The sequence below is a fragment of the Amphiura filiformis genome, chromosome 4 (assembly GCF_039555335.1).
Source record: "Amphiura filiformis chromosome 4, Afil_fr2py, whole genome shotgun sequence".
NCBI classification, from domain to species: domain Eukaryota; kingdom Metazoa; phylum Echinodermata; class Ophiuroidea; order Amphilepidida; family Amphiuridae; genus Amphiura; species Amphiura filiformis.
In genome coordinates, this window is record NC_092631.1 from 22,957,141 (window position 1) to 23,019,040 (window position 61,900).

Consider the following 61,900-nt stretch of genomic DNA (forward strand, 5'->3'; position numbering starts at 1 on the left):
TTAAAAGGTCCTGATTTTTAATAAGGACAAATACACAGGGTCCACTTTTCTGAGTGAAAATGTTCTAAACATACCCAAAGACCCCACTTCAAATTGACCGGTATTAAAGAGTCCACATATAATCAACAGAAAATATCCAAAAGGTATTCTCACCTTTTCAAAAAGAACAGCAAAAAGAACACAATAAACATGATAAAGTGTAGCCCTATCGGAAAGAAAAAAGCAAGGTACACCAACTTGATGTGGGGAAACAAGTAAAATGCAGACTAGACAGTATTGACCAGTTCCAAGGCCCACAGAACTTATTTTGCTCTGAGTTTGCTGTCTTTTTTGCTACTTATTTCAATTTGAACTTGCCATTTTTGACTTGAATTTGTTTTTAAACTACAGCATGTAGTTTTTGTTGTTTGCTTTATATTTTGTTGTCTGTCCCTGAAGAAGAGCAGTTTATCTGCTCGAAACGTCGGTTGTTTTTTGTCTGTTTAATGTTTGACTGCTATGTACACAGTGATTTTCATCACTTCCAGTGTACTGTATTTTCCTGACACTTTTGTGGGCTCTGGAATTGGCAATTTTTGGCCATCGAACTTTGCCTGTTTTGTGCCTACTCTGGATGTTTGGTTAAGTTTGTCTGTTTATATGCACAGTGATTTTCATCACTTGTTCTAGTGCAGTTTTGTATTACCATTGATCCTTGTTGTTTTTGCAGGTTCAGCACTTACTTCTGTGGGCCTTGGAACTGGTCAATTTTGGCTATCGAACTTTGCCTACATTTGCTGTTTGTGTCCCCCTGCATACTGTCTAGTCTGCATTTTACTTGTTTCCCCACATCAAGTTGGTGTACCTTGCTTTTTTTTCTTTCCTGTTGTTCTTATTCAAGGTATCCTCTTGTATCATTTTTTGATCCTTGATGTGTTTTGTGTCCTCGTCCGTTGGATTCACCATTACCTACCTTTTTTGTAGCCCTATCGTGTATCATTAATTCTAACACTTTTCCACTTGTTTTTATATTTTTGTTGACGTGCGTGTAGCTAGCGTACGGTGGTACAGAGGGTTTTTTAGCGATGCAATCGTACGAAGATCATAACTCTGGATACGTTCCTGAGCCTGGTTCGGAGGTAAACAATTAAAGACATCCACGTTATTTGTTCTTCCGTTCGTTTGTTTGTTTGTTTGTCGGAGGACTTGTATGTTTGTTTATTGTTTTCACAATCATTTATTGGATGAAATAAAAACTCAACCGGCGGTTGGCTGCCGGTTCCGTCCGGTTCCATCCGGTTCCAAATTTTAGAACAAAAGCAACCGGACGGAACCGGCGGTCAACCTCCGGTCGAGTTTTGATTCAATCCCTAAGGCCTCGGTCACACACCTTTGCACAGTATTGTTTGTGGGACCTGAGAGATATTTTCTTTTTCGCGATAAAATACAAACTTAGGCCCTAATACTTGCAAACTGTTGAATGTCAAAAGTTTGTATTATATCGCGAATTTCAAAAAATCGTAAATTATTTGATATCAAAAGGACATTATTCGTATTCATAATGCAATTTGGTTTGTCTGATGTGCTCCCATGTCCCATAAAATACTGTGCAGGTGGGCCACTGTATCACTCAAGTCCGTTGATTTAAATCTCGTTCCTTTCAGCCCATCTCTGGATGGTCTAAAGTTGTATTGAAACTCGTTTTATAATAGGTTTGACTCTTCATGTTCTTAGTCTCGACCTATATATGTTCTATTTTGTTTTTAATTATATAGGCAAAAGTTTGACACCCCGTCAGTCCGAAACCCAGTCAGTCCAAACCACCGTTAGTCCGCTTACCTAACCCTAACCCTAACCCCTAACCCCTAACCCCTAACCCCTACAACCATAAACAAATTCCCTAACCCTAAAATTCGGTTCGGACTGACGGGGAGAACCCGAAAGTTTAATTTCGAATATAGGTTTTGCTGGTGTTAATTTTGTCGATCACCTCAGTTACTATAGTATCACCCGATATGGTATACGTACAGAGATCATATGAACATAATATAGTTCATTATAAAGTAGAAATTAAAAGTTTCTCGGTAAAAAATAAATATTAAAAACATTAAAAATAGGCCTAAATAATCATAACCATACCATAAACAGGTGAAGATTATTGGTGATGACGGCCAGATCCTACCAATCAATGAGATTGGAGAAATCTGCTTTAGAGTTCGGTCTTTATTTCTATATTACTGGGGAGAAGAAGAGAAGACAAAAGCAGCCAAGAAACCGAATGGATGGTACCACACAGGGTAAGAATAAGATGAATAGCATACGATATAATATTAACGTCCGTTTTTGAGCTCTTACACTCTTAAAACCATATTATAATATTTTCATACAAAATAGATTAGTATTTCTTTGCCATAAAATGTTGGCTTTTACTGTCAGATACATCCCCTAATTTTGAGCCGAACAACTATAAGGCAAAGCAAAGAACATTGGAATTTACTACCAGCGCCGATTTTGCCAATACGTATCACTCCTTCGGACGTGTTACGGTACGATCCTTTGTTGTGTAGATCACCGTCCCGCACGCGTAATTTCTTTCTGCAACCATAATGGGCCGCAATATATCACTAACCGCATAGTCCGAGGCAAGGTTCATTATTGTCAGGGTTAGGGTCTTAGGGTTAGGGTCTTATGGTTAGGGTTAGGGGTTAGGGGTTGGGGTTAGGGGTTAGGGTTAGGGTTAGGGTTAGGATTATATTCGTATTTATTATACTAGTAATAGTATGTTGTGTGTATGCAGTTTATTCCGTAATCAATAAGTATCATAAACAAACACCTTTCTGGCACAACGAATCATAGCACAGTCGTGTAGGCATTAGACTATGGATACAAAGGTTGTGGGTTCGAACCCCAGGTAAACCGTTATAGAATTTTAATTATATCGATTTCTTTTTATTTTATTAAGTAAGAGGAAATAATAATGGTAATAAACTCGTGTTATATCTAGCCTCATAGGCCTATTAATTACATGTATGTACTATGTGTTATCGCATTGCGGCCCATTATGGTTGCAGAAAGAAATAACGCGTCCCGCACGCCATGTACGAACTGTGTTATGAACATCGCGTATGCGTTCGACTAATATTTCCATCGTAATAATAAAACGACGGTTCCAGCGGTTTATTCAAAATCTCAGATTTTGACAAAACAACACTTTACCTTGGGTCTTGATTTTTGCAGGGTATGTTGGTGTATAATATAGTACAATATTATCGTGTAAAAAACAAAAATATTGAGGGCGTCCTCCTCAGCAAATGATAGAGCCTAATATGGCTTTAAAACAATTTGATTAAGGGCTGGGGTATGAACGTTTGGACAGTATTTATTGTGGGACATTAGAGCACATCAGACATATCGAATTGCATTCTGAATACGAAGAATGTCATTCTGATGTCAAATAATTTTGATTTTTTGAAATTCGCAATTTAATACACATTTTATGGCAAATCATTAAAATTGATATTTTTGATATATAACAGTACTTGAAGTAAACTTTATAAATCTGATGATTTATACTTAAAGTGTATGTAGGTGGGATGAAAAGCCGACGATCAATTGAAAATGTTGACCTTTCGTATTGGAAGATATGGATTTTTTTCCCAAAACACCAAAAAAATTAGGTCTTTTTGGGAAAAAAATCCATATCTTCAATATGAAAGGTCAAAATTTTCAATTGACCGTCGGCTTTTCTTCCTGCTACATACACTTTAAGAATATGTCATTAGATTTATATAATTTACTTCGAGGACTGTTATATATCAAAAATTTGAAAAATATCAAATTTTTATAATTTGTCATAAAATTTGTATTAAATTGTGATTTTCAAAAAATGAAAATTATTTGATATCAGAAAGACATGCTTCGTATTCAGAATGCAATTCGATAGGTCTAAGGTGCTCCCATGTCCCACAAAAAATACTGTCGAAACGCAATAAACGCTCATTTTAGATCCCTTAAAATGTCAACGCTTTTATGCTGGTTTCATACTACCCTGCCGCTTGCCGCTGAGCGGCGTGGCGCACGCGCATAGCAGACAAACGGACACAATAAAGGCTTGTCATTGGTTGAAACGCCTTGCCGCTTGACCCAGCGGCAAGCGGCAGGAAAGTATGCTGGAGGCTTTACGGGGTCACATTTATTTGACGCTATTCGTGGTTGAAATCAATTACCACGTTGAGGGTTATTTCTTGTTTGTATGTATCATATTAAAATGACCCCCTAAAATTGTCACTTTTAAAATGACCCAAAGTGTAGTCATGTTTGACTCCCAAAAGGGGTCATTTTCTAGCTTTATCGTCCCCATTTTAGCATCCACATTAATCGGATGACTCTTAAACATAGTCATTTTTGACCACAAAATGGTTATTTAAAAAAAATAGATTTGATATAGGCCTAATATAGTCAATTTCACCCCGATGGGGTTAATTGTAGCCACAGTTTGGGGACAAATATTGTTGACCATGTTGTGGGGTTCAATTCGACCTTTTTGTTTTGTCGATGCATGCAGTGTTGACAACTTGACATAGGTAAGGGGTCATTTTACCCCCTTCGGAGCCTGTATTAATAATCATTCTTCATTCTTAAGGTGGTCATCTACCATCTTCCCCAAGATCATACGAAGTTTTGTTTTCTTTCGAGCTTTTAATAATATCTGATGTATCCTATAATGTTAAGTCGGGTTCTTTTAATTTTTGTTCATTTAATTTTCAGGGATATGGGATCGTTAGATGAAAATGGATACCTGCGGGTAGTCGGAAGAAAAGCGGTAATGAATATCATTCTGTTATCAGGGTATTACGGCCCTGATTTGGTAAAACGATCTAACTTGAAATTTTGACATTTTGAGATAAATCCATATCATGGGTAATGTGAGGGCGCTCCTTCCATTGGTGACATCCTAAAATCATGCCACCAAATAATGAGATTTTTATATTTTCTAAGACATTAGATCTGTTTAATTATTTATTTTATTCAAAAAGAAAAACGCCAAGTGTTCAAACTTTAAAGCTCTTTTTCTCAAAAGAGCGATTTTAATTTCAAGTCAGATCATTTTACCAAATCAGGGCCGATTACCAGGGGCGGATCCAGAGGGTTCCAAAAAAACACAAAATTCAGGCAATTCTATTTACATGTAGTCCTCGGTATAATTGACCATCTCTGATCCGCCTCTTGACACTACAAACTGACAAAAACAATAATTCCTCATTCACTGCTCATTGTCGGCCTACATGGATATTTGATACGGTCCCCAGGGCGGAGACATTCTTGTGTCCTGATGGAGCCAGGCTCAAACAAAATGCTTAGGGACCGTTCATAAATACTTTGGTGGGGGGCTGGGCACTTGGACATTTTTGGATTCAAACTTTTTTGACCCCCCTCCAGAGAACCTAAAACTTTTTTGACCCCCCTCTTTAGACATACAACACTTTTTTGGCCCCCCCCCCTTTACAAGAGGTTAAAAAACAGTCTGGGTAGGGGGCTACTCCATTTGTGCAAATTATAGGCCTACATGTTTGTTCATACATTTATTTATAATAGCCTGTTTCCTAAAAACATGAAAATTGAAGGTGTTTTTCACATGCTGTGACTTGTATGAAGTTTAATTTCAATTTATGCATTCTAATTTTTATAACCAATAATTCTTATAACCAATAATTAAATAAATAAAAGTTACACAATAAAGGGAAATTGACAGTGGCGTAGCTAGGGCTTGTGGCGCACAGGGCTAAGGATATGTGTTGATCCCGATTTATTGCGCGCGGAGCATATGATTTGGTTATAATAAAGTTGAATATCGGTCTTAAAGTGATCTTTCAAATGACTTTGTCCTGAAATGCGCGCGAAGCACGCGAAAATTTTGACTTTCATCGCTTAGAGGGGCGCAGAATCGATGCTAATTTGGCCAATTCAGCGCCCCCTAAGAGTGGCGCCCAGGGTACTACATGCCCCCACCTGCCCCCGTCTTTATGCCACTGAAAATTGAGAGCAACATGCGGGCACATACTCAAGATTTTTAATACTTAAGACTTGTTGGGGCGTAGCCAGCTTTCTTGGTCAGGGGGGGCAAAATATAAATTTCGTGGCAAAGACAAAAAAATGGTTGCATCATTTTGACCCGTTATTATCAGTGGGATACATATACCCTTTTTTTGTAGCGACTGTAGAATACATGTAAAGTCTTTGATATTCCAAAAAGGCTTTTATGGGATATCCGTTATGAGCAAAAAATGTATTTTAGACTATTTTTGGCCATAATCGGGGTAAAAAGGGGCTTTATTGGTACATATGCGAGCGTAGCGCGCAAAAATTTTGTATGCTCTTGTTCTTTTGGTATTTTCTTGTTTAAAACTTTTTTGACCCCCCTCCTTTAGTAACCAAAACTTTTTGGTCCCCCCCTTTGTGCAACTCAAAACTTTTTGTGTCCCCCCACACTTTGCCCAGTCCCCCCACCAAAGTATTTATGAACGGTCCCTTAGGGTATCAAAAAAGTGTATCGCACAAATGTTACTCGAAAAGGGTAGCTAAAGGTAAAATTCTGGGTGACATTGTACTCAAAAGGTCTCCTCAAAACGACGTGTTTTTCGTTGGTTTGTTGGATGTGTTCATCACGACTCGCAACACTATGAAATTATTGTTTGAATAATTGCTTAGGGTAGGAAAACAACCGCATAGCAATCATGGTGTCAATGTTCTTTCCAGCCACTTTTTAACCATTTTGGCCGGGTGTACCCCACATTTCAAGCCGGATTGACGGGCCGGATTGACGCTAATGGTATTATATACATGCTTTGTGTCTATACTTTTAGTATTTTGTGAAAGTCCTTGCACACGGATGATATATATATATATAACTTGAAATACAAGTGGCTCCCGGGCTTATACTCACTGCGCAATCGCTCGTGTCTTGTGTAAGAGATTGATGTTTACTTTGTCATTTTGTCAAAAGTTGTGTTTCGATATATGACGAATATTTTTGCGTTCCTTTCCAATTACTATCATATTGTGAAATACCAAATAGCGAAGGTGTGGTTCAGTAGGCCTATGTTAGGAAGATATTTCTAAATAAGCTATCTTTTTGGCTATAAGGATTCAAGTTAGTGACATTTATCGGCCATTTTTGTACCGGCGGCCAGCCACAGCTGGCCGGTACTTATTAATTGGCTCAAGTTTGTTGTTGTTTCTAACTTTCTATTAGATAGTGTATGAACAAAACAGAAAATATTGTCAAAAAATGATCAAGTTGTCAAGGCAAATAGAAATACCCAAATTGGTGTGTGAAGACAACAGAAGTTTTGTGTTGATTTGCATTACTAAGGTAAAATCAGTATATATTTTAGGAACTTTCTTCCAAAATTGAAAATTTGGCAAATTCGCTGGTCCTCTTACCATGCACGTTGACCTTATTAGAGTATAAAGCACAGGGGACAATATAAATACTCAGTACAAGTTCCAATATCTGTGTGTCAGTCTGTGGTCATAGTGCTTTTCAAGCAGGGTCAAGGTTATCTAGCAGCGATCTTGCTATAAGTAATAGTTGATGAAACTGTTTTGATGTCATTACACATCTATTCCAGAAAACTTACACATGAAAATTAATTGATAATTGATGGGAGAGAATAATTGGCAGGACAATTGGTTCTACATTTTAATAGGAGTTTCACAGGAAAATAATTAGATGTTATGATTGAAGAGGGTGTAATGTTTAATATGCCCTTAATCATAAGTCTGCTATCAAAACCTATTTGCACACATGATAAACAATTACCTTCTTTTGGATAAGTTGATTAACTTCATATATTTTGGTCTATAATAATGATGATATAAATCAGAAAAATGGAGCTTTAAGGGTAGACGAGGCATTGTTGGTCGAAAAGCAACCTAAAATCGATTTTCATTATCTAGATCAATATATTATTGAAATTTAACACATTGATGTTTTGCAAAAGTTAGTTCTACAAATCGTATACTTTGCAAACTTGCTTAATTTATTGTTGTTAATGAGTTATGTACGTTTTAAAAAGTGTTGTTGTTTCAGCCCTCTTTACAACGTAACTCAAGAACCGCAGCACCTATAAAAGTATATCTGTGATATTTTAATTCTTCTACACGCTCGCTATGAATTAAGCAATGCAGTTTTTGCCAAAGCTCACTACCATTCGTAAGATGCTGTGAACTACCAAATCACAACAGTTTCAAATAATTAATAACCTTAATGCAAATGTAACGAATTATGTTCATATACGTATACCGTAAACGTTCGCCTAATGGCGCTTTTGGATTCTTAGAAATGTGAGAGCGCCATCCTTGTAAAATCTCAACAGCATTAAGGATACGTGTATGTTGAATTGAGCAACCTGGACATAATGCCTCAGAAAAAAATATCGTGACATGACCCAATACTTTAGGTCACTAGGTTAGTTGCTAGAGCAGCAAATGTTTTGGGGTTTCTTCAGGTATTCTTTCTCAAAGTGCTATTGGACTTAATTTGTAAATCGATTCATACGTTATACTCATATTGGTAAATCTTTTTATAACATTGTAATTTCTTCATATTTTTTTAATATTCTTCAGTTCAAAATTACACCCTTCTATTGTCTGACCCGTTAGCTCAGTCGATAGAGGGTGCGCCTTGAATGGTGAATGGTACTGGTTCGAATCTTGATTTCTGCCCCCACTTTTATGTGAAGAAGGGTCAAGAAATGTTTTTGGATTTTGTCCCCATTTTACGAACGAATATTGTGAATTTTTTAAAAATTTGATTTTAATTTTCTTATTTTTTAAAGATAAATAGGCACTGCGAACAAACGGCAACAAAAACCGCTGACAAAATTTGCTCCACCTGCTACCTATCAATGCGTGATATATTCCACTACATTTAACAGTTAAATGATATTTGAAAAATAGAACGGTCTCAATGCTTTAAATTGTGTAACTACATTACTTTATTCATTTATGCATTATAAATGATCAGCTATTTTTCTCTTTTCTTAAAAGGAACCCAAGTAGATCAGACCATTGATCATATAACTAGGGATAACCATCAAAATTTCATGTTGCCCCTATTGCTACAAAAGATTGTTTTCTGGATAGAACTTATCAACAGAAGTATTTTGGTGGTTAAATGGTCAAAATCGGTCAAAAACTTTTCGAATTATGAATTTTCAAAGTTTCCCGTTCTGACCGGTCATTGGAACAAAATAAAATGACAAGGTCCAAAAATAGCAATTGGGAGCAAAATTGGCATAAGTATATATTTACCTTTATATATTTCTTTATTTTAACATATATGCAAACATGAAACAAGCATATTGTGAAAGTATCAAAGGGTTTCTTATGAAATGGCACTTTACTAGTCAATGGCATAAATTATTTTTTCAAACCGAGGCATTGAAATCATGCATTTAGAGAACATTTGCCAAAAATCATCCAAGATGGCCGATATGGCACAAAATCAAAATTGCACTAAGTCCAGGTGAACTTTTTTTTTCACAACCAAAAATGTCAATGTTATTGGGTTTAATATGACCAATTAGTAGGTGTATGCAAACAAAATCTTAAGTGTCATTGAAGGTCATTGACTCATTCACAACAATAGAGGTTATCCACTTCACTCGTCATGCTCATGTGTGACTTCTAACAAAAGGTGCTGGTTCCCGTAGTATTCTTCATTCAAACCACTTCAATGCATGACCTCGGAGTCACCTGCATGACTTTCGCGGGCTATTTTGAAACAGTTATGGTTGCACATTCAGGTACTTCTTTTGAAAGTTCTAAACAAGGTATAGCCAGCAGCAAGTTGTAGATGGTATAGGCCTAAATATAAGAAAACGTTTAGGGTTGAAATCAGGTGAAAAATACATCAAATGAGCACGAAACTTCACATTTATGTTCAGAAAGGTGTCTTCTTAGCATGATTCGAAAGGAGTATGGAAATTCCAAAGGGAAGCTGGTGATTTAATTTGTAACTCGAGATCTACTTGTTCATTTTTTTTCCTTTTACAGAGGGTATGATAGAGGTATTACTGGCAACTCTGCCAAATTACAGCTCAGTAGGCCACGTTTTCACCTGAAATTATTGACATGAATATTTTGTGCCATTCTTGAGCAGTGCTGAACTTAGCCACTGGCAATTAAACGCACTGTGGCGATGGAACAATTTTGACTCGCACTTACAGGAAAATGAAATAAGTTGTGTTGCTGTAATTTGCAAGATAGTTACAAAATATAATTGGTATTCACTTCCCCAATTTGTACAGAAAAATATTGAAAAATAAAAGAATGAGATCAATTTAGAAATGTCTGTGCAAGCAGTGCACAGTTGAGCTCCCTGCATGTCTATGGGAGCGTTCTAATCATGTTGATGGTTCATTGGTCATCCCTAATATAACTGTCAGACCACGAAGTAGTTACGTGACTCCGTGATGGTATCGGAACCAAGCACTGTTTGTATGGCGATCATTACGATCACGCTATTTTGGTATGCCTTTTTTGTGTACTGATTGTTTCGATTGAGGTTCATTACTTAAGCGCGTGATCCCGTTGACATAGTAACATTACGTAACTTCGATACCGGGCTTCGATACTGAATAGTAGTTGAGTGCACATAATATGGAAAGCCATTGGGGTATTGTGTGCCTTCCAGAGCGCCTTATAACATGTTCTCATTGTGTTGTGGAATCCTAGCCAGTATTTAATGATAGCTATAGAGGCCTTGCGTTTATCGATTGGCTCCAAACAAAGGATTTGAACCGGTTTATTCTCCGCAATCATGGCGCAGTGCAGTCCATTCAATCAAATGTTGTCATCAACCTATTTGATCGTAGTGCATTTTGTTATGTGTGTGAGACGAACTGTCGCGGTAGATGCAATCATGCTTTTGTTGAATGCATTTGAGTAGCCCGCCATATTTACGGGATGATACGTCATATGCACAGCCTCTATTCAGTTGGTCGTTGTATGATTTTGTTCGTTCACTCATTCAAATTTTATTTATATCATTTGAAGACTGAGCCTATTATGATACATCCTCCGTGGAACAGTTTCAAACAAATATAGCTAGGGATTATTGGGGCAGAGGTTATCTTTTGAATCCTCTTAGAGGGCTATCATTTTTTTTTTTTTTTTTTTCCCAAATTTACAAAAAGTTTGCGTCAATAAAATTGCGCACCCCCTATTTCGGCAACAAAAATTTTATGATCCCAAACCCCAAAATTGTATTGAAATCAGTCTTTTTGAATAAAATAACACACTTTCTGTGGTCATCGTGTAACTCCCTACATTTTGGTCATAAAACATTTTATGACCCCCTCCTATTATTCTTTCCAAGACTTTATGACCCCCGTATATTTGGGCCCCCCCCCCCTTTTCGAATAAAATGATATACCTCTTATGACCACTGATGCATAGGCAAGGACACTTGCGCGAATTGAAAGACTTGTCGCACGCGACAGTTCGTCTCACACACATAACAAATGCCTATACAATCAAATAGGTTCATTACAACATTTGATTGAATGGATTGAGTGACTCTAAAATGAAACGATAAAAACAAAGAATCATGAAAAAGACAGATACAAGATAAAATAATAAAATTATATAAACAATGTTAAAGATAAAATCGAGAAAATAGAGAATAAAATTTCCTCAAATCAGAAAAAAAACATTGACAGACATCATAATCTGTCAGAAATTACTGCATGAGATTTGAACCATCAATCTTCTCCACACGTTCTCTTTATCCTCGCACTATAGTCTAATGCTCTGCTCACTGGGCCACAACGTATCAGGTGAATGATTACCGCATTATCATGAACAAGTTTGTTCGATCTTGTTCATAATTGTATGTGTCGATAGGTTTCACCCTTTAACTACACGTACCCTTAATGATCAGTGATAATAATCGGCTTTTACAGGGATGGCGCTCTCTCATTTCCATGAACTCTATAGCGCCATTAGGCGAACGTTTACGGTATCACTAGTCTTTAACCATGCTAACAAAATTAATACAATAGCTTTGGGTTTCAGTATGTGTAGGCCTATAATATATTTGTTGTTTATATATATATTCCAAAAATAATTATTCTTGATATAGTGTTTAATATTCTGTGTGTTTAAATTTTCAAAACTAGATTGTTATGAATTAATCTATACTAAAAGATGCGAATATTGTTTGCTTTGACAAGTTTCATTTGTGCAATCACAATTATACTATATAGACAGTTTTGACGTAAGTGAGAGAAGAATACATAAACTATTGGGGAAAATCGCTAATGAATTAGCTTCCGAAAGTCTTAAGGATGTAGAAGGGATCACATCAAATGATCACATTTGGTACCAAATGATCACAGTTGGTGCTAAATGTTATTAAATGTTTGGAATTTATTTCATCTTATTTCAAATTTATGTAACAACATAAAGACTGATTTTGAGAGAATAGCAACAAATGGAATTTGGCTCAAAATACAACCATAATCTTTACACTTAAAAGTTTATTTTTACTGAATATTTATATTTTAAAAACGAAATCTAATGTTACTCATTGTAATTCATCCTTTTGCCGGTACATCCCTTTTTAAAGGGATTTTTATTATATGTGTTCAGAGGTTAAGATCAAGACGCGGTGTGTTATGAGCAAATGGAGATTAAGAATTCGATATCATTGAGTCTTTTTTTTATGCAGGAACGCATCATCAAAGAAGGGATCAACATAGCGCCTGGTAACTTGGAGAAAGTCTTAGACGAACATCCCGCAGTCAATAATGTCATGGTAAGAACCGGGGGGCACTCGAATATGAAAGTGACGTACCTGCGTACGAAACTAGGGGTTTATCAGTGTAGACATTTTCAGAAAAAAGGGGTCATTCGGTGTTGGCAATATCAAAAATGGGCTGATTTTGTATGGGAGCGCTCAAAATTTCATATCATTGACAATCACAAATAGCTTTTTACCCAATTTGACCGTACAAAATAGACAAAACTCATTTATTTTATTTTCAAAATGCGCGCAAAGCGCACCGAAATTTCATTTTTGAGGCGGACTAATTGTTCAAAAAAAGGGCCATTCAGTGTAGGTTACTGAAAAAAATGAGGTCATTGGGTGTAGGATTTGCCAAAAATAACGGGATCTTTTCATGGGCACATAACGTATGTTAATATATGGGAATGCCCCCCCGGGTAAGAAGTTGTATACTGATGAACTGCGCTTTGTATATTGTATGTACCGACGGTAGAGTGCGACGTTATTCAGTATCGAAGTTACGTAATGTTACTATGTCAACGAGATCACGCACTTGAGTAGTGAACCACGATCGAAACAATCACCACGCAAAGTATATGGCACTCGAAGGCATACCAAAATAGCGTGATCCGGTAACCAAGGGAATTACGTAACCACTTCGATGGTGAATTGCTTTATATCTGTGCAATGCTTAATCATGGAAGTTCTTGTCTCTAGTACTTCAATGCAACAATTAGTACTGCATCGATAATTCGTAAACCCTGTCATCGCAGCATTTACGAACTCGTTGTACCATTTGGTTTTACAAAGCTCTGGTGGTTTTACGATGTTTTAAACATTCCCGCTGTTTCGATCATGTGTTCTGCACTCGACCACGCTTGCAGACGACTGACCGAGTAGCGGTTGTGCAGCGACAAACTTGAAGGTGAAAAACTATGCTAACAGGTAATATTTCAAGGTATTTCTTTCAAAATGAGCACTAGATATTGTATTGATGGTGTAAGCTTCTTTTCTGTATGATCAGAAATGCTGTGCCACATGTACATTGTGGTCGTAAAGACTAAAAGTCACGATGCTGTGTCACATCGCATGTAAGCTTAAAGCTACATGTATAAGCTTACATGTGATGTGACGCAGTTATGACTTTTAGTCTCTACGACCACAATGTACATGTGCACAGCATTTCTGATCATACAGAAAAGAAGCTTACACCATCAATACAATATCTAGTGCTCATTTTGAGAGAAATAACTTGAAATATTACCTGTATGCATACTTTTCCACCTTCACAACCATCGTACATCACATTTGTACAACTGATTCGTTCCGCCAGTCAAACGAGTTCTAATCTTTGTTGAGCCTGTCCAACTAACCAATATTAGTTAGTTGAGCCTGTCCAACTAACCAATATTAGTAGGATGAGACATCGTTTTACGATCCTATAGGTTAGTACGGCAGGTTTGAAATTCGTAAAACCCATGCCGTACTAATCATTTCGTTGGTAAGGCACGTTAGTTAAGCATGCCTAACCAATATATAGCATCGCTTGTCATGCCGTACAAATCATTGATTAGTAGAACGAGACATCGTTTTTACTAACTTTTACTTAGTAGAACTTACGACATTATGTTTTCAGTGTACCGCCCCAAAAGCAACACATTTTGATGTATAGTACACGTTTTTCACATTTTCCGCCCTTTTTTCTTCACTAATTCTTTTTGCCGCCCCTTCTTCTTCCGCCGCCCCTCATTTTGCCGCCCCTTCTTCTTCCCGCTGTCCCTTCGATTTTGCCGCCCCTGCTTTGACCCCGGGGGGCGGGCGCCCCCAAGCCCCCCCCCCCCCCAAAATACGCGCATGCTCTCCCCTCCCCCCTTACTCTCCTCTCCCCTTTTCTTTTCTTCTCTCTCCCTCCTTTTCCTCATTTTCTTCTTTCTTCCCATGGCATTATTTCCTCAATTTTGACTCTCATTTCCTAGGAGCGTTGCTCCCCGCTCCCACACAATTTGCATCCCTGCGCAGTATATAGCGTAAGCAGCCGGGGGAGCAGAGTACTCCATGACAAAAAATGAAAGAGAAAATTGCCCTTCTGACAAAATGGACCAGAAAAGTGTAAAATACAACATTTTTGCGCGCTAGCCGCGAGCACATTTGATACTAATAACGCCCTTTTTGGATTTCAAAAACTACATGTAGGCCTAGAGATTGTCTTTAAAATGGTATAGGCCTATGTATAAACCCCACCAATAATACCGGATCAAAATAATTCAAAATTGCACATGTGTTGTTGACTATGAACTCAGCCCCCCCCCCCATTTCCTCCAACATGCATGATGTTTTGCCCAAAATTTTACCTACTCAGTTTGAACTATTTTTGTCGAATTTTGTTTAATTAGGTTGTAGGAGTTCCAGATGAACGGACTTCTGAGGAAGTGTGTGCCTGTATCAGGTAAAAAAGATGTTAATAAAAATCCCTTTAAAAAGTGATGTGCTGGTACAAGTTGCTCACAATATGGCTTCATCATATTTAGTATACATCATACAATTTTTCCTTGCCGTTCATGTAGGATTCTATTTTTCCAGCAGCTTATACCCAAGCCTTTATCATCTTTAAAATAAATGTTCATGAAATAGGCCTACTTGTTATTTTTGTTTGTTTTTATTTTTGTTTGTTTTTAATTTGTTTCTTCTTTGTATTTTTTTGTCTTTTTCAAAGACTTCAGCTTTCTGCCAAAGTTACCTCAGATGAGTTGAAGGAATTTTGCAGAGGAAAGGTGAGTCAGAGTTAGGAAAAAAGATAGACTAATAAAAATTCCCTTTAAAAGGGAAAGCCTGGCTCGATTATGAAATAGCCCGTTGAAAATATTGTGACAGAGCGAAGGGCTGGGGTCGCAGAAAGATACAAAACGACACAGAAAGATACAAAACGACAACGAGTGAGCCAGAATGCGTCCAGTTTAGGACCATTTGCATAAAGCCCTGATTGGTCAGAAGTTACATGTGACCTTGACCGTGACCAATCGGGGTCAATGATATAATACTGAAACCACGCCTCCCGACCTGAATAAAAAAATAATATTATCCCGTTTTGCCACATGAAACATAGCTAAATCCTAATCCTTTAGTTAGTCCTAACCAGCGATAAAAGTCAAATTTTAATATTTAGCCAATTTTTGGAAATGAAGGCCAAAAACATGCGTTTTAAGGGTGTTTTACTATTATGCTGTGACAATCAAGCCCAAAGATTTGTACTATTTTCAGTTTATGCATTCTAACTTTTAGAAAAGACATGTTTCATTCTTATAACCAGCCATTTATTAAAGTAACACACAAATAAAGTGAAAATTAGAGCAAACTTTTGGCATACTTAAGATTTTGAATGCTTAGATGTTATTTTTGTTACTCGATTTTCAGAAAACATGCCGAAAATGCATGTTTTTGGCTCTTTTTTCAAGAAATTAGTAAAATAATGAACTTTTACTTTTATTTCCAGGACTCAATAAATGATTTCATTTGGCAGAACTTGATAATAATGTTTTAATAACTGGACCATATGAAAGAACAGGGGAATACTTAAATTTTCCCTTGAATATGGACCCAGTATAAAGAAGAAATAAACAAAACAAACAAACAAACAAACAAAAATTAGTGTTATATTTTTCTGATATGGGGAGTAAAAACTGGGAAATGTGCGCATTCTTTGAGTCTCTTGATTTATTAGTTATAAATGTATGAACAATGATGTTATGATAATTAATATTTTTTAATATACGCCTAATCATCTTCTTGTTTTTAGGTATCCGATTTTCTTGTTCCAAAATACATACTCTTCGTGGAGGATGCCTTTCCAACAACGGAAACGGGCAAAGTAAGTACTCAAAATACGTGCCCTCTACGGAGGGTGCACAATATAGGCATGACTTTGTGAAAAGCTTCTAATTTCACTCTTGCTAGATTTACTCCGCAATTGTTTTGCTAAAATTATGCCCTTGCTCAGAAATAAAACCACAATATGCTTGGATTTTATTTACCTAGCTGGGGGGGGTTCCAACCCCCGAGCTAGGTACTGTTTTTCTATCCGATTCTTCTTTCTTTCTTTCTTCTTCTGGCAACAAAATTTAAAATGCTCCTCCTCCTACACGTTACACCCTACAATTACGTAACTTGCACATATGCATTGGCTATATCCAGTGCATGCCGATAGGGTCTAAACAGAATTGGGGCCAAAGGTCATTAAGGGGGAATTTCCGGTATTTATCCAAATACCTTCAAAATACATAGTACACTTATATCATTTGCATATATGCATCGGCTATACCATGCGCCTATAACTTGTATACAGAATTGGGGTCAAAGGTCATTAAGTGGGTAAATCTTACAATTGCATGATCTGGACATCTGTTAGGGGTATGGGGCTCAAACTCGGTGACAACAAATCTCATGACGGCACATTTTGCAAGGGTCAGGTCAAAGGTCATGCAGATGTCAAATTTTAGAAATGCATTTCCTGGACACCTGTAAGGGGTACATGGCTCAAACTTGCTGATAACAAAATTAATGACCAGTGGAACATTTTGGAACATTTTGCAGGGGTCAAGTCAAAGGTTATCTTGGGTCAAATCTTATGATTTTTCTTGGAATTGTTTGATATGAAAGGAGGGTACAGCCTTTCTTAGCCACAGGGTTGGTGGGCTACAGAAGACACAGATTACACCTCGGAATAAACTGGCATGAATGCGCCGACCCCAAATTTTCTGAAAAACTAAATTACGTTTAGGCCTACATGACTTTAATTTTTTTGTCGAAATGCGTCGTGTGACAAGAATGAGTGTATATATGACTAGAGGGGAGCTTACTTTCTTGTGTCTTCTATACTATCCATCATATTCCCTAGGCCATGCATAACGAAATTCAACAATATCCAAAGCAATATCCTCACTACAATCATGACAATAGGCCCCAAAACAGACCTCCCATCCCACATAATCGCAAATTGACACGAAAGCTTCATTCCATGAAGTATTTCTCTTGCATTTGATCATCTTCTACTCGTCCCTAGAAAAAATCATAATACCAAATCTAAACACCATGACGGGAATTCCCCATATCACGTCCAGCTCACATTGGGCGCCCATTCCTTTTTTAAAGGAATTTTTATGTTGTCATTGTTGTTGTTGTTTAAAAGGTCGCTCCATGCGGAAAATCCTCCGGGGATTTTAACACGTTTAATTGATTCAAGTTCTGATATTTTGGTTGGAGCAAAGAAACTGAACCTGGTTGCATTTATATGATCGCATCCGACAAACATTATAATATATAAAGACCTTCGACCCTCAACTGGAGCACATTAATTTGACCAAAAATTATAATGATCTATAATTTGTACATTTCTTTCAGTTTGCCAGAATGAAGATTGCTGAACAGGCTAAAACAATACTTGGATTATAGGATTATTATGTAAAACAAGAAGGAACATTAATATACATGCATTAGGGACCGCTCATTATTAATGCGGGAGAGGGGGCGGGAAAATGTTGAGATTTATGGGTGAAAAATACCTAACCCCCCTATTGCGATGAATCAATTTCACGTAACCCCCCCTATTGAATCAAACAAAATCACATACCCCCCTTTCAAGCAAACTTAAATATTAATTAATTCAGTCACAGATATTGGGATTTTGACATTGGGGGTGATGGGATGGGAAACAATTTCTTGAAGTCATAGGGAATCCAGCTCTTTTTGGCGACAAAATAAGTGTACTGTACAAATGCGCGCGAAGCGCGAGGAAATTTTTGCCATTTTGAAGCTGAATTGATGAAATATGATGCAAAAGTGGAATAAATTTTGGTTAATTTGGTCAGAAACCCATATAGGCTTACATGTGATTGCATGGACCATCCCCCTGGCCAAATAGGAGGGAATTTCCCCCCCCCCCACCCATCCCCAGGGATCTACCCCTATGCCAATAGATCTACTTTTGATGAGAAAAATTTGTGTGCTTGGAGGTGAGGAGTGAGAGGTGTATGTAGCATGTGGCATAGATTTCTTTTTTGACATTGGGGGGATGCGGTAGGAAAAAGAAAATATTTCTTGAACTTGGTATAGTGAATCCAGCACATTTTGGCTGTTGACTATGTTTATAACTACAAATGCTCGCGAAGCGCGCACTTTTTCGGCCCAAGGATTCTTCCAGGATTCTTGGTATTAATAAAATAGTGAATAACTATTAAATTTCACATGACCCCCCTATCAGGAAAAATAAAATCACATAACCCCCCCTGTTTGTCAAAGTGAAAATCACATAACCCCCCTACATTTTTCCCGGCCCCTCCCACATTAATAATGAGCGGTCCCTTAGTTTGGCTAATCCTGTAAGCTCCTGTAGCTCCCACTCGGACAAAGAATTGACTGTTCAGGAAAAACTGTAGCCTATTTATTTATCCAACTAACCCATGATGGCCCAAATATATAAAGAAATTAAGAAAGACAATTTTAAGAAATTAAGAAAGTTTTCATGTTAAACCGTTAAACTGCACATACCGAGAATTATCCTACGTTGGGAACACTTTTGATCTCAGAGCCGGGTTCTGCCGAATTTGAACGCTTGCCGATTTTTGCGTGGATACAAAATTGAAAATTCGGATTTAAGATCAGCAGAACATCCCCAGGATTGTTGAGATAAACTGTTAACTTTTTGTTAGCTAAATCCATTAAATAATTACTTACGAATCCGAGTTTTCACCATTTTGGCTGATGGCTTGATCACAGATGATCTGGTCCAGGTCCACTGCTTTTCCCGCGAAATTTTACTGCCAATGACACATTCTCGTTAACTGGAAAGGACAGCTCAGATTTGTGAGTAAATATTTAATGGATTTGGTCAATTTCCAATCATTGATTTCCTCGTCAAATATCTTTATGGACCATCTAAAATGAAATTTGGCAACGTAGACGCCGTGGAGTAACGCGTCGCGTTTGAAGCCTAATAAATCGATGCATTTAAGGGACACTTCCCCATAGTATATTGGTAATCAATTCCCCAATCTATCATAAGAAAAGCTTGACAACGTAGGTAGATCAGACGCAAACATAAAAGTTCAAACCTTGAGAATTTAACAGTGTCTCACTGCTATATAAAGTTACGAATGATAAATCAAAGTTAAGATAAGTCGTTTTCAGTGGCGAAATCAGAAAGCACAGGAACCGAGCCCGGAACCGAGTTCCCATATTGAGCCATAGCCATCGTCTTGAGTCCTCCATATATTAAAGCTGGCAGTTTATACGTGTGTTTATATGAATATAGACCCATGTGTAGGGATTTCTTTTAAAATATAGACCATTCTCCCTGAAAAGATCGAGGGCAATCGTCATGCTCGTGGAAAAGGGGTTTATGTCAAACACGGACTTTCCAGCAAAAAATAGGGACCCACGTCTAAGGAGTGGCACATCCCTGTATGCATTTTGTAAAGGAGTCCGAAACGGCCCCCATTCCTGTTCTATTCAGGCTTTCTAAATACATATCTCAAGAACCACCGCATCTTTTTAACTGAAGTAATATTATTTGACACAATCTGATCCGCTGAGACTAAAGTCAAAGCTTTTCAGAGTTTTCTTGAAAGATTGATATAAAGAATCTTGAAAATATGAAGATTTGTCGATTTACATGTTTTTTTCTCACTTTAATAAAGTTGACATTCTGTGACATTTTGTGACATGAAATCAGTTTCAAAATTAATAAAACGGTATTTATTTTTTGCAGTTTGTAAAATTTGTACATATATTCTATTGACAGTGAATGCAACGAAATTACTTGTTAGCAAATTTGTATTTCCATGATAAAAAAACTCCTTTTCAGTTTTGTACAATGTAAACGTCGTTTGCTATAATATTACGCTGTTCTATATTCAATTAAAATAGTTATATAACTTATTATCCTGCAAAAAGTAAAACAATGCAAAACGCGCTCATGTGTATACATCGTGTATTGAACGGCCTGCGACTGACGACGCTATAAGAAATGTGCGAAATTCTGGTTATAAGCGTTTTTGTAGTGACCTTTTTAAACCGTCACAACTCAATACAGAAAAACAACATCGTTATAATTTTACAAAGATATACTGGCTATATGTTGCTTTCGAATATACATTGGCATAATATTGAAAAAAATAATATTCTGTCCGTAAAATTGGGAAAAATTTGGGGAGAAAACCTGCCATTTTTACAAACTTCTGATAAAATTTGCTTAAATTTCCTGCAATCATACTCAAAGTCATAAAATCTATTACTGTTGGAAAGCTTTTGATGTCAGCAAGCTAGTAGCATCAAGATAATTTTATTTTATGCATGCCAAGAAGTCATAAAATCCATTCTAAACAGAGGCACTAGCACAATTTCTTCGGGTTTTTGATAAAAACATCGATGTATAAAGAACGCGGGCTGTTGTGATCGATAAAAGCAGGTGATTACAAGCACGTCCGCAATACGTCAATAAGTATGCTCACTACTCGAAGCTGAAATCATTTACAGATTATCTGTATCCCTATTTACACGCACGTTTCTCATTTTGAGTAGCAAGCCACGTACAACTTCATCATGGTTCAACAAAAGAAGGCAGCTGCCAAGAAGCCAGCAGCTCACCCAACATACCTTGTCATGGTACAAGCAGCCATTGTAGCTCTCAAAGAGAGAGGTGGTTCATCAGCTCAGAAGATCAAGAGCTACATTGCCGCCAACTACAAGGTCGACCCAGCTAAGATGAAGGCTCCTCTCAGGGCCGCCCTTAAGAAAGGAGTTGCTAGCGGCGCCCTCGTGCAGGCCTCTGGCAAGGGAGCAAGCGGTAAATTCAAGCTTGGCAAGACGACCGACTCTGCAAAGAAAGCTAAGGCCGCAGAACGCCGCAAGGCTGCCAAGGCAAAGGCTGCAGCAAAGAGAAAGGCAAAGCGTGAGGCTAAGAAGCAGAAGGCCGCTGCAAAGAAGGCTGCTGCCAAGGCCAAGAAGGCAGCAAAGAAGTCCGCAAAGAAGGCAAAGAAGCCCAAGAAGGCAGCAAAGAAGGCAAAGAAGCCAGCCAAGAAGGCAGCAAAGAAACCAGCAAAGAAAGCAGCAAAGAAGCCAGCAAAGAAGGCAGCAAAGAAGGCAAAGAAGCCAGCAAAGAAGGCAGCAAAGAAGGCGGCACCCAAGAAGAAGTAAACAGCCATCCGTCAAACCCAAAGGCTCTTTTAAGGGCCACCCAATTTTTCCAAAAAGAGATAATGAGTTTTGTGTCAAACATTGTATTGCTTTTTTGTGCTTTGCCTACATAATAGATAATGTTAATATGGCTATGTAAGAAAGTGTAAGTTTTTATTTATTTATTTATTTATTTATTTATTTATTTATTTATTTATTTATTTATTTATTTATTTATTTATTTATTTATTTATTTATTTATTTATTTATTCTTATTGTTTACAATGTATCTACGTTATAAGCACTGATCTCACATTCGTCCCATACTTGTTTATGTTAATTTTCCATTAACGATGGTCAAATGTGCAAACTTAATGCCACGCTCCAACGGTAAATAATAAAATGGCGCTAATTCTTAACCAATAGCGCGAAATGTTCTATTTATGTAAACCAATCTATTATTACTCCATTTACCGATATGTTAAATTGATCACAATTTAGGCAATATTGATCCCGGCCCTAGATCTCAATAGTATAGTGGGTAACCAAAATCGATCTAATATAGCGGGAAAGGGGAGGGTGGAGCGGTATTCTCGACCGGTTGAAATCGTCATTTATTCACTGCTTAAGGTGGTACTACACCCCTTGATAAATTTGTGACTATTTTTTCATTTTTCTCAAAAAATAATAACACACTGGTTACAAAGGTTATGTATATTATAGGGGCAAGGAATCCAGTTATTCAAACTGGAAGTTCCGTGACTCAAGAAAAGCGGTATGTTATGTGTGATAAGAAAAGAGGTACCGCTAGAAGTGTTCCTCATTTCTTAACATATGAACCACTTGTCTTGAATCACTGAAATTTCAGCGAAGTAATTGGATTCGTTGCCCCTATAATATATATATAACTTTTGTTACCAGTGTGTAGTTATTTTTTGAGAAAAATGCGCAATTAGTCACAAAATGTATCAGGGGGTGTAGTACCACCTTAGAAAAATAAGGTAAAATTTTCGGTAAGATGCACAAGGTCAATGAATAAAAAAAGACAATCTTTATATTAATGGTCCTAGTTCATTTTAAGAATATGATCAAACCTATCAAGAAAGTTTTGCTTATGGTATTTTCTTAAATTTTGCCAGATCAATTGTTAATTATGCGTTAGTACTTTTCCCCATTCGATTCCATGTTGCCATCTTTATACCAATATCATTATTGATTCAAGAACATGAATTGATTACGGATAGCAAATTATGGCAATAAAACAAAAATTGTTTTGGCGGGATCTTTTCATTTGCAATATGTTTATATATAGTTATCATGGTTATCATGTGCGGATAATAATGAACTCTAAATGTCTCGATAGTTCTTTCAGACCATTTAGGATTACAGAAATACGACTGACTTCATGAACTTACATCTACTATTTCAAAGGTTTATTCCCCACGCATTTACCATGTTTATGAAAATCAAAATTATAATTACCGGTATGCAAAGTGAAATTTTTACGGAAACATGTCAATATCTCTTTTTGAAGATATGGTGGCTCTTAAAAGAGCCTTCGGGTTTTATAGTGGGCACACTTTTTACTTGGAAGTAGTGTACTTGGTGACAGCCTTGGTACCTTCGCTCACGGCGTGCTTGGCCAGCTCACCAGGCAAGAGAAGACGGACAGCAGTCTGGATCTCGCGGCTGCTGATGGTTGCCTTCTTGTTGTAGTTAGCCAAACGGGAAGACTCGCCAGCGATGCGCTCGAAGATATCGTTAACAAAGCTGTTCATGATGCTCATGGCCTTGCTGGAGATACCCGTGTCTGGGTGCACCTGTTTGAGCACCTTGTAGATGTAGATGCCGTAGCTTTCCTTGCGGCGTCTACGCCTGGTGCCGGTTGCTGGACGGCCCTTGGCCTTACCGGCCTTCTTTGCTCCCTTTCCGCTAGTCTTGGCAGGCATGTTGTCGATTAAGTTTCTTCAACACAGAATGACCCGTCCTAAAATAAGCACTGTATTTATATTATTTCGTATGCAAATTAGGGATCCTACACTGAGTTCAATATAGTTATACTATTGATTCCAGAAATAATCAAATTGATTTGTGTATGGCCTATAAACATGATAAAGTAAAGTCAAAATCAGCTTGGCGAAAATAAATTGACTTGTAATGAAATTTACCATTTTAAAACTAATTGTTGCACAACTTTCACAGCATTTTGGAGTTAATAATATTCATCATTTTATAATTTGAAATATTGGACACAGGGCGTTACTTTGGCAGTCCAAAGAGCTCTCCTCTACCACAAACCCACTAACATGATAAATTAAATAGTAGGAAAAGAGTCTTTGCTTTCTGAAAAGTTCTTCTAGTCTTTATTTCCTATTTTATCATAAAACTTTCATATCCCAGCAAACGCAAATCATTTTCGACATCATTCGCAAAAGGTTAGAAAAAGTTGCCAGAAAACGCCGAAATGTCGGATATATAAAGCATATAAAACGTTTTCATAGCATTTTCAACATTTGTGGATAACCTACTGCAAATATTCTAACATAATATTATTTATGTGTTGACAAAACATTTGGCAAAAATATTTTACAATAACATTTTGAAAACATTTTAAAAATATTGTTGAAGTGTGTTTTCATACAACACGTAAAAACCGTTTCCATAACCTTTATATAACTCGACATTTAATGTTAATAAAACGTTTTTATCAAAACAAAACCACAAATATAACAAGTTTAAAACGTTTTAAAAACACTTTTGTGTTTGCTGGGATATAACAGTAACATGAACGTATATGTTGAGACATATACTTACCTCCTGTTTAACCAATACACAGAAACATGATACGATTTTGTACACGGTATAGATTTCAGAGTTCCTATTGATTTTTAACGGTCTTTTTGCGCCAGATCATAACATAATAGCGCCAAAAGTTATTGGTTATGACACACGGAAGTAGAAAGGGATTTGTGCCGCAATTATAAGTGAAGCATATAGAATCTACGTACATATTATACTTGTATTTGTACCAATGAAAACAATATTCAGAGCATGCATGGTATAATTCTGTACACGATATAGATTCAAGTTCATGTATTGCTTTGTAACGGTCTTTTTGTGACAGAAGATAAACTACAACTTTAGCGCGTAAAATAAGCCCAATCGCCATTCTAACTTCCGGTTTCTTAGAGCAGTTTTGGGACACTTTGACCTCTGACATATCGGGAAAATTGACGTAATTATTATTAATTTTCTATTATTGTCATAATTTTGATCATTAAAAATACCAAATAATTAATTTATAAAATACTAATATTTTTTATTTTGTTTTAAATATTGTAAAACATTTTAGATTATATTTTGTACGTACAAAAGCCCAATATTTCTGAATTTTTTGAAAGGTCAAAGGACAAAGTGTCCCAAAACTGCAAAAACTGTCCTACAATGCATTGCAAACTTCCAATGCCGATTGGGCTTATTGGTTTCCGTTGCCGTAATTATACGGTATTTATTTATTTATTTATTTATTGGAACATACACTTTTGTATCAGTGGCACACACCTAACCAGCGGTGCGTTCAAAAACAACAATATCTAATTGAGAAAACGGTATCTAATTGAGAAAATAGTGCGGTGGCATTAAATGAAAAATTCACGCACACGCACATACATAAAGCATTGGTAAAGATAGCAAACTGAATTTTATTAAGGTTCCTTTCAAGTTGAATACCAATGATATAGAATAACGATTCTTGGAAAGCAAACCGCATATATCCCCCCGACACACACACACACACCCACACACCTACACCCCACAAATCTAGGTAGGCCTATACCGTGTATGTTAATTACCAAAGCGTCATATTGACTTTCCGTATAATATCAACAGAAACATGACAAAATGCACCTAATTTTTGGTCAGCTTAAGGGAACTGGAATGAGCGTTTTGAGCGTTTCGACAGCATTTTTTGTGGGACATGGGAGCACATCAGACCTATCGAATTGCATTCTGAATACGAAGAATGTTTTTCTGATATCAAATAATTTTCATTTTATGAAATACACGATATAATACAAATTTTATGACAAAATATTAAAATTTGATATTTTTCAAATTTTTGATATATAACAGTCCTCGAAATAAATTTTATAAATCTAATGATATATTCTTAAAGTGTATGTAGCTGGAAGAAAAAGCCGACGATCAATTGAAAATTTTGACCTTTTATATTGAAGATATGGAAGACCTATTTTTTTAGGAAAAAAAAAAAAAAAAATCCATATCTTCAATACGAAAGGTCAAAATTTTCAATTGATCGTCGGCTTTTTATCCGTTAAATGTTATTTTTAAATCGTTTGTTCAGCCTATATTTGACTATTGCAATATCTCATGGTATGGTCGTTTTAAAGATGACAGTTCCAAACTTAATGTTCTTCATAAACGCTGTGCAAGAGTGATTTTGAGCGTGAACAACTTAACTTCATCTGATTTCATGTTTAGAATTCTTGGTTGGGAACGGCTTCACACTCGTAATGATTATTTTAAAGCACTAATGGTTTATAAATCTCTTAATGGCCTGGCGCCACATTATCTTGCAAAATGTTTAACCATGTATGTACAACTCACAATGTTAACACACGACAGGCTGCTGCTGGTCAGTTGGCTTTGCCACCTTCAATTCATGGATATGACTTAGAATGTTTTAAATCATCGTTCAGTTACAGTGGTGTAAAATTATGGAACAACATTGAAAATGATATTAGAAACTCAATAAATGTGCAAACTTTTAAACGGTATTACAAAAATGTATATTTTCACCAGTTTTAATTAAATAGTGTATAATGTAAATAACATCTTGAAATATATATGTTACTGAGTTATTATGTGTTTTATATGATGTTTTTATGGATCAATGTTCATTTAATAATGGCATGTGAGTTTTAATAATTATTGCAAACTGTACAAATGTATTTGAGATTTATATTCTTTTAATGTATCTTTTAATAATGGCTTGAGTTGTAAATTGTATAATTATATTCTTTGTAATTCTCTATAATTATATTCCTTTTATGTATTTTGCAGGGCCCCGTGTTAGACCAGCTTCGGCTGAATCGGGCTGCCCTGGGTAAACATGTTGTAAATAAATAAAAAAATAAATAAATAAAGTATAAATCATCAGATTTATAAAGTTTACTTCAAGTACTGTTAAATATCAAAAATATCAATTTTTAATTATTTGCCATAAAATGTGTATTACATTGCGAATTTCAAAAAAATCAAAATTATTTGAAATCAGAAGGACATTCTTCGTATTCAGAATGCAATTCGATATGTCTGATGTGCTCTAATGTCCCACAATAAATACTGTCCAAACGTTCATACCACACCCCTTAACTCCCTCTCTATCTTTAACCTAAAAGCTGGCAAATACGACGGATCGTTGTATACGAATCTGGAACACTTTAATTGTGGAATAAACAAACCAATGAATAACAAACAAACATTACAGTAAAGCACAATTCTACAAGTTATACGTTGGATAAGGGTTATACATTAAATGTCCCCTGGTTTGATTAACTTATCACATATTGATTAAAATATAATTATGCACATCGATTTTGTAGTCAAAACGGTGCGCCAAAATTTTATAACAAGCAGGAGGTAATAACATTTCTTGAAATGTTGATTTCCACTAAAATTTTAATATCACCAACTTATTGTTGTTGTACAATACCACTTTAAAGAGGAGATTAATTATCAAACAGGTTTTCATGAGACAGCTTCTTTTAATAATTTTATTTACAATAGAGTTTCATTAAAGCAAAATATATGGTTGTCTTTTATTTTAAAAGACAGTATTTAACAAACTGACAAAACTATCTATATAGATGATTATTACTAGTTTAAAAACGGTAAACGTTTAACGGTTTAAAACCTTTGTCCACCCTGATTAGAATGATATCTAGGTTTTTATTAGTATAAAATGTTCATACAATTCAAAGCACATTGTCATATTCTCTTTTTGGACTATTTGGTGGCTCTGAAAAGAGCCGGTTGTTTGATGTCAGATAGACAAGATTTAAGCGCGCTCGCCACGGATGCGACGTGCAAGTTGGATGTCCTTTGGCATGATGGTCACACGCTTGGCGTGGATGGCGCACAGGTTGGTGTCCTCGAAAAGACCGACCAAGTAAGCTTCGCTAGCCTCCTGAAGGGCCATGACGGCAGAGCTCTGGAAGCGGAGCTCAGTCTTGAAGTCCTGGGCGATTTCACGGACTAGACGTTGGAAGGGGAGCTTGCGGATGAGGAGCTCGGTGCTCTTCTGGTAGCGACGGATCTCACGAAGAGCCACGGTACCGGGCCTGTAACGGTGAGGCTTCTTGACGCCACCGGTAGCTGGGGCGGATTTGCGAGCTGCCTTGGTGGCCAGCTGCTTGCGTGGAGCCTTGCCTCCAGTAGATTTGCGTGCGGTTTGCTTGGTACGTGCCATTTTCTCGAATCGTTTTCACGAAATGATTTCAATTCTAAATTAGTTTGCCTTTTATACACTTCGTGAATAAAGGCACAGAAGTCAAAATATTGCGCTAAAAGCAAATCAGCAATATGATTGGCCAATTAAACAAGCAATCTGATTGGACAACTAGGTAAGATATCTGATTGGTCTACAACGTTGGCGCTTATTGTAAAGATGGATGAGTCGATTGAAAAGTCGATACCAAACGTTGAATATTGGCGCTGGTGGAATATTACACTTACGTTAGAATAAATAGAAATTTGAAATGGCAGATATAATGCCTCACAAGAGGAGTATCTACAATCTTGGAAAAAAGTCCTTTCAACACTTGGTACACGTTGTCGCAATTCCATGTAGAATTTGCAATGATCATGAGAGTGACGTGTATTTTGGTTTTGAACAAACATGACATCTACAACAATGATTTACCCTTCCCCTCTCTCCATCAATCAATGTTGGAACACTTTGGAAAACTGCTGAAGACATTGGCATTTCCCAACATTGCACTGGGGAGAGGAGGTGTCAGTTTTTAGTTCTTGACACAAAAGCGTTGCAAGACTTATTTCCAAGATTGTAGCAATGTGGCAAAATTTCTATAACTCATCTTGGGTAGCGATAGCAGAAATATGAATTATTTAAAATGAAGGGTTTCAAACTGGTCTATTAACAAAAAACACATTAGCCACATCATGTTAACCCTTAATACTCCTACCATGACTTTGACGGCGTGAAAGAAAGCTTAAATTCTTTCGTATGTTAAGCAAACCTCTAAAAGATTTCTACATTAGTTCTAAATTCTAAATTACACATAAAAAGTCTGCATGAAAATCTAATTTTGGAAAATGTCTTTAGCGTAAACATTCGTTTGTCGTAAATGCTAGTACTTCATGTACTTAATTTGCACCAATCCCATCATTTTCGGAAATATGGACCAAAATATCAACAAAAAAAACCTTACTAATTCCGATTGATACATTTATTCATTTATTTTGTCAGATACCAGTCAATTACACTACATATTTTGATCAATGCCACTCGGTGATTGGTCAAAATAAGGATACTTTTAAGGATACTTTTGGATGTGCTTTGGCATGATGGTATGGCGCACAGGTTGAAATCAGAGTTGAAATATTAAAATATTCCTTGTGAGACTTCAGCAGGAGCACACAAAAATATATAAAAGAAATGTTCTAATTTCGTTGGTTATTCATTTATATCAACATGGTGTTATTTTAGTGTAATTTACATTTGTACTGCTTCCGATTACGTTGCTTCTTCGTAGACGTGTCAAGAAAAACATTGCCAAAACGTATTTAAAAAAATGAAAGTAGTAATTTTACACTATCAATACGTCAATATGTTACGAGTATGCACCAGTCAATACTAAATCTACGTTTTGATCAATGTCACTCGCTGATTGGTCGATGTACAAAGAACTAATCCCTTGTGAAGCATCGGTAGGATCCCACTAAAACACATATAAGGACTTGTAAATTTTCTAATGTTATTCATTTTGTATCGACACTGAACAAAATACAATTCATCATGTCTGGACGTGGTAAAGGAGGAAAGTCAAAGAGCAAGGCTAAGAGCCGCTCATCCCGTGCAGGACTTCAGTTCCCCGTTGGCCGTGTGCACCGCTTCTTGAGAAAGGGCAACTATGCCAACCGTGTTGGTGCTGGTGCTCCAGTCTCACTTGGCAGCTGTCATGGAATACCTGACCGCTGAGATCCTTGAGTTGGCTGGCAATGCTGCCCGTGACAACAAGAAGACCAGAATCAACCCACGTCACTTGCAGTTGGCTGTCCGTAACGACGAAGAGTTGAACAAGCTTCTCGGAGGTGTGACCATCGCTCAAGGCGGTGTTCTGCCCAACATCCAGGCTGTTCTTCTGCCAAAGAAGAAGTAAACTGACTTACTAGTTTACACATGTAAAGGCTCTTTTAAGAGCCACCATATATTCCAAAAAGAGATCTTGAGCTTGTAAACTTCCTTTGTTTGTTTTAAATAAGGCCTAGGCGTTTTGATTTTTCGAATTATGATATTCTTGGCTTGTTTCAAATAATATATAACATACCTGTTAGTTTGTCGCAAAGTATTGGCCTATCGGCACAAAACATTATTTTAAAAAACAATGGAGGGGTTGGGTCATTGGGTATAATATTTTTAAAACAGGGGTCATTGGGTATACAATTTCAAAAAGGCGTTATCGGGTAGAAAATGTGGAAAAAATCGGGGAAAATTCTGTGCTTCTTGTTCTAAATCTCCCAAATTTAAAATAAAAATTTACTGAAATAAGAAAATGTGCAAGTTTCCGCATTATTTTGTGGCATTTTGATGGTACTATTATAGAAAAAAGGGGGTCATCGGGTATGACATTTTAAAGAAGGTGGTATATTAGACTTCCAAAAAGGGGGTCTATGGAAAGGCACACATATACGAATTAAATAGAGATTTTTAATTTAAAGTTTTTCAAACTGAAGTTTTATATTAACAAGTGTAGGTTTCAACAATCAAATTTTCAGGCCTTTTTAAATTTAGCTAAAATTTAATTTAAAATTGCATATAAAATTGCAGAAAAAAACCCCGTAAATTGGGAAACCACTAAAGACGTTTTCATTTAACATCATATCTCACTTCTGTCTCAGAAGAGTGAATCTTTTATGTGTTTTTATTAGTCATCTTGATTTTTCCATTTTTACCTCTTCTGAATTCACTGATCACTCCCACTCAAATTTCATACTGGCCATTGTAAAACATGTAAACGGCCTGTTTGCTCACTTCCTACCACATTGCGGGGCTATTGATCAAAAACTATAAACATCGATTTATCGAAACGTATGTTTCTTGTGCATCCCAAGTTCTATAGTATGTGTTTTTGCTTATATTATGTAGGCCCTTTAGTTTAGTTTACATGTATCTTCTCATACTTCACCTGCATGTAATTTCCAGTTGTGATTTGTTGCTGTTATAGTTGTCTGTGTTTTTGTTTATTTGCTTCGGTGTGTTTGTGCTTTTGTATTGTTTGTGTGGGTTTCATTAAAATAGTTGTCTAAGAAGACCCAGCAAAACAGAAAGTTTTGGACATCATTGACAAAAGGTTGCCAGAAAACGTTTAAATGTCGGGTTATATAAAGAGTATATAAAGGGTATAAAACATTTTCATAACATTCAAAAACATTGTTTTTGATACCTTACTGCAAATAGTCTAACATAATGTTATCTAAGTGTTGACAAAATATTTGGCAAAAAATGTTTGCAAAAATATTTAACAATAACATTTTAAAATTATTGTTGTTGTGTGTTTTCATACAAAACGTTTTAAAACGTTTTCATTACCAGTATATAACCCGACAATTAATGTTACTTACAAACTGTGTTTTTATCAAAACCAAAACCCCCAAATATAATCTGTTTAAAACATTTTTAAAACGGTTGGGTTTGCTGGGGAGTCTGGCAGTTATTACTTGGTCTTGCTTCTTGGCTTCATATTTTTCTCTGATTTTTATTACGACTTGATTCGTCTTGTCAATGTTTGTATAGTGTTTTGAAACCTTGTATTAAAATGATCAAGATGTTGATGTATTAAAAATAAAGATATGCAAATAAAAATATGCAAAGACAAAGAAAAGCCTGAAATAGTACACGGTACTTATCTCTCCTCCTTTGTCCCTCCTCTCTCGGTCTTTTTACCCCATTTCCCTGAATCCCTCTCTATCTCCCCCCACTCACTGACTCCGCCTCTCCTCTCTCGCGTTCTCTTGTCATGTAGTATTTTGATGTAAATGGGTAAAATCTATTGTTTTATCTTAATAATCTATTGTCTAAAATTGATTGTCTTCGTGATTCCTCTTCTAGCTTCCGTAACTAGAATAGAAATAGGCGTGTTTACCATTATAGGGCCTGCTGGGGTGTGTGATTGATATCTTTGTCGGGGAGGGGGGGGGGGTCGAGGGTGTTGCTCGAGATGCAGAACACTTACCCATTTCTAAGGTTAATCATCAAAATTAGGGACGCATTTGAGGATTAAAACAAATAATGTCTTAAAGATTTAATTTCTTCCCCAATTTTCGTTATATTTTTAACAAAAGTATCGGTCAAATTATATGTTTTAAAGGCATTTTTGGGCGGAATGTGTGATACACTGATTAACACTTTATAATGTAGGTTTGTCCACTTTCGATCATCTCAAGCTTATTTGGACGGATTTTGAGTCGGAGGGCGAAGAGGAAAAATTAAATTCCGCCTTTGATTTCAAAATCTTGTGATTGCCTAATTTAACACCTATCATTTTATGCCTTATAATAATTTCTCCTGTATTCTTCAAATCTATCAGAATGATACAACCACAAATAATGTTGAACTGAATGAATTTTCCAGATTTTCTAATTCAATAATGGCTATGACACTGTCTGTTAGTAATTGACGTTGAAATAACCATGCGTGCTCGAACTAAGTTTGTTTTATACCTATCGTGAAATCACATGTCGGCCGATTATGCATTGCCATGATAAAAATCTACTTTTTATTCAGTTTGGAAAAATGTTAACCATTAGCTTATGATATCACGATGATATATTTTCAACGAAGAAATCGAATCGTTTGTTATCCTGCAAAAAGGAAAAAACAAAAGCGCGCTAATATCAGACGATGTCCGCCTGACAAGGCAATAAGAAATGGCGCAATTCTGGTGATACGCGTTTTTGTAGTCACCTCTTTAAACCTTCATATCTCAAGAAAACAAACATAACAGCACTATCCTTTTACAAAGATATACTGCCTATATATTATTTTTGAACATGCATTGACATAATATTGAACATAATAATATACTTTTGGTGAAATTTGTAAAAAATTTGGGAGAAAATCTGCACTTTGAAGAAACAAGTGATAAAATTTGCTTAAATTTGCTGCAATCATACTACATGTCATAAAATCTATTATTGCTGGAAAGCTTTTGATGTCAGCAAGCTAATAGCATCAAGAAAATTTTAATTTATGTATGCCACGGAGTCATAAAAACCATTTAAACAGAGTCACTAGCACAATTTCTTTGAGATTTTGATAAAAACAGTGATGTATAAAGAACGCGGGCTGTTGTGATCGATAAAAGCAAGTGATTACAAACACGTCCGCAATACGTCAGTAAATATACTCACTAACCGAGGCTAAGTCATTTACAGATTGTCTGTATCCCTGTTTACACGCACGTTTCTCATTTTGAGTAGCAAGCCACGTATAACTTCATCATGGTTCAACAAAAGAAGGCAGCTGCCAAGAAGCCAGCAGCTCACCCAACATACCTTGTCATGGTACAAGCAGCCATTGTAGCTCTCAAAGAGAGAGGTGGTTCATCAGCTCAGAAGATCAGGAGCTACATTGCCGCCAACTACAAGGTCGACCCGGCTAAGATGAAGGCTCCTCTTAGGGCCGCCCTTAAGAAAGGAGTTGCTAGCGGTGCCCTCGTCCAGGCCTCTGGCAAGGGAGCAAGCGGTAAATTCAAGCTTGGCAAGACGACCGACTCTGCAAAGAAAGCTAAGGCCGTAGAACGCCGCAAGGCTGCCAAGGCCAAGGCTGCAGCAAAGAGAAAGGCGAAGCGTGAGGCTAAGAAGCAGAAGGCTGCTGCAAAGAAGGCTGCTACCAAGGCCAAGAAGGCAGCAAAGAAGTCCGCAAAGAAGGCAAAGAAGCCCAAGAAGGCAGCAAAGAAGGCAAAGAAGCCAGCCAAGAAGGCAGCAAAGAAGCCAGCCAAGAAAGCAGCAAAGAAGCCAGCAAAGAAGGCAGCAAAGAAGGCAACAAAGAAGCCAGCAAAGAAGGCGGCACCCAAAAAGAAGTAAACAGCTTACATCAAGTAAACCCAAAGGCTCTTTTTAGGGCCACCCAAATTTTCAAAAAAGAGAAAATTAGTTTTGTGTCAAACATTGTATTGCTTTTTTAAATATTGAAAACTGTTTTGCTTACATATTAGAGTATCCATGTTAACATGGCTAATTAAGAAAGTATGTGGTTCCAAGTTTTATTTGTTAATTTACAAATCATCTCCTTTGAAATTCACGATATAATACACATTTTATGACAAATTATTAAAATTTGATATTTTCACATTTTTGATATATAACATTTTTAAACAATTTTTATGGCGTTTTGGGGGAAAATCCATATCTTCAATACGAAAGGACAAATGTTTCAATTGATCGTTGGCTTTTCCTTCCAGCTACATACACTTTAAGTATTTTAATGTTTACTTCGAGTACTGTTAAATATCAAAAATATCAATTTTTAATCGTTTGCCATAAAATGTGTATTACATTGCGAATTTCAAAAAAACAAAGTTATTTGATATCAGAAGGACATTCTTCGTATTCAGAATGCAATTCGATATGTCTGACGTGCTCCAATGTCCCACAATAAATTCTGTTTAAACGCTCCGACCCCATCCCTTAAGCACTGATCTCACATGCAACATAATACGCGTGTCTGTTCCTTAGAGTTAATTTGTTATTAACGATGGTTAATATTAAAACATAAATACAGTGACGTGTGAGGATACTGTACGTTGCAAATAAAATAGCGCTAATTTTTCACCAATAGCGCGAAATGTAAACAAATATTACTCCATTTACCGATATCTTAAATTGATTACAATTTAGCCGATATTGATCCTGGCCCTAGGTCTAAATAATACAGTGGGCAATCATAATCGCTCTTATGTAGCGGAAAATGGGATTTTTTTTCCGAATGGTTAAGGGCTGGGGTATGAGCGACCTTGAAGTACAGGTATCTGGAGAAGGGAAGCAACGAGTTACCCCAAATCACAGCGACAGGTAGTGACTGGGCCGCCGAGTGCTAATATATATTTATTTTGGAAGGTTCGTGTTTGTTTTAAATTTTGGGGCGTTTTTCCAAAATTTTATATTTTTGGCGATATTTCAAAAAAGCGACATGCCAAAGACAAATCTTTTTGCACATACTTTGTTATTGCTAATACAACTCTTTTCTGCATACCTACGTTACAATTCGTTGTGGTGATTTAGTAATATTATAAATTTTGTGACTGCATTTTGGCGTTTTCGATGCGATTTTAGGCTTACCGAGATTTAACGTTGATATCTGGTCTTGCTCCTTTTATAATTTTACTTTGACCGTCGGCTTTTGTAAATAACAGAATGTAGATTGGCTCTGAATAAGTATCGTAGTCCTCTTGGTGGGTTTTTTCATGGTATAATTAGTTTGTATTTGCATGTAACAACCCAAAATCGACTTTGAATTCGGGGTTGAATGCTGTTTCCGGAATACCTGTGGACTCAAACAAGTGCACGAGTGGCGACTATGGTTTTATACTTCCCGCATTCATGATTGCGTCAACGCCTAATAATATACTTCTTTGTATAGGTTGAGTGTAGCTGGTATACAAAAAAATTGGTTACATGTCAATGACCATTAACTTCAGGGATAGATCCTTTGCACGCCTTTCTATCATGCAGTATCTTTACCCACAGACATGTGCCCGTGTCATGTGCCAATATTGCGCAACGTTAAAGGTTAATATATATATTTTTGACACGGAGAAGACTGTGTGCTTCTATGGCCGAGTGGTCTAAGGCATTGTGGTTTCTAAGTTGCTGTTCTCGGTGTCGCTTGTTCGAATCCGAGCGTCTGTTTCTTTTTCTTATGCGCTGATTTATTTTTCCAGCGTAGGTTCTAGAAAAACTAATTTATAATTTCTTTTTGTATTATTTATTTATTTATTTATTTATTTATTTATTTATTTATTTATATATTTATTTAATGATGTTTTGGGGCTCGAGAGAACGGATTAATTAATTAATTAATTAATTAATTAATTAATTAATTAATTAATTAATTTATTTATTAATATTAATTTATTTGTTTTATTTATTTATTTATTTATTTATTTATTTATTTATTTATTTATTTTTCGATTGATTATTTGATGATTGAGTGAGCAGATTTATCGATTGCTACTTTAGTTGTGGGACTTCTATTAGTAGGGATGCCCACTCTCAATACAGTTTCCACTAGAACGATTTTTCATTTACTGTGTGCGTGCACTCACACACGTATTGTCTATGGAGAAACTGATCGATACAAGAAATCCCAGGCATGTTAAATGGCGTACATACTTGTTTTGATCCAAATGTAGGCCTATATCAGGGTGTTTCAAGAAATTCCTGATTCCACCAGAAAACATTCACCAAACTTTTTCCTGTTTGGTCAGTAAATAGAGAGGACCTTCCTGCATGAAGAGATCAACTTTTTTTACTGAAAAATTTAATGAGATGAGAACTACAACAGGTTGAAGTGACACCATTCCGTGCATCAGGTGTTCAAACGCAATTATCTCCGAATTTGGAGTGAATCAGACAAGCAAACTTACATACTCATAAAATTTAACTATTTATGAAGACAAAATGTGTAGGATGTTAAGAAATTTAAGAATGTTTAAGCCTACCGCGGCCCCTCTCAAATCATGCACTTCCCCGTGCACTTCTCACTACCATGTCCATTTCATAGGGAGTATAAAAACCGGGGACCATCATGGCTTCCATGCACACAGTGTATTGCTCAATGTAGTAAAGATAACCTTTGAGTTGGAGCAAATTTCTCAAAATTGGTAGTGATTAATGTTACCAAACTTATGCCATGATGAAATATAATAATTTTTGAAGATAAAATGTGCTGACCTTAAAAGATTGAACAATGTTTAAGACTACCGCTTTTCATTTGAAATAATGCACTTATTGTTCATCTCCTCTATGGAGATATTTTCCATGGCGGCCATCTATGATCATGCTTGAGGTTTCAACAAACAAACCATGGGTTTTGAGGTCTTATAGTTTTTGTTGTATGTCAACAAAATCGATTAAATTTTCAGGATGATCTTATTTTCATGTTGTTATAAGCAAATATAATGTTCCAGATAAGATAGTTAATAAATACATTAAGAAAAAGTACCTTAAAGTTGCACTTTCTGTTAGTATTCCTTTTTGGACTTTAACTTTTTAACATGTTCTAGCAGCCCTATATAAAACCGTGACACTCGAAAGGCCATATCTCTGGAATGAAACGTCCGATTAAGATTATTTAAACGCCAAAATGTTTCTTTCATCAATTCCCATCCAATAAGTTAGGTCTGAATCAATTTAAAAGTACTTCAATTTTTAGTGGACATGCCTACTATTAGAGTTTGAATGACATCGTACATTAGTATTGATTTTTCCGTTAAACATTATCAAGAATTAATATCACAGGTTTTATTGCAGATAGGAAGTTGGCTTAGTGATACTATCTGTTGATTCAGAACCGGAAGGTGCCGGGTTCGATTCCCACCTATGTCTATTTTTTTAAAGACTTGGAAAATTACTGCAGTAAGTTTATTTGGCGCGCGATCTCAGTTATTCATTTTCTGATGGCTGTGCCTCTTACAGGCACCCTCCTTCTGGAATCCAAACCACGGTTCGCTCATAACACCTCCCTTAAATCGTCATAAATTTATACCTAACAAGATATATACATTTTATTACTACTAATAGGCTTTTTAGAATTTTAATGCGGCCATATAATAATGTGTGACTTGCTTATAGAATAGATTCCTATGATCACATTGTGTCCCCTTTCAATTTCGAGCCAAACAAATGAGGTAAAACGAAGAAAATTGCTATTTCATTCCAGCGCCTACAATGCACGCAGCTGACGGGATGTACAAACAAGACGTAAGACGAAAAGCGATACACGCACTACAATGCATGTATAATCTGACCGATCGTATTATTATCATCATTATTGGCGGAGCTTCAATGTCTTCCTGATATCAAGTAATTTCGATTTTTTGAAAATCGCGATATAATACAAATTTTATGGAAAATTATAAAAATTTACATTATTGACACTTTTCAGCCCTCGAAGTGAACTATATAAATCTAATGATATGTACTTATAGCGCATGTAGCTAAGATGAAAAACTGACCAACATATGAAAATGTTGACCTTTTGTATTTAAGATATACATAAAGTTTCACAAAAGATACAAAGTCACAAAAGAAATGATGTTTGCCTACACCTAGGGCATTTGGAATTGTAGTCATCATCCGGATCAAACACGGAAATATCGTGAACCTGAGACTTGATTAAGTACAAAGAAGCGACCATTCTAACTTAGAAGGGAGTTGATTCCACTTGAGAACATTGCTCTGGAAATAGCTAAGCTTATAAATGAGACTCGGATTTACATGAGTAGAATTGCACATAACATTTGTCCTTTGGGTTTGTAGGTAGCTGCATAATTATACAAAGCGCATGATGAAATAAAACATGAACGAAATTTGATCAATAAGTTAAGAAGTCGATATTTTTTAGCTTATCCATTATTAACGTGGTAGTAGTGTTAATGCGAAATGCGTATCGCCCTCTACGATCGGCACATTTTTCCTACAACGTCCGCAATGAACCCATAAAAAGGGCATATTTAGGACCGTATTCATCATTTCTTGAACTGACAAGAAAGCAAGTGGTAAAGGAGGAAAAGGACTCGGAAAGGGAGGCGCCAAGCGTCACCGTAAGGTGCTACGTGATAACATCCAGGGTATCACCAAGCCGGCTATCCGCCGTTTGGCTCGCCGTGGTGGTGTCAAACGCATCTCTGGTCTTATCTACGAAGAGACCCGTGGTGTCTTGAAGGTGTTCCTCGAGAACGTCATCCGTGATGCCGTTACATACTGCGAGCACGCCAAAAGAAAGACCGTCACTGCAATGGATGTTGTCTACGCTCTGAAACGTCAGGGACGTACTCTGTACGGATTCGGCGGTTAGATTGTTATGTCTTAAATAACACAAAACGGCTCTTTTAAGAGCCACCAGAACTTCTAAAAAGAGACCAATTGGCTATTAATGTCAAAACTATGTTATCCATGATAAACTGCAGGTAATTTTCAAATTTTACAGATACATTATTCGCATGTGTGAATCGATTATTATAGTAGGCCTATCCTTGTTAACTAATACAATATATCCAGGAAAGTACAATATGATCTTAATAATATGCACGGTTGTAATTGATTTCTTTTGTTGGTAGTTTTAATAATTATTATAATCGATATTCTGTTAATCCCACCAAAAGTTTCGCGTCTTTTTGTGGATAACGAAATAAAAACTTATGCATGTCATTTTCTGACAGATTTATGTTTCATAGTAACAGTGTGAAAAACTTAACTACGGGTCTGTGAGTTGCACAATTGAATTCATTCATAGATTTACGGTAAGCTGTACAAAGACATTGAAGAAAAAAGACAATATTTATATAAAAGTTCATAGTTCATTTAAGAATATGTTCAAAACTATCAAGAAAGTTTTTGATGGTATTTTATTCAATTTTGCCAGATTAATTAAAGGAATCTACTTCAGAATTTTTTCCCTCCATTCGATTCCCAGTTTTCATCTTTATACAATATCATTATTGATTCAACTGCATGAATTGATTACGGATAGCAAATACAAAATAAATGCTTTGAGGGCGGGAACCTTTCTTTTGCAAAGGTTATAGTTATCATGGTTATCATATGTAAGGATAATTTAAGATATGACCGACTGCATAAAATCACCTCTACTTTTATCAAATAAGTCTACACTCCAAGCATTATATTTACCAAGTTTACTTTTATATCCAAATATAATTATACAATTTTCGGTAAGATGCACAAGCCAATGAAAAAAACACTATCTGAGTTATATAAAAGTTCATAGTTCATTTAAAAATATGTTCAAACTGATCAAGAAAGTTTGTTAATGGTATTTAATTCAATTGCGCCAGATCAATTATTAATATTACTTCTGCTTTCCCGCGATTGGATTCCCTGTTGTCATCTTTATACCAATATTATTATTGATTCAACTATTGATTCTCGCTATTCGCAATAAGGGCGCCGCCAGCATGTTTGATATAATCGTGACAATATTTTTTAGTTTGTCAAAATAAAGTGTTACACGCGAATCGATACTCAATAATACTTAATAATGTGATTTGAAATGTGCACAATTATATTTTTCTCTATCGATTTGAGTGTAATACCGTTATATAGACAAACTAAAAAATATTGTCACGTGTTCCTATGTAATAGCATGGTAATATTCGTATTGCGCGGACTTGGATGTCGACCTTTTCCCATGATACATCACGATTTTCCCATGATACATCACGATTACATCGCAAAATCAAGCTGGCGGCGCCCTTATTGCGAATAGCGAGAATTGATTACGAATAGCATATTATGGCAATACAAACGAAACGAATTGTTTTGGCGGGACCTTTTCTTTTGCAATGGTTATAGTTTTCATGGTTATCATGTAAGGGCAATTAAGTTTCGATTTTTTTCTAACCATTTATGATTACAAAAATACAACCGACTGCATAAAATACCTCTACTGTTTCAAATCCGTTTACTCTATAAGCATTTACCATGTATACTTTATATAATTATACAAAGTGAAGTTACCACCGAAACATGTCAATATCTCTTTTTGGAAGATATGGTGGCTCTTAAAAGAGCCTTTAGGTTTGATAGTCGGTACACTATTTACTTGGAGGTAGTGTACTTGGTGACAGCCTTGGTGCCTTCGCTCACGGCGTGTTTGGCCAGCTCACCAGGCAAGAGAAGACGGACAGCAGTCTGGATCTCGCGGCTGCTGATGGTTGCCTTCTTGTTGTAGTTAGCCAAACGGGAAGACTCGCCAGCGATGCGCTCAAAGATATCGTTGACAAAGCTGTTCATGATGCTCATGGCCTTGCTGGAGATACCAGTGTCTGGGTGCACCTGCTTGAGCACCTTGTAGATGTAGATGCCGTAGCTTTCCTTGCGGCGTCTACGCCTGGTGCCGGTTGCTGGACGGCCCTTGGCCTTACCGGCCTTCTTTGCTCCCTTTCCGCTAGTCTTGGCAGGCATGTTGTCGATTAAGTTTCTTCAACACAGAATGACGCGTCCTGAAATACGTACCGTATTTATATTATTCTCTATGCAAATTAGGGATCCTACAATTACAAGTACATGTAACACAATATTGAATCCAGGAATACAAAATTGATTTGCATATTGACAAATCAGCTATAACTAATAAATAATTGATTATGATTCTTAATACATATGTGATGCGATCAAGCAAAATCAGTCGGAACTCGGAAATATTAAATTTTCAGTTTCTTACAAAATAGTAAAAAGCATGTACAAAGCTGCATTTTGCAGGAAACTCTATTGAATTTGAACAACCAGTTCCAAAGATATGAGCAATTACAGAGTTTCCAAAACAATAGGAAACAAAAGGAAATATTACCTTTGTTTAGCTATATCTCAAAATCAATATTTGCGAGTTCCGACTGATTTTGCTTGATCGCATCACATATACGTATTTGAAAAAAGAAAAAAAAACCCACCAGTTTTTACAGGCTTTTGGATTTGACCTGGATTTGTATTGCAGGGAGAAAAAAAACCCCACCAGTTTTTACAGGCTTTTGGTTTGACCTGGATTTGTATTAATTATCTTTTATTAATTATAGGCGTTTCTTTAATACTCTGCTGAGGTCATTCGTCTACCTCAAAATAAATAATTAGAATTCAGCAGTCTTAATTTACTCTGGTCCCGGGCTCTGCTAAAATATATATCCATGCTGCTTTTTCCACAGTTTCATTTATCATCACAAACAAAACTTTGACATGTGATAAATATAATAAATCGTTTTCCGTGAGGACTTTTGATAATGTAAAGTAAGCTTTGATAACTTTATTTGATTTTTACTGAGGGAATTGCTCAATCTTAGGCCGTTTTGGTCTTCCAGCCTTTTCCATAACGTGTTTATATATTTTTGTATCAAATTATTTTTGATGTATTTTATTGTACTGAGTTATGGAAATTAAATATGAATGAAACTAAATCTCAAGGTCCGGAGTCTCTAAGTCATATAGATTTATAAAGTTCATATTGATTTCTAACGGTCATTTTGCACAGGAAAATAAAATAAAATTATAGCGCCAAAAGTTATTGACGCATGTACAGAGGGGTTTGTGCAGACATTTATAAGTGAAGATATATCGCTTTAATACAAAAGCCCTAATTGATATCAACGTTTTTGCAATACAAAAAGGAATGCCTTTCATGAAAGATAATGCCATTAATGTAATTCTTGTACACGGAAGAAAGCAAGTTTAATATGCGTATACTAATCTAAGCATTCCTGAAGCATGCTATACCATTTGTAGTGCAATAAACTGAAAATGTAAATGATTGACTGCAAGTCTTATTTGATTCCATAAATACACAATTGATTAGCATAACGCCTATATTTATAAAGACGGAAGTCAGTTTGGCGAAATTAAAATCATATTACTCCTGTGAAAACAAAAACAAATAAAAATATTTTTGGCAAACATTCTTGCAAAATATTTGTCAACACTCAGAAAACATGTTAGAATGTTTTGCAGCAAGTTTTCAAAACTATTTGTGAATGTTATTAAAACATTTTACACCCTTTATATTTAAACGGTTTCTGTAAAACATTTGGTATTTGCTGGAATATTGATCAAAAAAATATACGAACACCGATTTAAAAGGCGAAATGTTGCGCCAAAATTATTTAACAAGCAGGAAGCAATGCGCTATTTCAGTTGAAATCCATACACCCTATGGAAGACATGACCTTAATACTAGATTCCACACACAGGAGTGTAAATTTTAAATGGAGTTACCTGAATGAATGACTCTATTTGAAATCTACATCCCCTGTGGAAAATGGAATTTAGCTCAATGTTTATTTCCTCTCAATTTTTAATGATACCATTTGAAATTCTGTAGTTATGATATACCATTTTAATGAGAAAATTAAACAAGGTTCTTTTACTTTGAATTTGTTCAAGGCTATTTTCTTTTACACGTGTTCTTTTTTTTTTTTTTTTATCACAATTGTAGGGCAGCTTCTGATAATTTCCCCTAAAATAGAGTTTAACAAAATGTTTATAAAAGCATAATGAATGGTTATCTTAACCACAATATTTAACAAAACTATTAATGACTCACTTACATTTTGTTAGATCAAATTATAAGCACATTGTCATATTCTCTTTTTGGAGTATTTGGTGGCTCTGAAAAGAGCCGGTTGTTTGATGTCAGATAGACAAGATTTAAGCGCGCTCGCCACGGATGCGACGTGCAAGTTGGATGTCCTTTGGCATGATGGTCACACGCTTGGCGTGGATGGCGCACTGTTGGTGTCCTCGAAAAGACCGACCAAGTAAGCTTCGCTAGCCTCCTGGAGAGCCATGACGGCAGAGCTCTGGAAGCGGAGCTCAGTCTTGAAGTCCTGGGCGATTTCACGGACCAGACGTTGGAAGGGGAGCTTGCGGATGAGGAGCTCGGTGCTCTTCTGGTAGCGACGGATCTCACGAAGAGCCACGGTACCGGGCCTGTAACGGTGAGGCTTCTTGACGCCACCGGTAGCTGGGGCGGATTTGCGAGCTGCCTTGGTGGCCAGCTGCTTGCGTGGAGCCTTGCCTCCAGTAGATTTGCGTGCGGTTTGCTTGGTACGTGCCATTTTCTCGAATCGTTTTCACGAAATGATTTCAATTTTAAATTAGTTTTGCCTTTTATACACTTCGTGAGTCAAAATATTGTGCTAAAAGCAAATCAACAATATGATTGGCCAATTAAACAAGCAATCTGATTGGACAACTAGGTAAGATATCTGATTGGTCTACAACGTTGGCGCTTATTGTAAAGATGGATGAGTCGATTGAAAAATCGATACCAAACTTGAATATTGGCTCTGATGGAAACATCACACTTAAGTTAGAATAAATAGAAATTTGAAATGGCAGATATAATGCCTCACAAGAGGAGTATCTAGCAATGTGGCAAAATTCCTGTAACTCATTTTGGGTGACGTTAGCAGAAAAATGAACTATTCAAAATAAGGGTTGCAAACTGGTCTATAAACGAAAAACACATTAGCCACATGTTAACCCTTAATATTCCTACCAAGATATTGACGGCGTAAAAGAAAGTTTAAATTCATTCATATGTTAAACAAACCCCTAAAAGATTTCTAAATTAGTTCTAAATTCAAAAGTCGTACACATAAAAAGTCTGCATCAAAATCTAATTTTGACAAACGTCTTTAAGGTAAACATTCGTTTGTCATAAATTTTAGTACTTGATGTATACATTTGTACCAATCCCATCATTTTCGGAAATATGGACCAAAATATCCAAAAATAAAAACGCTTACCAATTCCGATTGATACATTTATTCATTTATTTTGTCAGATACCAGTCAATTACACTACATATTTTGATCAATGCCACTCGGTGATTGGTCAAAATAAGGATACTTTTGGATGTCTTTTGGCATGATGGTATGGCGCACAGGTTGAAATATTGAAATATTCCTTGTGAGACTTCAGCAGGATCACACAAAAATATATAAAAGAAATGTTCTAATTTCGTTGGTCATTCATTTATATCAACATAGTATTATATTAGTATAATTTACATTTGTACTACTTCCGATTACGCTGCTTCTTCGTAGACGTGTCAAGAAAAACATTGCCAAAACGTATTTAAAAAAGTGAAAGTAGTAATTTTACTTTATCAATACGTCAATATCTTACGAGTATGCAGTCAATACTAAATCTACGTTTTGATCAATGTCACTCGCTGATTGGTCGATATACAGAGAACTAATCCCTTATGAAACTTCGGTAGGATCCCACTAAAACACATATAAGAGACTTGACATTTTTTCTAAGGTTATTAATTTTGTACAACACTGAACAAAATACAATTCATCATGTCTGGACGTGGTAAAGGAGGAAAGTCAAAGAGCAAGGCTAAGAGCCGCTCATCCCGTGCAGGACTTCAGTTCCCCGTTGGCCGTGTGCACCGCTTCTTGAGGAAGGGCAACTATGCCAACCGTGTTGGTGCTGGTGCTCCAGGTCTACTTGGCAGCCGTCATGGAATACCTGACCGCTGAGATCCTTGAGTTGGCTGGCAATGCTGCTCGTGACAACAAGAAGACCAGAATCAACCCACGTCACTTGCAATTGGCTGTCCGTAACGACGAAGAGTTGAACAAGCTTCTTGGAGGCGTCACCATCGCCCAAGGCGGTGTTCTGCCAAACATCCAGGCTGTTCTTCTGCCAAAGAAGAAGTAAACTGACATACTAGTTTACACGTGTAAAGGCTCTTTTAAGAGCCACCATATATTCCAAAAAGAGATCTTGAACTTGTATAACTTCCTTTGTTTGTTTTAAATTATGCCTATGCGTTTTGATTTTTCGATTTATGACATTCTTGGCTTGTTTGAAATAACATACCTGTTGGTTTGTCGCGAAGTATGGACCTATCGGTACACGTTATTTAAAAACAATATAATATTTTGAAGAAAGGGGTCATTGGGTATACAATTTCAAAAAAAAGAGGTTATCGGGTAGAAAATGTGGAAAAAATGGTTTTTATAACATTCAAAAACATTTTTGATACCTTACTACAAGTGTTGATAAAAAAACTTTTTGTTCCAAATCTCCTAAATTTACAATACAAATTTGCTGAAATAAGGAATTTGCAAGTTTCCGCATTATTTTGTGGCATTTTGATGGTACTATTCTAGAAAAAAGGAGTCATTGGGTAGCCGCACCTACAAAATGGGTCATCGGGTATGACATTTTAAAGAAGGTGGTATATTCGACTTCCAAAAAGGGGGTCTATGGAAAGGCACATACCGTCACTTATAAAGTTGAGATGAGTTTTTCATACTCTGTCTCATGTTTTATATTAACAGGTGCAGGTTTCAACAATCAAATTTTCAGGCCTTTTAAAATTTAGTTAAAATTTAATTTAAAATTGCATATAAAATTGCAGAAAAAAAAAAGAAAAGAAAAGTTGAGAAACCACTTTAAGAAATTTTCATTTAACATCTCACCTCTGTTTCAGAAAAGTGAATCTTAATTTGTTTTTATTAATCATCTTTATTTTTCAATTTTTACCCCTTCTGAATTCACTGAGCACTCCCACTCAAGTTTCAAACTGCCCATGAAGCACATTGCGGGCTATTGATCAAAAACTATAAACATCGATTTATCGAAACGTATGTATCTTGTGCCTCCCACGTTCTATAGTATGTGTCTTTTGCTTTATTATGTAGGCCCTTTAGTTTAGTTTATATAGGGTAAAGTGGGGGATTAGGGACTACCATTTTTAGTTTTTATCATAGCTGACTTTTATTTAATACTTGTTTCTTTTTTTAATGGTTGCACTTGATAGACCTGTTATTCAGCTGTGTAGCACAGGAAAAAAAATTGCCAAAAATGCGTTCATTTTCAAACGTCATGGATTTATTTACAGTGATGTCAAGTGGTCCTTATTGCCCCAATGGTGGGGCATTAGGTACCACCAACTAGTATCATGTTTGTTGACCATTTTGAGACCGTTAATCATTCTTAAGAGTTTCTTTTAAAAAGTCTTATATCAGTATGGTGTTTATTTTATGTGAGGAACAACTGAAACATGCAGTCTGTGTCTTTTCAGTCCTCTTCCAAGCCCACAACTTCTCCATATGCTAAATGCCAGAAAACTTTACAAAACATGTACTGGAGTCAACCACAGCCACCTTGACCAATGTCCTCCGGTCCACAATCAGGACATATTTTGTCAGGATCATTTTCATTGTCTGACTTTTTGCTTCTTTGTCTTCTTTTACTGACTTGTTTTTAGGGATCTTATTTTTGTGGACTGGTTTTGACTTCTTGTTCAGTTGTTGCTTCTTCTGGAGTGCAGCAGCATATTGTACATATGGGGCATTAAGGACCACTTCTAACTTCATTATATGGCTATGATTTGACCCTAAAATGTCATAGTTGGGTAAATTAACTTACTATAAGCACATTATGACATAAAATAAGCACAAACTTTAAAAGTTGTGGTCGAACAACCGATTTATACATGGGAAATCACCGATATTTCACTGAAAACGTAGTACGGGGCATTAGGGACCACCAGATATCGCTAAAATCATAAAAATTTTAAAATAAAAGTTTTCTTTAAAAGTACAAATATGGTCTATTTTCTGTTCACTATCTATTTTTACACTACTAATAAGCAAATCTAATATAATCTGTTATACAATTGTGGTCTTAGTGCAATCTTTAAATAAGCACACCATAATCTGTAATTTATTAAGAGGCCTCGCGAAAGTGGTGACATCAGTCGGAAGTCCACTTTCAACATGACATTTTTTCTCTTCAAATCATTTAATGAGACAACTAAATCTATGCTTGCTAGTATGTCCTCTTTCAGATGAAACTATCAAAAGTTGTTGATCTATACCTCATGTGGTAAAAAAGGATGTTAAATGATGTATTTTATCTAGCCCGAGATACTAAAAAGTTCAGCGTGTACTTTGAAGATGTCTGCCAAGATGATGTTTGGGTTAAACTGTGATGAGCAACTTACATGAGTGTTACATAAACACTGATCATTTTTAATGAGTAGCTATTATAAACCACTCTTGCAAGGCGTATTTAAAATAATGGTCAGGATTCCCTAATATGCATAATAATTACTTGTTTATTGGGTGGTACTTAATACCACATGGTACTTAATGCCCCGCTTTACCCTATATGTTCTCATGCTTCATCTGCATGTACTTTCCAGGTGGTTGGGATTTGTTGCTGTTATAGTTGTCTGTTTTTTGTTGTTTATTTGCTTCGGTGTGTTTGTCTAAGAAGACCTAGCAAATATAGAAAGTTGGAAATCATTGGCAAACGGTTGCCAGAAAACGTTTAAATGTCGGGTTATATAAAGAGTATATAAAGGGTATAAAACATTTTCATAACATTCAAAAACATAATGTTATCTAAGTGTTGACAAAATATTAGGCAAAAAATGTTTGCAAAAATATTTAACAATAACATTTTAAAAATAATGTTGTAGTGTGTTTTCATACAAAACGTTTTAAAACGTTTTCATTATCAGTATATAACCCGACAATTAATGTTATTAAACTGTATGTTTTTATCAAAACCAAAACCCCCCAAATATAACCTGTTAAAAACATTTTTAAAACGTTTTGTGTTTGCTGGGGAGTCTGCTTTTTTGGTTTTACATTTTTCTCTGATCGTTATTACAACTTGACTCGTCTTTTCAATGTTGGTATGTTGTTTTGAAACCTTGTATTAAAAATGATCATGATATTGATGTATTAAAAATAAAGACATACACATAAAAAATATGCAAAGACAAAGAAAAGTCTCCTCCTTTCGCCCTCCCCTCTCGGTCTTTCTACCCCCTTTCACTCAATTCCTCTCTATCTCTCCCCCACTCACTGACCCCCTCGCGTCTTTCTCGTTCTCTTGTCATGTGGATATACATGTATTATCATTTCAACGCTTTAAACGCTTTTAATCAAATTTAAAGCATGTTTAAGATTGTGACGCGATAATATTTCGACCTATTTTGGCCTATCCATAACGTGGACAAATTGGACACTAACATAGTAAATTAATATTATACAAAAATAGCGACACAAATCTTTTGACAATTTAAGCTTTGAACCTCCAACATTAAAGTTTTCATAATGATGTTAGTATTTTGATGTACGGGTAAAATCTATTGTTTTATGTTAGTTAATAATCTATTGTATAATATTAATTGATCGTCTTCGTGATTCCTCTTCTAGCTTCCGTAACTAGAATAGAAATAGGCGTGTTTACCATTATAGGGCCTGCTGGGGTGTGTGATTGATATCTTTGTCGGGGAGGGCGGGGGGGGGGCGACGAGGGTGTTGCTCGAGATGCAGAACACTTACCCATTTAGGGTAATCATCAAAATTAGGGACACATATTTGAGGATTAAAACAAATAGATGTTTTAAAGATGCGCGCGTTCGTTTTACGGTGCGAATTTGTCTCGGAGAAATTTACCAATTCATTTCTTCCCCAATTTATATTTTTAACAAAAATATCAGTCAAATTATATGTTTTAAAGGCATTTTTGGCGGAATGTGTGATTCACTGATTTCTTCCCCAATTTATATTTTTAACAAAAATATCAGCCAAATTATATGTTTTAAAGGCATTTTGGGTGGAATGTGTGATTCACTGATTAACACTTTATAATGTAGGTTTGTCAACTTTCGATCATCTCAAGCTTATTTTGACTGATTTTGAGTCTGAGGGCGAAGAGGAAAAACTAAATTCCGCCTTTGATTTCAAAATCTTTGCATACACTGAGACACACTATTTTTTTTACCTTTCTATAGGTCGATTTTACTTTTCTAGCATGTGATTGTCTAATTTTACACCTATCATTTTATGCCTTATAATAATTTCTCATGTATTCTTTGTTAACAATTTGGCAGAAAAAAGCATACGTCATCGACAAATCTATCAGATGAAATACCGGGTACAATCGCAAATAATGTTTATTTTGCACTGAATGAATTTTCCAGATTTTCTAATTCAATAATATTAAAATTCAGAAGTAGAGGAATAAATTCTTTTACCATTAGCTGTAAAAAAATTTGAGAAGTTTAATTTCGAGCTATAATATGAAATTTCATTTAATATTCTAAATACCATTCTGAACTAAGCTCCTGCACCTCAAATCCTGCTTGTACCTCTTTTCAAGCAAAGGACCGTAAACATTATTAAATTCTAATCGAATATCATTTCATAATCTTTACATTTTATCATGAAATAAAGCCGATCCATGTCTTTTTTTCTCAAAATAATCAAGAAGTGATAGGCAAGATGTTCCACAATCCACCACGTTGCCCATGGCTATGACACTGTCTGTCAGAAATACGGTGAAATAACCATGCGTGCTCGAACCAAGTTTGTTTTATACCTATCGTGAAATCACATGTCGGCACATTATGCATTGCCATGATAAAATCTACTTTTTATTCAGTTTTGAAAATGTTAACCATTAGCTTATGATATCACGATGATATATTTTCAACGAAGAAATCAAATCGTTTGTTATCCTGCAAAAAGGGAAAAAACCAAAGCGCGCTAATATCAGACGATGTCCGCCTGACAAGGCAATAAGAAATGGCGCAATTCTGGTGATAAGCGTTTTTGTAGTCACCTCTTTAAACCTTCATATCTCAAGAAAACAAACATAACAGCACTATCCTTTTACAAAGATATACTGCCTATATAATATTTTTGAACATGCATTGACATAATATTGAACAAAATAATATTCTATTGGTGAAATTTGTAAAAATTTGGGGAGAAAATCTGCACTTTGACGAAACAAGTGACAAAATTTGCTTAAATTTGCCGCAATCATACTTAATGTCACAAAATCTATTATTGCTGGAAAGCTTTTGATGTCAGTAAGCTAATAGCATCAAGAAAATTTAAATTTTTGTATTCCACGGAGTCATAAAAACCATTTTAAACAGAGTCACTAGCACAATTTCTTTGAGATTTTGATAAAAACAGCGATGTATAAAGAACGCGGGCTCTTGTGATCGATAAAAGCAGGTGATTACAAGCACGTCCGCAATACGTCAATAAATATATTCTCTAACCGAAGCTTAGTCATTTACAGATTATCTGTATCCCTGTTTACACGTTTCTCATTTTGAGTAGCAAGCCACGTACAACTTCACCATGGTTCAACAAAAGAAGGCGGCTGCCAAGAAGCCAGCAGCTCACCCAACATACCTTGTCATGGTACAAGCAGCCATTGTAGCTCTCAAAGAGAGAGGTGGTACATCAGCTCAGAAGATCAAGAGCTACATTGCCGCCAACTACAAGGTCGACCCAGCTAAGATGAAGGCTCCTCTCAGGGCCGCCCTTAAGAAAGGAGTTGCTAGCGGCGCCCTCGTGCAGGCCTCTGGCAAGGGAGCAAGTGGTAAATTCAAGCTTGGCAAGACGACCGACTCTGCAAAGCAAGCTAAGGCCGCAGAACGCCGCAAGGCTGCCAAGGCCAAGGCTGCAGCAAAGAGAAAGGCGAAGCGTGAGGCTAAGAAGCAGAAGGCTGCTGCAAAGAAGGCTGCTGCCAAGGCCAAGAAGGCAGCAAAGAAGTCCGCGAAGAAGGCAAAGAAGCCCAAGAAGGCAGCAAAGAAGGCAAAGAAGCCAGCCAAGAAGGCAGCCAAGAAGCCAGCCAAGAAAGCAGCAAAGAAGCCAGCAAAGAAGGCAGCAAAGAAGGTAGCAAAGAAGCCAGCAAAGAAGGCAGCAAAGAAGGCGGCACCCAAAAAGAAGTAAACAGCTTACATCAAGCAAACCCAAAGGCTCTTTTTAGGGCCACCCAAATTTTCAAAAAAGAGAAAATGAGTTTTGTGTCAAACTTTGTATTGCTTTTTAAATATTGAAAGTTGTTTGCCTGTACATAATAGAGTATACATGTTAACATGGCTAAGTAAAAAAAGTATTTTTATTTATCTATTTATTTATTTATTTGTTTTTATTATTTACAAATCATCTCCGTTAAGCACTGATGTCACATTCAATTCATACCTTTTTTTTTTGTTCCTTGCCATTAACGATGTTCTACTAATGTAAACCAATCTATTATTACTCCATTTACCGATATCTTAAATTGATCACAATATAGCCAATATTGATCCCGGTCCTAGATCTCAAATATTATAATGGACAACCATAATCGCTCTTGTATAGCGGAAATTGGGGACATTTTTATCATTATTACAATTAATAGGCTTTTTTAGAATATTGTGGAATTCAGAATATCCCGTCGAACGCAAATTTATTTATGCACGCCGGAATATTTCTGATGCCGCAATATTCAAATATCCAAAACAAACAAACAAACAAACAAACAAACAAACAAACACACACACAAACACAAACAAACAAACAAACAAAATAAACAAAAATTTTAGACATTATAAATCTAATGATATCCCAGCAAACACAAAAACGTTTTAAAAACGTTTTAAATAAGTTATATTTGGCTTTTTGGTTTAGGTAAAAACGTTTTAATAACATTAAAATGTCGGGTTATATAAAGGTCATGATAACGTTTTAAAACGTTTTGTATGAAAACACACTACACACAATATTTTTAAATGTTTTCAAAAAATGTTATTGTAAACTATTTTTGCAAACATTTTTGCCAAATATTGTGTCAATAATTATATAACATTATGTTAAAATATTTGAACCCAGCAAACACAGAAATGTTCTTAAAATGTTTTTTTCAAACCTTTTAATAACATTTAAATGTCGGGTTATATAAAGGTCAGGAAAACGTTTTTAAAACGTTATTGAAAATATTTTGGGCAAACATTTTTCGCAAAATATTTTTTCAACTAAAAATAACATTCTGTTTAGAATGTTTTGTATCAAGTTTTCAAGAATGTTTTTGGAATGTTATTAAAACGTTTTTATACCCTTTATATAACCCGACATTTAAATGTTTTCTGTAAAACATTTTTGTTTGCTGAGCAGAAGATTATCAAAAATGTTTTTTAAGGTTATGAAAACGTTTTATACTCTTAATATACCCTTTATATAACCCGACATTTAAACGTTTTCTGACAACCTTTTATAACCTTTTGCGAATGATGTCGAAAACGTTTTGTGTTTGCTGGGATGTACTTACAGTGTATGTAGTTGGCATGACAAGCCGACCTTTTGAATTTAATATATTATATATACATGAAGTTTCCCAAAAAACCTAAAATTTTTAGGTCTAAGTATTTAAGGTCTTTTATGAAATAATGTTTACTTACACCTTGGGCATTTGCAATAATTGTAGATATCATCCGGATCAAACACGGAAATAACATATCGTGAACCTGAGACTTGATTAGGCTAATGGAATTCGATTGTTAGTTTCCTATTGACCTCCCGCATCACCTTTTCAATTTGACCAAAACTTTCATTATTTTTTATAAAAAAAAGTCAATTATCTGCAAATTGAGATGGAAATAATCAAAATTGAAACTCTCAAAATGTCTGACATCCCCTGTTGATCATAATCAGCAGTTTTTCTTAGTTGTATGGGTAGAGGATGTGGTAAATAATGGAAATTTACGGATTACCGCATCATGTTTCTAGTGATCACAAAAATTGCAAATTTCTTTTCATTTTAAGAAAAAAAATCAAATCTTTTCTCAATCTGTTGCAAAATGTCTGTAATGATGATCTAAGCATGGACCTGTTTTGAAATGGTCTTTCATCAACAATGGGGTGTATACTTTGGTACTGGTGGGGTACCTAAATTTGGAGAAAGCTGTTCATAATATCATTGCTTTTGTTGACATAACGGATAATGAAAAGAGACCGAATAATGAAATAGCGACCTCGTCCTTTTTTTTTTATCATCCAATCGGAAACTAATAATTGAGTTCCATTGGTCTTAAGTACAAAGAAGCGACAAACTTAGAAGGAAAGTTGATTCCACGAAAAAACACTGCTCTGGAAATAGCTAAGCTTATGAGATTCGGATTTACACATTCGGGTAGTTAGTTTCTGGTCGTGGTCGCGCGATAATCTGGTTGTGCGAGGACTCTGATCAGAGGAGTAGAAGTGCACATAACATTTGCCCTTTGGTTTTGAAGGTAGCTACATAATTATACAAATCGCATGAGCTAATATAATATGATCGAAATTTGATCAATAAGTCCTTAAGAAGTCAATATTTTTTTAGCTTATTCATTATTAACGCGGTAGTAGTGTTAACGCGAAATGCGTATCGCCCTCTACGATAGGCACATTTTCCCTACAACGTCCGCAATGAACCCATAAAAGGGGTATATTTTGGACCATATTCATCATTTCTTGAACTGACAAGAAAGCATAATGTCTGGACGTGGTAAAGGAGGAAAAGGACTCGGAAAGGGAGGCGCCAAGCGTCACCGTAAGGTGTTGCGTGATAACATCCAGGGTATCACCAAGCCTGCTATCCGCCGTTTGGCTCGCCGTGGTGGTGTCAAACGCATCTCTGGTCTTATCTACGAAGAGACCCGTGGTGTCTTGAAGGTGTTCCTCGAGAACGTCATCCGTGATGCCGTTACATACTGCGAGCACGCCAAGAGAAAGACCGTCACAGCAATGGATGTTGTCTACGCTCTGAAACGCCAGGGACGTACTCTGTACGGATTCGGCGGTTAGATTGCTACGTCTTTAATAACACAAAAACGGCTCTTTTAAGAGCCACCAGAACTTCTAAAAAGAGACCAATTGGTTATATATGTCAAAACTATGTTGTCTATGAAAAACTGCAGGTAATTTTTAAATTTTACGGCATTATTCGCATGTATGAATTAATCATTATAGTAGCTAATACAATATATCAAGGAAACTACAACAAGGTCTTTAATATGCACGGTTGTATTTGCTTTTTTGTTTTAGTAATTTTAATATTATAATCGATATTCTGTTAACTCCACAAAAAGTTTCGCGTCTTTTGTAGATAACGAAATAAACACTTAATATGCATGTCAATTTCTGGTGGATGTTTGTTTCATAACAGTGTGGATAACTTAACTGGTCTGTGAATTGCACAATTTGAATTCATTGATAGATTTTCGGTAAGATACAAAACAATGAAAACAAAAGACAATCTTTATATAAAAGTTTCCATTTAAAATGTGTTTAAACCTATCCAGAAAGTTATTTGAATGGTATTTTATTCAATTTTGACAAGTCAATTATTATTGTGCTCTATAACTTTCCCGCGATTGGATTCCCTGTTGTCGTCTTGATACCAATATCATTATTGATTCACCTACACGAATTGATTACTGATAGCAAATTATGGTAATACAAACGAAATGTTTAGGCGGGACCTTTTCTTTTGCAATGGTTATAGTTATCATGATTATTATGTAAGTGTTATTAAGTTCCAAATGTTTCGATTTTTTTCGAATCATTTTTCGAATGATTACAAAAATACGACCGACTGCATAAAATCACCTCTACTATTTCAAATAAGTTTACTCGCCAAGCATCTACCATGTTTACTTTTATATCAAAATATAATTATACAAAGTATAAGTACCATCGAAACATGTCAATATCTATTTTTGGAAGATATGGTGGCTCTTAAAAGAGCCTTTGGGTTTGATAGTCGGTACACTATTTACTTGGAGGTAGTGTACTTGGTGACAGCCTTGGTGCCTTCGCTCACGGCGTGTTTGGCAAGCTCACCAGGCAAGAGAAGACGGACAGCAGTCTGGATCTCGCGGCTGCTGATGGTTGCCTTCTTGTTGTAGTTAGCCAAACGGGAAGACTCGCCAGCGATGCGCTCGAAGATATCGTTAACAAAGCTGTTCATGATGCTCATGGCCTTGCTGGAGATACCAGTGTCTGGGTGCACCTGCTTGAGCACCTTGTAGATGTAGATGCCGTAGCTTTCCTTGCGGCGTCTACGCCTGGTGCCGGTTGCTGGACGGCCCTTGGCCTTACCGGCCTTCTTTGCTCCCTTTCCGCTAGTCTTGGCAGGCATGTTGTCGATTAAGTTCTTCAACAAAGAATGACCCGTCCTAAAATAAGCACTGTATTTATATTATTTCGTATGCAAATTAGGGATCCTACAGCTACAAGTACATGTAACACACTATTGATCCAGAAATACAAAATTGATTTGCATATCGAAAAAGCCAACTAGAGAAAGTAAAATGACTGGTTATGAATCTTAAAATATTTAATATATTGCCGGTGGGAAAGAGCAAATAAAACATGAAAAAATATTGTTGAAACTCAAATAGCTTCAAATTGTTTCATAGGTTTTAGAGCTTTTTGGGTTTGATCTGGATTTGTATTTATCTTTAGATAATTACAGCCGTTTCTTTAATACTCCGTTGTGTTCATACGTCTACCTCAAAATAAATAATTGGAATTCGGCAGTTTTAATTTGCTCTGGTTCCTGGCTCTGGTAAAAATATATCCCTTCGTACTTTCTTCACATTTTCATTTCTCATCACAAGCAAAACTTTGACATGTGATAAACAGTGATATATATATATTATGTAAAGTAAATTTTGATAACTTGGTTTGATTTTTACTGAGGGAATTGCTCAATCTTATACCATCTTGGTCTTCCAGCCTTTTACTCCATAACGTGTTTGTATATTTTTGTATCAAATTATTTTTGATGTCTTTAGTTGTACTAATTTATGGAAATGAAATATGAATGATAGTAAAACTCCATGCACGGAGCAAAGGCTATGAGTCTCTAAGTCATATAGATTTATAAAGTTCATATTGATTTCTAACGGTCATTTTGCACAGGAAAATAAAATGAAATTATAGCGCCAAAAGTTATTGACGCATGTACAGAGGTGTTTGTGCAGACATTTATAAGTGAAGATATATCGCTTTAAAACAAAAGCCCTAATTGATATCAACGTTTTTGCAATACAAAAAGGAATGCCTTTCGTGAAAGATAATGTCATTATGTATATAATTCTTGTACACGGAAGAACACAAGTTTAATATGCGTATACTAATCTAAGCATTCCTGAAGCATGCTACACCATTTGTAGTGCAATAAACTCTTAAAATGAAAATGTAAATGATTGATGGACGCACCTTGGGAAAACTTTCAAAACAAACTACACAAGCAACTCACATAATACCCACACTCAATACCGCCCACCCCATGTACACATACCCCAATCTCCACCTCAATACACAAAATAATCTTATTGACTGCAATTCTTATTTGATTCCATAAATACACAATTGATTAGCATAAGGCCTATAGACGAAAGTCAATTTGGCGAAATTAAAATCATATTATTCCTAGTCCTGTGAAAAAAACAAACAAATAAAAATATTTTTGGCAAACATGCTTGCAAAATATTTGTCAACACTCAGAAAACATTATGTTAGAATGTTGTGCAGCAAGTTTTCAAAAATATTTGTGAATGTTATCAAACATTTTACACCCTTTATATTTAAACGGTTTCTGTAAAACATTTGGTGTTTGCTGGAATATTGATCACAAATACGAACATCGATTTAGAAGTCGAAGGCGAAACGTAGCGCCAAAATTATATAACAAGCAGGAATCAAAGCGCTATTCCAGTTAAAATCCGCACACCCCCTATGGAAGTCATGTCCTTAATCTTCCACACAGAATTTTTAATTGGAGTTACCTGAATGGGTAACTCTATTTGAAATCTACATCCCCTGTGTGGGAGATTAAGGAAAATGGAATAGCTCAATGTTTATTTGAAAAATTCTTTTGTTATACACCATTTTAATGAGAATATTAACAGTTCTTTTACTTTGAATTTGTTCAAGGCTATTTTCCTTTACACGTGTTCTTTTTTTATCACAATTGTAGGGCAGCTTCTTTGACAATTTCTCCTAAAATAGAGTTTAACAAAATGTTTATAAAAGTATAATGAATGGTTATCTTAACAATATTTAACAAAACTATTAATGATTTACTTATATTGACGCTTTCGAAACTTTGTTTACCCTGATTAGAATGATACAAATTTAAACCCTTATTATTTGGTTGCTTATTGCTTTAAAAGATACATTTTGTTAAATAAAAAGCACATTGTCATATTCTCTTTTTGGAGTATTTGGTGGCTCTGAAAAGTAGACTGGAGCACCAGCACCAACACGGTTGGCATAGTTGCCCTTTCTCAAGAAGCGGTGCACACGGCCAACGGGGAACTGAAGTCCTGCCCGGGATGAGCGGCTCTTAGCCTTGCTCTTTGACTTTCCTCCTTTACCACGTCCAGACATGATGAATTGTATTTTGTTCAGTGTCGATACAAAATGAATAACATTAGAAAATTTACAAGTCCTTTATATGTGTTTTAGTGGGATCCTACCGAAGTTTCACAAGGGATTAATTCTCTGTACATCGGCCAATCAGCGAGTGACATTGATCAAAACGTAGATTTAGTATTGACTGGTGCATACTCGTAACATATTGACGTATCGATAAAGTAAAATGACTACACATTTGGCAAACTACTTTCATTTTTTTAAAATAATTTTTGGCAATGTTTATCTTGACACGTCTACGAAGAAGCAGCGTAAGCAGAAGTTTAAATTATACTAAAATAATACTATATCGATACAAAATGAATAACCAAAGAAATAATAACAATTCTTTTATACATTTTGGTACGATCCTGCTAATGTCTCACATGGAATTTAGTATCCTTATTTTGACCAATCAGGGAATGACATTGATCAAAACATGTAGTATAATTGACTGGTATCTAACCAAGTAAATGAATTAATATTATCAATCGAAATTGGTAAGCGTTTTTTTTTGTGGACATTTTGGTCCATATTTCCGAAAATGATGGGATTGGTACGAATGAATACATCTAGTATTAAAATTTACAACAAACGAATGTTTTCGTTACGTAGACCTATTTCCAAAATTAGATTTTAATGCAGACTTAATTCTTTATGTGTACGTCTTTTGAATTTAGAACCAATTTAGAAATCTTATAGGGGTCTTGTTTAATACATGAACGAATTAATTGTCCATGCCAGAGAAATGCAGGCAATATGACAAAATCTGGGAACATGAAGGTTGGCCAAATCGGTTCATACTTTGTAAGATTGATGTACTGGATGACATATTTTCACATGCCAGACTAGACCCACCTGACCCCCCCTGGGTAGGGAGATATGGGCACCCCCTAATTTGGGGCTTTTGACACAGGAAAATTGCTGTGAAAACAGTTGAAAATTGGCAAAGTTTATGAAGTTCTTTTTCTATCAGCAACTTCTCGATTGGATTTTATTTTGAAATATTTGTCAAGAGCATAGTTTATTTGTAATATAGAACTTAAAATTGCAATGATTGGGGTCTTGGGTTTTCAGGAGGGGGTCATCAATGTTACCCTCTTTAGCATTTTAAAAAATGTAAAAAAGGGTAATTTTTAAAGCCCTTTTATGAAAATATACATCTTAAATATTGATTTTTTTTAATTTTTAACATTTTTATGGCTATATTTGTCTACTCCAAACAATAAATGGTAGATTCGGGCGGTGTAACAAATTTGCATAAAATCGGTGTTTCTAGACAGTATTTTCGCCTAATAAATTTCTTGAAAATGATATTGTAAGTCTAAAAATTGGAGGAAACTGAACGTGACAATTCTATTTTTAGTCTTAAAATGCTTAAAATGTTTTCATATGGTGACATTGTTTTACATTTTTCTAAACAGAATCATGTTAAGTCTGCAGAAGTGTTTCTAAATACAAAACAATTCATATTTAGCTATCTGAGTAAAATACAAAACGGAAATACTGAATACAAGACTACCTTGTGATAAACCATGATGAACAAAATTGCAATATAAATGTAGGTCCATTAAATATAATGTAGGCCTACTGTGTATGCATGTTTTAATTATATCATTATATTGTTTTTATATATTTAATAAAAAGTATGCCTAAAAGTCCTCAATGTTGTGAGTAAGAAACTATGATATTAGTTGGCTACTGTGATAATAGCTGATAACTAACATAGATCACAAGAGTTTATAAAGGAGTAAGTTAATCATTTCAAATAAATTGGACCACAATTTGAAATTACTTGGTACTCTAGGTCGGTAAACATGAGTAAGATTTAATCTTTCCATATAGAAGTCCTTTTCAGAGGGCTGAAATTTCGGAACTCTAGCGAGTGCCATCTTCAGGCTCTCTAGGGAAAGATTAAATCTTACTCAAATTGGATCACAGTTTACATTCACAAATAATTATTCTAGAAAACACTATACTGCAAGTGCCCAAGAATCTTAGCCATGGGATGTAGTTCTAGTAGGCCTAGCTAGTAACTGGGGCAGATATGGTATTTTATGATCTTCAATTTCATGCTATACTGCTTGAACTGCAACTGCCAAACTTGTAATGAGCCATCGTAGCCGTAGGGCCTATACTTTAGGCCAATGTAACCATATGTGGTCACAAGGACGAATGGGTGGGGGCACAAATGTTACATGACCAACTCGGGGTCAAAGGTCATCCAAAGATCATTATGGCCAAAATGTGATTTTCACTAAAATGCCTCTTCTTCCACAAATTTCATAACACAATGACGTCACGTACATACCTGTATCAGCATAGCTAATGTCTAAAAGTTGAACAAAGAACTGAGGTCAAAGGTCATTAAGGGGGTAAAATCTTACAATTGCATTATCTCGACATCCGTAAGGGGTATGGGGCTCAAACTCGGTGACAACAAATCTCATGACCAGGGGAACATTTTACAGGGGTCAGGTCAAAGGTTATGCAGAGGTCAAATTTTAGAAATTCATTTTCTTTACATCTGTAAGGGGTACGGGACTCAAACTCTGTGGCAACAAACTTAATGACTAGGGGAATATTTTGGAACACTTTGCAGGGGTCAGGTCAAAGGTTATCTGGGGTCAAATCTTATCATTTCTTTTTCTGGACACCAGTAAGGGGTATGGGGCTCAAACTCAGTGACAACAAATCTCATGACCAGGGGAACATTTTGCACATGTCAGGTCAAATGTCATGCAGAGGACAAAGTTTAGAAATGTATTTTTTGGACATCTGTCTGGAATGTAATTCATAGGCCTACATTTGCATGCGAGATATACAGGTTGTATTAAAACGATAAGGTACCAATCCATATTTTGTTTATTAAAAAGCAAACTTCTTGGAACATCATGATATCAGACATGTTATTTGTTCCTGAGAATGAAATAACCTAGATAACTTGCACAGTCATAAAGTGACCTTTGAATGCTTTTGCATGCATCTTTGAACTGGAATTACAGCAAGACATCATAAATACTTGAGAAGTAAAACATGTTTGATGTATATGATTTAATCAAAGTATCTATTCTGGCTGGAATACTTAGATTGTGCTTGAAATATTTGAGGTATAAAATTGTATACTTTTCAATAAAATATTGGGTAAGCTGGGATGAGTTGTTCTATATTATCGTGATTATCAGGATCAGAAATATCAATGGACGATTGAGAGTAAAATCCAAGAATCTTGTCTTTTTTGCAATGTCCAACAAAAAGTAACAGATTTCCATTTGCTAGGTCTATATCTCATATTTATATGTTGATGCTAAGTAATGTTGTATGATCATGATTTAAATCCAAATAATTGTTTATTTCTTACTTTTGTTTGAGTGTTTGACCACGTATTTTAGGTTTTTCTCATTTTAGATCGAATAAAATCTAGAAACACTTAAATTTTAGTAACATTTTGCTTTAGTTATCCATGATATTAAAGTTTCATTAATATTACAATATTTTCAGTTTGTAATATTGCTAAAAATACCATATAGAAACACTGTATTTTCTAAAAAAAAGCAACACCGCCCCAAGATATTCTAATTTGTTTCCCACAGCCACATGTTGGGTCACTCTAATGACACCAACAAAAATTCAAAATTTCGATGTATATTTTTTATATTTGCATTTGAATTGATCAACTAAAAATTCA

At 35.8% G+C, this 61,900-nt stretch overlaps 11 protein-coding genes, 2 long non-coding RNA genes and 1 pseudogene across 13 annotated transcripts in view; 9 read left to right on the top strand and 5 right to left on the bottom strand.

Moving 5' to 3' along the window:
- Positions 1–1,130, top strand: part of LOC140150066 (medium-chain acyl-CoA ligase ACSF2, mitochondrial-like) — a 9,545-nt gene extending 8,415 nt beyond the window's left edge. The window contains exon 4 of the mRNA XM_072172070.1: positions 1,032–1,130. Within this exon, the coding sequence (XP_072028171.1) occupies positions 1,032–1,130 (99 nt within the window). The remainder of the gene's footprint in view (positions 1–1,031) is intronic.
- Positions 1,131–2,156: 1,026 nt separating this feature from the next.
- Positions 2,157–15,218, top strand: LOC140150713 (uncharacterized). Its single transcript, XR_011858833.1, has 4 exons — positions 2,157–2,276; positions 4,747–4,801; positions 12,716–12,802; positions 15,166–15,218. It is a non-coding gene; the product is annotated as an uncharacterized lncRNA (long non-coding RNA).
- A 260-nt stretch (positions 15,219–15,478) lies between these two features.
- LOC140149719 (uncharacterized) lies at positions 15,479–18,364 on the top strand. Its single transcript, XR_011858717.1, has 3 exons — positions 15,479–15,543; positions 16,566–16,637; positions 18,167–18,364. It is a non-coding gene; the product is annotated as an uncharacterized lncRNA (long non-coding RNA).
- A 2,951-nt stretch (positions 18,365–21,315) lies between these two features.
- LOC140149720 (histone H1-beta, late embryonic-like) lies at positions 21,316–21,972 on the top strand. Its single transcript, XM_072171778.1, has one exon. It carries the CDS (start codon positions 21,365–21,367, stop codon positions 21,956–21,958), a length of 594 nt encoding a protein of 197 aa, XP_072027879.1. The 5' UTR covers positions 21,316–21,364; the 3' UTR covers positions 21,959–21,972.
- Positions 21,973–23,520: 1,548 nt separating this feature from the next.
- LOC140149721 (late histone H2B.2.1-like) lies at positions 23,521–23,929 on the bottom strand. Its single transcript, XM_072171779.1, has one exon. It carries the CDS (start codon positions 23,884–23,886, stop codon positions 23,521–23,523), a length of 366 nt encoding a protein of 121 aa, XP_072027880.1. The 5' UTR covers positions 23,887–23,929.
- Positions 23,930–28,016: 4,087 nt separating this feature from the next.
- On the bottom strand, positions 28,017–28,435 carry LOC140149722 (histone H3, embryonic). Its single transcript, XM_072171780.1, has one exon. The coding sequence runs from the start codon at positions 28,425–28,427 to the stop codon at positions 28,017–28,019; it is 411 nt and encodes a 136-aa protein (XP_072027881.1). The 5' UTR covers positions 28,428–28,435.
- Positions 28,436–29,976: 1,541 nt separating this feature from the next.
- On the top strand, positions 29,977–30,360 carry LOC140149723 (late histone H2A.2.2-like; annotated as a pseudogene).
- Positions 30,361–33,699: 3,339 nt separating this feature from the next.
- LOC140149724 (histone H1, gonadal-like) lies at positions 33,700–34,285 on the top strand. Its single transcript, XM_072171781.1, has one exon. It carries the CDS (start codon positions 33,701–33,703, stop codon positions 34,283–34,285), a length of 585 nt encoding a protein of 194 aa, XP_072027882.1. The 5' UTR covers position 33,700.
- Positions 34,286–41,038: 6,753 nt separating this feature from the next.
- On the bottom strand, positions 41,039–41,404 carry LOC140149725 (late histone H2B.2.1-like). The gene has a single exon (XM_072171782.1). The coding sequence runs from the start codon at positions 41,402–41,404 to the stop codon at positions 41,039–41,041; it is 366 nt and encodes a 121-aa protein (XP_072027883.1).
- A 2,282-nt stretch (positions 41,405–43,686) lies between these two features.
- Positions 43,687–44,046, bottom strand: LOC140149726 (histone H3, embryonic-like). Its single transcript, XM_072171784.1, has one exon. It carries the CDS (start codon positions 44,038–44,040, stop codon positions 43,687–43,689), a length of 354 nt encoding a protein of 117 aa, XP_072027885.1. The 5' UTR covers positions 44,041–44,046.
- Positions 44,047–45,294: 1,248 nt separating this feature from the next.
- LOC140149727 (late histone H2A.2.2-like) lies at positions 45,295–45,658 on the top strand. Its single transcript, XM_072171785.1, is given in 2 exon segments — positions 45,295–45,438; positions 45,440–45,658. Coding segments are annotated over 2 exon segments (363 nt in total).
- A 5,421-nt stretch (positions 45,659–51,079) lies between these two features.
- On the top strand, positions 51,080–51,742 carry LOC140149728 (histone H1, gonadal-like). Its single transcript, XM_072171786.1, has one exon. The coding sequence runs from the start codon at positions 51,124–51,126 to the stop codon at positions 51,718–51,720; it is 597 nt and encodes a 198-aa protein (XP_072027887.1). The 5' UTR covers positions 51,080–51,123; the 3' UTR covers positions 51,721–51,742.
- A 2,540-nt stretch (positions 51,743–54,282) lies between these two features.
- LOC140149729 (histone H4) lies at positions 54,283–54,594 on the top strand. The gene has a single exon (XM_072171787.1). The coding sequence runs from the start codon at positions 54,283–54,285 to the stop codon at positions 54,592–54,594; it is 312 nt and encodes a 103-aa protein (XP_072027888.1).
- A 970-nt stretch (positions 54,595–55,564) lies between these two features.
- LOC140149730 (late histone H2B.2.1-like) lies at positions 55,565–55,930 on the bottom strand. Its single transcript, XM_072171788.1, has one exon. It carries the CDS (start codon positions 55,928–55,930, stop codon positions 55,565–55,567), a length of 366 nt encoding a protein of 121 aa, XP_072027889.1.
- Between the last annotated feature and the right edge of the window lie 5,970 nt (positions 55,931–61,900).

Coding starts and splice junctions, on each gene's coding strand:
- LOC140149720 (XM_072171778.1), top strand. CDS start 21,365: ATGGTTCAACAAAAGAAGGCAGCTGCCAAGAAGCCAGCAGCTCACCCA.
- LOC140149721 (XM_072171779.1), bottom strand. CDS start 23,886: ATGCCTGCCAAGACTAGCGGAAAGGGAGCAAAGAAGGCCGGTAAGGCC.
- LOC140149722 (XM_072171780.1), bottom strand. CDS start 28,427: ATGGCACGTACCAAGCAAACCGCACGCAAATCTACTGGAGGCAAGGCT.
- LOC140149724 (XM_072171781.1), top strand. CDS start 33,701: ATGGTTCAACAAAAGAAGGCAGCTGCCAAGAAGCCAGCAGCTCACCCA.
- LOC140149725 (XM_072171782.1), bottom strand. CDS start 41,404: ATGCCTGCCAAGACTAGCGGAAAGGGAGCAAAGAAGGCCGGTAAGGCC.
- LOC140149726 (XM_072171784.1), bottom strand. CDS start 44,040: ATGGCACGTACCAAGCAAACCGCACGCAAATCTACTGGAGGCAAGGCT.
- LOC140149728 (XM_072171786.1), top strand. CDS start 51,124: ATGGTTCAACAAAAGAAGGCGGCTGCCAAGAAGCCAGCAGCTCACCCA.
- LOC140149729 (XM_072171787.1), top strand. CDS start 54,283: ATGTCTGGACGTGGTAAAGGAGGAAAAGGACTCGGAAAGGGAGGCGCC.
- LOC140149730 (XM_072171788.1), bottom strand. CDS start 55,930: ATGCCTGCCAAGACTAGCGGAAAGGGAGCAAAGAAGGCCGGTAAGGCC.